At 46.2% G+C, this 72,089-nt stretch overlaps 1 protein-coding gene across 1 annotated transcript; it reads left to right on the top strand.

Moving 5' to 3' along the window:
• The first annotated feature begins 33,362 nt into the window (after positions 1–33,362).
• On the top strand, positions 33,363–62,134 carry LOC139268686 (kelch-like ECH-associated protein 1). The gene is made up of 6 exons (XM_070887238.1): positions 33,363–33,456; positions 45,562–46,252; positions 49,516–50,201; positions 51,098–51,303; positions 52,511–52,687; positions 61,127–62,134. The coding sequence occupies exons 2-6, from the start codon at positions 45,710–45,712 to the stop codon at positions 61,273–61,275; spliced, it is 1,761 nt and encodes a 586-aa protein (XP_070743339.1). The 5' UTR covers positions 33,363–33,456; positions 45,562–45,709; the 3' UTR covers positions 61,276–62,134.
• Positions 62,135–72,089: the final 9,955 nt, after the last annotated feature.

The raw sequence follows: 72,089 nt of genomic DNA, 5'->3' as shown, positions 1-72,089 counted from the left end.
CATTCCTGATAGCCTCTGTCTTGGCATCTGTGGGCCGAAAGCTGTCCACCGCGATCTTTCTCCCCAAAAACTCCACTTCTGTTGCCATGAAGATGCATTTCGACCTCTTCAGCCACAGGCCTACGCGATTCAGTTGCTGGAGGACCTCCTCCAGGTTTTGTAGGTGCTTGGCAGTGTCCCGACCCGTGACCAATATGTCATCCTGAAAGACCACCATGTGTGGTACCGACTTGAGTAGGCTCTCTATGTCTCTCTGGAAGATTGCTGCAGCCGACCGAATTCCAAATGGGCATCTGTTGTCGATGAACAGTCCCTTGTGCATGTTGATGCGGGTGAGGTCCTTCGAAGACTCCTTCAGCTCCTGCGTCATGTAGGCCGAAGTCAGGTCGAGCTTGGTGAACATCTTGCCTCCTGCCAGCGACGCAAATAGGTCGTCTGCCTTAGGTAGCGGGTATTGGTCCTGTAGCAAGAAACGATTAATAGTTACTTTATAATCGCCGAAAATCCTGACTGTGCCATCACTTTTGAGTACTGGAACAATCGGGCTGGCCCACTCACTGAATTCCAATGGGGAGATGATGACCTCGCGTTGCAGCCTGTCCAGCTCGATTTCCACTCTCTCCTTCATCATGTGAGGTACCGCTCGCGCCTTGTGGTGAATGGGTCGTGCCTCTGGGACCAAGTGGATCTGCACCTTCGCCCTGGAAAAGTTTCCAATGCCTGGCACAAAAAGGGAAGGAAATTTATTAAGGACCTGGGTACATGAGGCCTCATCGACATGTGATAGCGCTCGGATGTCATCCCCGTTCCAGCGGATTTTGCCCAGCCAACTCATTCCAAGCAATGTGGGGCCATCGCCCAGGACAATCCAGAGAGCCAGTTCGTGCACCGTACCCTCGTAGGTGACCTTGACCATGGCGCTGCCCAGGACAGTGATAAGCTCTTTGGTGTACGTTCTCAGTTTCGTGTGGATGGGGCTCAGGGCTGGTTTGAATGCCTTGTTGCACCATAGTCTCTCAAACATCTTTTTACTCATGATGGATTGGCTAGCGCCAGTGTCCAGTTCCATGGCTACAGGTAAGCCATTCAATTTTAAGTTTAGCATTATAGGTGGACATTTCATTGAAAATGTGTGCACCCCATGTACTTCAGCATCTGCCTCCTCTCTCTGAGGCTCGAAATTGCTTTGATCCACCATGGACTGATCTTCCTCTGCCACGTGGTGGTTAGCAGGTTTTGCAGAGCTTGCAGCTCATTTGCAAGCTCGTTGGAGGTGCCCCACTGTTCCACAGCTCTTGTAAACATACCCTTTGAAGCGGCATGAATAGGCTGAATGGAAGCCTCCACAATGCCAACAAGGTGTGAATTGCCTTGCATTCATCCTTTGTTGCGGACTCTCAGTCATCTGGGTCACCTGAGGCCTGCTGGCAGTTGCAGACTCGTGGGTTCTGCCCTGTACATTTCTGCTCGCAAACACAGTTCCAATTAATTTATGAACATTGCTAGCACTTGTGTGCTGAGAGATTTGTTTGGTGTTATCACTGGTGGACATAAACGTCTGTGCTATCGCAATGGCCTTACTGAGGGTCGGTGTCTCTACAGTCAAAAGTTTTCGTAGGATGGTCTTGTGGTCAATGCCCAGTACAAAAAAGTCTGAGCATTTGCTCCAGGTAGCCATCAAACTCACATTGTCCTGCAAGTCGCCTTAGCTCGGCGACGTAGCTCGCCACTTCCTGACCTTCAAATCGCTGGCACATATAGAACCGATACCTTGCCATCAGCACGCTCTCCCGTGAGTTAAGATGCTCCCGAACCAGTATACACAGCTCCTCATATGACTTATCTGTGGGTTTCACCGGAGCCAGAAGATTCTTCATGAGGCTGTAGGTCGGTGCCCCGCAGACTGTGAAGAGGACCGCTCTTTTTGCAGCGCTTCCTTCTCCGTCCAGCTCGTTGGCTACAAAGTACTGGTCTAGCCGTTCAACATAGGCTTCCCAGTCCTCATCTTCCGAGAACTTCTCCAGGATGCCCACAGTTTGCTGCATCTTTGCATTGGATTCATTGCCAGATATTGTGTTCCTAACACAGATGAGGCTGCACACAGGGAGGTTAAAGTAACAGTGACCTCAGTCTTTAATAAGACACTCCAAAGTGAGGGAATAGGCCTTAGGGGCCGGCTTATATACAGTGCTCCCAAGGGATGCTGGGATCCCTTGGGATTTCAGGGGATGAGCTCCCTGGTGGCGGAACATGGGAGTGCATGCTTTACAGATACACAACAGGAAGGACAAACAAGGCAAAGGAATATACATTAAATGGTAGGACACTGAGAAGTGTAGAGTAACAAAGGGACCTTGGAGTGCATGTCCACAGATCCCTGAAGGTAGCAGACCAGGTAGATAAGGTGGTTAAGATGGCATACGGAATACTTGCCTTTATTAGCCGAGGCATAGAATACAAGAGCAGGGAGGTTATGCTTGAACTGTATAAAACACTAGTTAGGCTACAGCTGGAGTACTGCGTGCAGTTCTGGTCACCACATGACAGGAAAGATGTGATTGCACTTCTCTTCTCTTCTCTTCTTAGGCAATCCCCTGGAGACGATGATGACTTGCTCCCACACTAAAATGAGTTCTAAGTGACTGATGAGACCAATGCAGGATATACAGTCTCTGTCACAGGTGGGGCAGACAGTTGTTGGAGGGACGGTTGGATGGAGTGCTTGATTTGTCGTACACTCCTTCCACTGTTTGTACTTGGCTTCCATGTGCTCCCGGTGAAGAGATTTGAAGTGTTCGGTGCCTTCTCGGATGCTGCTCCTCCACTTTGAATGGTCTTGGGCCAGGGATTCCCAAGAGTCAACGGGGATGTTACATTTTTTCAAGGAGGATTTGAGGGTATCCTGGAAGTATTTTCTCTGCCCTCCTGTGACTCGCCTGCCGTGACGTAGCTCGGAGTAGCGTGTTTGTTTTGGGAGTCTAGCATTGGGCATGCAGACATGTGGCCCGTCCATCGGAGCTGGTCGAACGTAGTCAATGCCTCGATGCTGGGGATGTTGGCCTGAGAGAGAACACTGATGTTGGTGCGCCTATCCTGCCAGTGAATTTGCAGGATTTTGCAGAGGCAGCATTGGTGATACTTCTTGAGTGCTTTGAGGTGCCTATTGTACATAATCCATGTCTCTGAAGCATATAGAAGGGCAGGTATCACTATTGCTCTGTAGACCATGAGCTTGGTGCCGGGTTTGAGATCCTGGTCTTCGAACACTCTTTTCCACAGGTGGCTGAAGCTGCACTGGCATACTGAAGGCGGTGTTAGACTTCGTCATCGATGTCTGTCCTCGCTGATAGTAGGCATTCAAGGTATGGGAAGTGGTCCACATTGTCCAAGGTCTCATCATGGATCTTGATAACCGGGGAGCAGAAGTGTGTGGGGGGGCTCTTTGGTAGAGGACCTTTGTCTTACTGATGTTTGATGTGAGGCACAGACTCTCGTACACTTCAGTGAACTGTTAACGATGGTTTGGAGTTCGGACTCCGAGTGTGCATAAACGCAAGCGTCATCTGCGTATTGTAATTCAATGACAGAAGTCGGGGCAAACTTGGATCTGGACTGGAGACATTGGAGGTTGAACAATTTACCGCTTGTCCTCTTGATTAACTCCACTCCATCAGGGAGCTTGTTAAGGGTGAGATGAAGCATTGCAGTGAGGAAGATTGAGAAGAGCATTGGTGTGCTGACACAGCCTTGCTTGACCTTGGTCTGCACTTGTATTGGGTCTGTGGCGGATCTGTAGGTAAGAATCACGGCTTGCATGTCATCGTGAAGCAGGCGGAGGTTGGTGACATTTTTTTTTTGAGGACAGACCAATTTGAGAAGGACACTCCATAATCCCTCGTGGCTTGCAGAGTCGAAGGCGTTTGTGAGGTCAAAGAAAGTCATGTACAGAGGTTGATGCTGCTCCCTACATTTTTCTTGAATTTGTCGCGCAGTCATGATCATGTCCGTTGTGCCCCTGTCCGGGCAGAATCCGCATTGGGAGAAGCTCTTCAGCCACTGGGAGGAGACCAGCAGTGGCGGGGGATAAAGGAGCGGGGAAACTGCGCCAACCTGATTTGGGGACACCAGCAGTGGCTGTGTACAAGAGTGGGGAGGCTCCAACTCAAAACCAACAACAAAGGAAAAGTCAAAGAGTGACATCACAGGAGAGCAGCTAGGTGATTGGTTGTGATTGCACTAGAGAGGGTACAGAGGAGATTTACGAGGATGTTGCCTGGACTGGAGAATTTTAGCTTTGAGGAAAGATTGGATACACTGGGTTTGTTTTCTTTGGAGCAGAGGAGGCTGAGGGGATACCTTATTGAGGCATATAAAATTATGAGGGGCCTGAATAGAGTGGATAGGAAGGACCTATTTCCCTTAGCAGAGGGGGTCAACAACCAGGGGGTATATATTTAAAGTAATTGGTAGAATGTTTAGAACATAAGAACATAAGAATTAGGAACAGGAGTAGGCCATCTAGCCCCTCGAGCTTGCTCCGCCATTCAACAAGATCATGGCTGATCTGGCTGTGGACTCAGCTCCACTTACCCGCCCGCTCCCCGTAACCCTTAATTCCCTTATTGGTTAAAAATTTATCTATCTGTGACTTGAATACATTCAATGAGCCAGCCTCAACTCTTCCTTGGGCAGAGAATTCCACAGATTCACAACCCTCTGGGAGAAGAAATTCCTTCTCAACTCAGTTTTAAATTGGCTCCCCCATATTTTGAGGCTGTGCCCCCGAGTTCTAGTCTCCCCGACCAGTGGAAACAATCTCTCTGCCTCTATCTTGTCTATCCCTTTCATTATTTTAAATGTTTCTATAAGATCACCCCTCATCCTTCTGAACTCCAACGAGTAAAGACCCAGTCTACTCAATCTATCATCATAAGGTAACCCCCTCATCTCCAGAATCAGCCTAGTGAATCGTCTCTGTACCCCCTCCAAAGCCAGTATATTCTTCCTTAAGTAAGGTGACCAAAACTGCACACAGTACTCCAGGTGCGGCCTCACCAATACCCTATACAGTTGCAGCAAGACCTCCCTGCTTTTGTACTCCATCCCTCTCGCAATGAAGGCCAACATTCCATTCGCCTTCCTGATTACCTGCTTCACCTGCAAACTATCCTTCTGTCATTCATGCACAAGGACGCTGCGGAGTGTCTGATTAAGGTTAACGGGTCCTTGACGGCGCCCCTTCGCTTTAGGAGAGGGGTGCGCCAGGGATGCCCCATGTCCGGCCAGTTATACGCCGTTTGCGTGGAGCCTTTCCTGCGCCTCTTGCGGACGAGGTTGACGGGACTGGCTCTGCAAGGGCCGGGCGTGGAGGTCGTCCTCTCGGCTTACGCCGATGACGTGCTCCTCGCGGTAGAGGATCCCGCTGACCTGCGGAGGATGCGTGAGTGCCAGGAGATTTACTCGGCCGCGTCCTCCGCCAGGATCAACTGGGAGAAATGTTCCGGACTCCTGGTGGGTCACTGGCGGGTGGACTCCCTGCCGGAGGAGCTCAGGCCTTTTGCCTGGAGCACGACCCATCTCCTCTATCTGGGAGTCTACCTTAGCCCCGACGAGGGAGCCTGGCCGGCGAACTGGCAGGAGCTGGAGGCCAAGGTCGCCGCTCGCCTAGGGCGCTGGACAGGACTGCTCCGAGTGCTGTCCTACAGGGGTCGAGCGCTAGTCATAAACCAGCTGGTGGCCGCAATGTTGTGGTACCGGCTGGTCACTTTGACCCCTCCCCCTGCGTTTGTCGCCAAGATACAGAAGAAGCTGGTGGACTTCTTCTGGAACAACAGGAAGCACTGGGTCTCTGCCGCGGTCCTGAGTCTCCCGCTTGAGGAGGGCGGTCAGTCGTTGGTGTGCGTCAGCGCCCAGCTCGCGACTTTCCGTCTTCAGACCCTGCAGAGATACCTTTACGTCGAGCCCCCTCCTAGGTGGTGCGCTCTGGCGAGGTATTTCTTCCGCCAGCAGCTCGACCTCAATTATGACACGCAGCTCCTGTTTGTGAACTTGGGGGGTGCCAGGACCGCCCTCCGGGAGCTGCCTGTCTTTTACAGGGAACTCATCAGGGTCTGGAACAAAGTCTCCACCAAGCGCAGCTCTCCGCCGGCTGGAGTGGCGGCCGTCCTGCAGGAACCGCTGCTCGGGAATCCGTACCTCCACGGCCGAGGTTTTATGTGGCGGTCGGAAGAGAGGGCTGTGGCTGGTGAGGTGACCAGGGTCAGGGACCTGCTCGATGGCGGAGGAGCGGGCTGGATGGCGCCAGACACGCTGGCGCGGCGCCTAAATTCTGCCAACGTCCGCCACGCGGCCGATGCCATCGAGTCGCTAAAAACAGCTCTGGGCCCTGACTCCGTTAGGTGCATCGAGGAGGCTCAAGCACGTGGGGAGATCCCGTCCGAACTGACCCCCGTCCGGACGGAATTCCTCATCGGCGCCAAACCCCGGAACCTCCCTCGGGGGCCGGCGCCTCACAACTTGAGCCGCCTCGGGGAAATCCCCTCCGTGCCTTTCAGTTCCGCGCGGAGGGGTTTCCTGTACGGGCTGCTTCTGCACACCCTCAACTTTGCCATCCTCGCCGGCCGTCCGGACACGCCATGGCGTACCATCTTGCCGTCCGGAGGAGGCGGGGGTCCCCGATGGAGGGCCCTCTACGCAGGGGTCCTCCCACTATTCATCGGGGACTTGGCCTGGAGGGTGGTGCACGGAGCAGTGCCGTGCAACAAATTTTTAAGCCGGTTCACGGACTCCCAGGCCGCCTGCAATTTCTGCGGTCTGGAAGAGTCCGTGTTCCATATTTTTATGGAATGCACAAGGTTGCAGCCCCTGTTTTATTATTTGAAGGGGCTGCTCCTGAAATTCTGGCTGCACTTCAGTCCCACTCTCCTGATCTTTGGGCACCCTGTGCGGAGGGGAGCGGGTAGGTCCGAAGGCCTCCTCGTAGGACTGCTCCTGGGCACGGCCAAGGGTGCCATCAGCCGGTTCAGGCAGCGGGCGGTCGAGGGGGTCGTTCAACCTGACTGCCTGCCTCTCTTCCGCTCTTACATCCGGTCCAGGGTGTCCTTGGAGATGGAGCAAGCGGTGTCCACCGGTACGCTCGCGGCCTTCCGCGAGAGGTGGGCACCGGAGGGACTGGAGTGCATCATCACGCCCGGCAACCAAATTTTAATTTGATTTTACGTTTTAAAGTTAATTTGTTTTAATTGCCGGTGCTTTTAGTGTCCCCTTCCCTTTTATAGGGGGCACTGGGGAAAAATTGTGATTTTAGTGCCCAAAAAAAAACAAAAAAAAAAAGAAAAACACAAAAAAAAAACAAAAAAAAAAAGGGGGGGAAAAAAAAGGGCCTTGTAAATGTCTTGGGTGTCACCCAGGTCGGGTGGCACCGTTTAATGTTTTATGTTTTGCAGGTGAACTCAAAAGAGTTTCATGCACAAGGACGCTGCGGAGTGTCTGATTAAGGTTAACGGGTCCTTGACGGCGCCCCTTCGCTTTAGGAGAGGGGTGCGCCAGGGATGCCCCATGTCCGGCCAGTTATACGCCGTTTGCGTGGAGCCTTTCCTGCGCCTCTTGCGGACGAGGTTGACGGGACTGGCTCTGCAAGGGCCGGGCGTGGAGGTCGTCCTCTCGGCTTACGCCGATGACGTGCTCCTCGCGGTAGAGGATCCCGCTGACCTGCGGAGGATGCGTGAGTGCCAGGAGATTTACTCGGCCGCGTCCTCCGCCAGGATCAACTGGGAGAAATGTTCCGGACTCCTGGTGGGTCAGTGGCGGGTGGACTCCCTGCCGGAGGAGCTCAGGCCTTTTGCCTGGAGCACGACCCATCTCCTCTATCTGGGAGTCTACCTTAGCCCCGACGAGGGAGCCTGGCCGGCGAACTGGCAGGAGCTGGAGGCCAAGGTCGGCGCTCGCCTAGGGCGCTGGACAGGACTGCTCCGAGTGCTGTCCTACAGGGGTCGAGCGCTAGTCATAAACCAGCTGGTGGCCGCAATGTTGTGGTACCGGCTGGTCACTTTGACCCCTCCCCCTGCGTTTGTCGCCAAGATACAGAAGAAGCTGGTGGACTTCTTCTGGAACAACAGGAAGCACTGGGTCTCTGCCGCGGTCCTGAGTCTCCCGCTTGAGGAGGGCGGTCAGTCGTTGGTGTGCGTCAGCGCCCAGCTCGCGACTTTCCATCTTCAGACCCTGCAGAGATACCTTTACGTCGAGCCCCCTCCTAGGTGGTGTGCTCTGGCGAGGTATTTCTTCCGCCAGCAGCTCGACCTCAATTATGACACGCAGCTCCGGTTTGTGAACTTGGGGGGTGCCAGGACCGCCCTCCGGGAGCTGCCTGTCTTTTACAGGGAACTCATCAGGGTCTGGAACAAAGTCTCCACCAAGCGCAGCTCTCCGCCGGCTGGAGTGGCGGCCGTCCTGCAGGAACCGCTGCTCGGGAATCCGTACCTCCACGGCCGAGGCTTTATGTGGCGGTCGGAAGAGAGGGCTGTGGCTGGTGAGGTGACCAGGGTCAGGGACCTGCTCGATGGCGGAGGAGCGGGCTGGATGGCGCCAGACACGCTGGCGCGGCGCCTAAATTCTGCCAACGTCCGCCACGCGGCCGATGCCATCGAGTCGCTAAAAACAGCTCTGGGCCCTGACTCCGTTAGGTGCATCGAGGAGGCTCAAGCACGTGGGGAGATCCCGTCCGAACTGACCCCCGTCCGGACGGAATTCCTCATCGGCGCCAAACCCCGGAACCTCCCTCGGGGACCGGCGCCTCACAACTTGAGCCGCCTCGGGGAAATCCCCTCCGTGCCTTTCAGTTCCGCGCGGAGGGGTTTCCTGTACGGGCTGCTCCTGCACACCCTCAACTTTGCCATCCTCGCCGGCCGTCCGGACACGCCATGGCGTACCATCTTGCCGTCCGGAGGAGGCGGGGGTCCCCGATGGAGGGCACTCTACGCAGGGGTCCTCCCACTATTCATCGGGGACTTGGCCTGGAGGGTGGTGCACGGAGCAGTGCCGTGCAACAAATTTTTAAGCCGGTTCACGGACTCCCAGGCCGCCTGCAATTTCTGCGGTCTGGAGGAGTCCGTGTTCCATGTTTTTATGGAGTGCACAAGGTTGCAGCCCCTGTTCCACTATTTGAAGGGGCTGCTCCTGAAATTCTGGCTGCACTTCAGTCCCACTCTCCTGATCTTTGGGCACCCTGTGCGGAGGGGAGCGGGTAGGTCCGAAGGCCTCCTCGTAGGACTGCTCCTGGGCACGGCCAAGGGTGCCATCAGCCGGTCCAGGCAGCGGGCGGTCGAGGGGGTCGTTCAACCTGACTGCCTGCCTCTCTTCCGCTCTTACATCCGGTCCAGGGTGTCCTTGGAGATGGAGCACGCGGTGTCCACCGGTATGCCCGCGGCCTTCCGCGAGAGGTGGGCACCGGAGGGACTGGAGTGCATCATCACGCCCGGCAACCAAATTTTAATTTGATTTTACGTTTTAAAGTTTAATTTGTTTTAATTGCCGGTGCTTTTAGTGTCCCCCTCCCCTTTTATAGGGGGCACTGGGAAAATTTGATTTTAGCGCCCCAAAAAAAAACAAAAAAAATTAAAAAAAAAAAAAAAAGGGGCCTTGAAAATGTCTGCTGTGTCACCCAGGTCGGGTGGCATGGTCTTAATGTTTTATGTTTTGCAGGTAAACTCAAAAGAGTTTCATGCACAAGGACGCTGCGGAGTGTCTGATTAAGGTTAACGGGTCCTTGACGGCGCCCCTTCGCTTTAGGAGAGGGGTGCGCCAGGGATGCCCCATGTCCGGCCAGTTATACGCCGTTTGCGTGGAGCCTTTCCTGCGCCTCTTGCGGACGAGGTTGACGGGACTGGCTCTGCAAGGGCCGGGCGTGGAGGTCGTCCTCTCGGCTTACGCCGATGACGTGCTCCTCGCGGTAGAGGATCCCGCTGACCTGCGGAGGATGCGTGAGTGCCAGGAGATTTACTCGGCCGTGTCCTCCGCCAGGATCAACTGGGAGAAATGTTCCGGACTCCTGGTGGGTCAGTGGCGGGTGGACTCCCTGCCGGAGGAGCTCAGGCCTTTTGCCTGGAGCACGACCCATCTCCTCTATCTGGGAGTCTACCTTAGCCCCGACGAGGGAGCCTGGCCGGCGAACTGGCAGGAGCTGGAGGCCAAGGTCGGCGCTCGCCTAGGGCGCTGGACAGGACTGCTCCGAGTGCTGTCCTACAGGAGTCGAGCGCTAGTCATAAACCAGCTGGTGGCCGCAATGTTGTGGTACCGGCTGGTCACTTTGACCCCTCCCCCTGCGTTTGTCGCCAAGATACAGAAGAAGCTGGTGGACTTCTTCTGGAACAACAGGAAGCACTGGGTCTCTGCCGCGGTCCTGAGTCTCCCGCTTGAGGAGGGCGGTCAGTCGTTGGTGTGCGTCAGCGCCCAGCTCGCGACTTTCCGTCTTCAGACCCTGCAGAGATACCTTTACGTCGAGCCCCCTCCTAGTTGGTGCGCTCTGGCGAGGTATTTCTTCCGCCAGCAGCTCGACCTCAATTAGGACACGCAGCTCCTGTTTGTGAACTTGGGGGGTGCCAGGACCGCCCTCCGGGAGCTGCCTGTCTTTTACAGTGAACTCATCAGGGTCTGGAACAAAGTCTCCACCAAGCGCAGCTCTCCGCCGGCTGGAGTGGCGGCCGTCCTGCAGGAACCGCTGCTCGGGAATCCGTACCTCCACGGCCGAGGTTTTATGTGGCGGTCGGAAGAGAGGGCTGTGGCTGGTGAGGTGACCAGGGTCAGGGACCTGCTCGATGGCGGAGGAGCGGGCTGGATGGCGCCAGACACGCTGGCGCGGCGCCTAAATTCTGCCAACGTCCGCCACGCGGCCGATGCCATCGAGTCGCTAAAAACAGCTCTGGGCCCTGACTCCGTTCGGTGCATCGAGGAGGCTCAAGCACGTGGGGAGATCCCGTCCGAACTGACCCCCGTCCGGACGGAATTCCTCATCGGCGCCAAACCCCGGAACCTCCCTCGGGGACCGGCGCCTCACAACTTGAGCCGCCTCGGGGAAATCCCCTCCGTGCCTTTCAGTTCCGCGCGGAGGGGTTTCCTGTACGGGCTGCTCCTGCACACCCTCAACTTTGCCATCCTCGCCGGCCGTCCGGACACGCCATGGCGTACCATCTTGCCGTCCGGAGGAGGCGGGGGTCCCCGATGGAGGGCACTCTACGCAGGGGTCCTCCCACTATTCATCGGGGACTTGGCCTGGAGGGTGGTGCACGGAGCAGTGCCGTGCAACAAATTTTTAAGCCGGTTCACGGACTCCCAGGCCGCCTGCAATTTCTGCGGTCTGGAGGAGTCCGTGTTCCATGTTTTTATTGAATGCACAAGGTTGCAGCCCCTGTTCCACTATTTGAAGGGGCTGCTCCTGAAATTCTGGCTGCACTTCAGTCCCACTCTCCTGATCTTTGGGCACCCTGTGCGGAGGGGAGCGGGTAGGTCCGAAGGCCTCCTCGTAGGACTGCTCCTGGGCACGGCCAAGGGTGCCATCAGCCGGTCCAGGCAGCGGGCGATCGAGGGGGTCGTTCAACCTGACTGCCTGCCTCTCTTCCGCTCTTACATCCGGTCCAGGGTGTCCTTGGAGATGGAGCACGCGGTGTCCACCGGTACGCTCGCGGTCTTCCGCGAGAGGTGGGCACCGGAGGGACTGGAGTGCATCATCACGCCCGGCAACCAAATTTTCATTTGATTTTACGTTTTAAAGTTAATTTGTTTTAATTGCCGGTGCTTTTAGTGTCCCCCTCCCCTTTTATAGGGGATACTGGAACATTTGATTTTAGCGCCCCAAAAAAAAACCAAAAAAAAAAAAAAAAAGGGGCCTTGGAAAATGTCTGCTGTGTCACCCAGGTCGGGTGGCATGATTTTAATGTTTATGTTTTTTGCAGGTAAACTCAAAAGAGTTTCATGCACAAGGACGCCGCGGAGTGTCTGATTAAGGTTAACGGGTCCTTGACGGCGCCCCTTCGCTTTAGGAGAGGGGTGCGCCAGGGATGCCCCATGTCCGGCCAGTTATACGCCGTTTGCGTGGAGCCTTTCCTGCGCCTCTTGCGGACGAGGTTGACGGGACTGGCTCTGCAAGGGCCGGGCGTGGAGGTCGTCCTCTCGGCTTACGCCGATGACGTGCTCCTCGCGGTAGAGGATCCCGCTGACCTGCGGAGGATGCGTGAGTGCCAGGAGATTTACTCGGCTGCGTCCTCCGCCAGGATCAACTGGGAGAAATGTTCTGGACTCCTGGTGGGTCAGTGGCGGGTGGAAGGGGAACCCCTTCCGCTGTCATTTCCCGACCCAGCACCATTTTTAAAAGAGCCCAGTGGGGACTCCTCTGCCGACGATCCTGGGGGTGGGATCGGGGCGGAGCCAGGGCCGGTTGGAGCGGCCGGTTCATTTGCCATACCTTGTGCGGTCGATGGGCCGGCTGCTGGCGGCCACCTCCCGGAGGAGGATGGGGACTCGGTGGGGGACGCGGGTGAAGACCTAGAGACCACCGCCAGCGAGGCGGTGGATCTGCTCGCGGCCGCCGCCGAGACCATCCTCATTCCTGCAAAGGAACTCCGGGACTTTTTGGCCCAGAGCCGAGGTCGCTGCAACCAAGCCCGACTGGCCCTGGAAAAATGGTCCGAGCCAGAGCTGATCAAGGGGTCCGTCCGCGCCGCCGTCAAAACCTTGGCCGCGGGCGGGCCCTTGACAAAGGCGCAACACCTTGAGCTGCGCGAGCTCGAGGGACTCCTCGCTGGGCTGCGGAGGGAGCGGAGTTCAACAAAAGACTCCGCTCCCTCCCCCACAATAGGTTAAGGTAGAGGTTGCACTGTGCTTTTGCCATGAGGATAACCATAGCCAGCCTCAACATCAACGGCGGCAGAGGGGCACGCCGTAGATTTGACAATTTTTCGCTCCTGCGGGAGGGGAAATATGCGGTGTGCTTCCTGCAAGAAACCCACACCGTTCCGGGAGACGAAGCCACGTGGCTCCTGGAATGGCAAGGAGAGGTCCGCATGAGCCACCTCACCGCCATTTCTAGTGGGGTGGCCATCTTGCTGGGCCCGCATTTTCAGCCGGAGATCTTGGGGGTCGAGGAGCCCGTGCCAGGCCGCTTGCTGCACGTAACGGTTCGCCTGGGGGACGTGCCGCTCCATCTCGTGAACGTGTACGCCCCTCAGCCCGGCCCGCAACAAACGCGCTTCTTTGAAGAGGTGTCTGCTCTTCTTGGCTCCGTCGACGTCGGCGACTGCATTGTCCTCGGGGGGGATTTTAACTGCACCCTCGAGGCGAGGGACCGCTCCGGTGCCCCGCAGTGCATGACGGCGATGGAGAAGTTGAGGGACCTGGTCGGGTCCTTCGACTTGGTGGACGTCTGGCGAAATCTCCACCCCGACTCCAGCGCCTTTACTTGGGTGAGGCCTGGAGTAGGATGGTCTAGAGTCGACCGCCTTTACGTGTCTCGGGCGTACGTTTCCTGCGTCCCGGCGGCCTCCATGCGGCCGGTGCCGTGTTCGGACCACCACCTGGTGTGGGCGGAGCTCGCTTCGCTCCGCGCGAGGACGGGGTCCGCGCACTGGCACTTTAACAACCGGCTGCTGGAGGACATGCGGTTCCAGGACTCGTTCCGTCGATTCTGGTCCGACTGGAGAAGGAAGCAGGGGGGCTTCCCCTCCTTGAGGCTATGGTGGGACGTGGGCAAGGCTCACGTCCGCGTCTTCTGTCAAGAGTACGCGAGGGGGTCGACCAAGAGGCGGGCGGCCAGAGTCGGGCGCCTAGAAAAAGAGGTGCTCGACCTGGAAGCCCGTCTCGGTCAAGTCGTCCAGGACCCGGCCCTGCGGACGGTGTACGAAGCGAAGAAGGCCGCACTGAAGGACCTGCAGCTCGTCGGGTCCCGAGGCGCGTTCGTGAGGTCACGGATCCGGTTCCTGCGGGATCTGGACCGCGGCTCCCCCTTCTTCTACTCGTTGGAAAAAAGGCAGAGTGTCCGTAAGCAGCTCTTGACGCTGCTGGCCGACGAAGGCTCTCTTGTCTCGGATCCGGAGGGCGTCAACAACAGGGTCCGTGAATATTACGGGGCTCTGTTCTCTCCGGATCCGTCCAGCGAGGAAGCGCGTAGAGTTTTGTGGGAGGACCTGCCGAAGGTCAGCCCGGAGGGCGCCGAAAATCTGGAAGCTCCGCTAAGCCTGGCGGAGCTGACCGGTGCCCTCGCCCGGCTCTCGAGGGGAAAATCCCCGGGGCTGGACGGGCTGACCGTGGAGTTCCACAGGGCATTCTGGGACGTCCTGGGGAGCGACTACGCGCGGGTCCTGGGGGAAAGTCTGGCGACCGGGAAGATGCCCCTCTCTTGGCGCAGGGCAGTCATCGTCCTGCTGCCTAAGAAGGGCGATCTCCGCCTCCTTAAGAACTGGCGCCCGGTCTCCCTCCTCAGCACGGACTACAAAATCTTCGCCAGGGCGATGTCTGCTCGCCTTGGTGCCGTGCTGGACCACATGATCCACCCCGACCAGTCCTACACGGTCCCGGGCCAGACAATCCACGATAACATCCATCTGGTCCGGGACCTCATCCATTGTTCCCAGGAGGCTGGTCTGTCGGTCGCCTTCCTATCCCTCGACCAAGAGAAGGCGTTCGACAGGGTGGATCACGACTATCTGCTCGGAACTCTGCGCGCTTTCGGGTTCGGGACGCATTTCGTCGCCCGGATCCGACTTTTGTACGCCGCCGCGGAGTGTCTGATTAAGGTTAACGGGTCCTTGACGGCGCCCCTTCGCTTTAGGAGAGGGGTGCGCCAGGGATGCCCCATGTCCGGCCAGTTATATGCTGTTTGCGTGGAGCCTTTCCTGCGCCTCTTGCGGACGAGGTTGATGGGACTGGCTCTGCAAGGGCCGGGCGTGGAGGTCGTCCTCTCGGCTTACGCCGATGACGTGCTCCTCGCGGTAGAGGATCCCGCTGACATGCGGAGGATGCGTGAGTGCCAGGAGATTTATTCGGCCGCATCCTCCGCCAGGATCAACTGGGAGAAATGTTCCGGACTCCTGGTGGGTCAGTGGCGGGTGGACTCCCTGCCGGAGGAGCTCAGGCCTTTTGCCTGGAGCACGACCCATCTCCTCTATCTGGGAGTCTACCTTAGCCCCGACGAGGGAGCCTGGCCGGCGAACTGGCAGGAGCTGGAGGCCAAGGTCGCCGCTCGCCTAGGGCGCTGGACAGGACTGCTCCGAGTGCTGTCCTACAGGGGTCGAGCGCTAGTCATAAACCAGCTGGTGGCCGCAATGTTGTGGTACCGGCTGGTCACTTTGACCCCTCCCCCTGCGTTTGTCGCCAAGATACAGAAGAAGCTGGTGGACTTCTTCTGGAACAACAGGAAGCACTGGGTCTCTGCTGCGGTCTTGAGTCTCCCGCTTGAGGAGGGCGGTCAGTCGTTGGTGTGCGTCAGCGCCCAGCTCGCGACTTTCCGTCTGCAGACCCTGCAGAGATACCTTTACGTCGAGCCCCCTCCTAGGTGGTGCGCTCTGGCGAGGTATTTCTTCCGCCAGCAGCGCGACCTCAATTATGACACGCAGCTCCTGTTTGTGAACTTGGGGGGTGCCAGGACCGCCCTCCGGGAGCTGCCTGTCTTTTACAGGGAACTCATCAGGGTCTGGAACAAAGTCTCCACCAAGCGCAGCTCTCTGCCGGCTGGAGTGGCGGCCGTCCTGCAGTAGCCGCTGCTCGGGAATCCGTACCTCCACGACCGAGGTTTTATGTGGCGGTCGGAAGAGAGGGCTGTGGCTGGTGAGGTGATCAGGGTCAGGGACCTGCTCGATGGCGGAGGAGCGGGCTGGATGGCGCCAGACACGCTGGCGCGGCGCCTAAACTCTGCCAACGTCCGCCACGCGGCCGATACCATCGAGTCGCTAAAAACAGCTCTGGGCCCTGACTCCGTTAGGTGCATCGAGGAGGCTCAAGCACGTGGGGAGATCCCGTCCGAACTGACCCCCGTCCGGACGGAATTCCTCATCGGCGCCAAACCCCGGAATCTCCCTCGGGGGCCGGCGCCTCACAACTTGAGCCGCCTCGGGGAAATCCCCTCCGTGCCTTTCAGTTCCGCGCGGAGGGGTTTCCTGTACGGGCTGCTCCTGCACACCCTCAACTTTGCCATCCTCGCCGGCCGTCCGGACACGCCATGGCGTACCATCTTGCCGTCCGGAGGAGGCGGGGGTCCCCGATGGAGGGCACTCTACGCAGGGGTCCTCCCACTATTCATCGGGGACTTGGCCTGGAGGGTGGTGCACGGAGCAGTGCCGTGCAACAAATTTTTAAGCCGGTTCACGGACTCCCAGGCCGCCTGCAATTTCTGCGGTCTGGAAGAGTCCGTGTTCCATGTTTTTATGGAATGCACAAGGTTGCAGCCCCTGTTTTATTATTTGAAGGGGCTGCTCCTGAAATTCTGGCTGCACTTCAGTCCCACTCTCCTGATCTTTGGGCACCCTGTGCGGAGGGGAGCGGGTAGGTCCGAAGGCCTCCTCGTAGGACTGCTCCTGGGCACGGCCAAGGGTGCCATCAGCCGGTCCAGGCAGCGGGCGGTCGAGGGGGTCGTTCAACCTGACTGCCTGCCTCTCTTCCGCTCTTACATCCGGTCCAGGGTGTCCTTGGAGATGGAGCACGCGGTATCCACCGGTACGCTCGCGGCCTTCCGCGAGAGGTGGGCACCGGAGGGACTGGAGTGCATCATCACGCCCGGCAACCAAATTTTAATTTGATTTTACGTTTTTTAACTTTAATTTGTTTTAATTGCCGGTGCTTTTATTGTCCCCCTTCCCTTTTATAGGGGGCACTGGGGAAAATTGTGATTTTAGTGCCCAAAAAAAAACCAAGAAAAGAAAAACACAAAAAAAAAAGGGGGACAAAAAAGGGCCTTGTAAATGTCTGGAGTGTCACCCAGGTCGGGTGGCACCGTTTAATGTTTTTTTTGTTTTGCAGATGAACTCCAAAAAGAGTTTCATGCACAAGGATTTGGGCACCCTGTGCGGAGGGGAGCGGGTAGGTCCGAAGGCCTCCTCGTAGGACTGCTCCTGGGCACGGCCAAGGGTGCCATCAGCCGGTCCAGGCAGCGGGCGGTTGAGGGGATCGTTCAACCTGACTGCCTGCCTCTCTTCCGCTCTTACATCCGGTCCAGGGTGTCCTTGGAGATGGAGCACGCGGTGTCCACCGGTACGCTCGCGGCCTTCCGCGAGAGGTGGGCACCGGTGGGACTGGAGTGCATCATCACGCCCGGCAACCAAATTTTAATTTGATTTTACGTTTTAAAGTTTAATTTGTTTTAATTGCCGGTGCTTTTAGTGTCCCCTTCCCTTTTATAGGGGGCACTGGGAACATTGTGATTTTAGTGCCCAAAAAAAAAAAAAAAAAAAAAGGGCCTTGTAAATGTCTGGTGTGTCACCCAGGTCGGGTGGCACGGTTTAATGTTTTATGTTTTGTAGGTAGACTCGAAAAGAGTTTCATGCACAAGGACCCCCCAGGTCCCTCTGCACCACAGCATGTTGTAATTTCTCCCCATTCAAATAATATTCCCTTTTACTGTTTTTTTTTCCAAGGTGAATGACCTCACACTTTCCGACATTGTATTCCATCTGCCAAACCTTAGCCCATTCGCTTAACCTATCTAAATCTCTTTGCATGCTCTCTCTGTCCTCTACACAACCCGCTTTCCCACTAATCTTTGTGCCATCTGCAACATTTGTTACACTACACTCTGTCCCCTCTTCCAGGTCATCTATGTATATTGTAAATAGTTGTGGTCCCAGCACCGATCCCTGTGGCACACCACTAACCACCGATTTCCAACCCGAAAAAGACCCATTTATCCCGACTCTCTGCTTTCTGTTAGCCAGCCAATTCTCGATCCATGCCAATACATTTCCTCTGACTCCGTATACCTTTATCTTCTGCAGTAACCTTTTGTGTGGCACCTTATCGACTGCCTTTTGGAAATCTAAATACACAACATCCATCGGTACACCTCTGTCCACCATGCTCGTTATATCTTCAAAGAATTCCAGTAAATTAGTTAAACATGATTTCCCCTTCATGAATCCATGTTGCGTCTGCTTGATTGCACTATTCCTATCTAGATGTCCCGCTATTTCTTCTTTAATTATAGTTTCAAGCATTTTCCCCACTACAGATGTTAAACTAACCGGCCTATAGTTACCTGCCTTTTGTCTGCCCCCTTTTTTAAACAGAGGCGTTACATTAGCTGCTTTCCAATCCGCTGGTACCTCCCCAGAGTCCAGAGAATTTTGGTAGATTATAATGAATGCATCTGCGATAACTTCCGCCATCTCTTTTAATACCCTGGGATGCATTTCATCCGGACCAGGGGACTTGTCTACCTTGAGTCCCATTAGCCTATCCAGCACTACCCCACTAGTGATAGTGATTGTCTCAAGGTCCTCCCTTCCCACATTCCCATGACCAGCAATTTTTGGCATGGTTTTTGTGTCTTCCACTGTGAAGACCGAAGCAAAATAATTGTTTAAGGTCTCAGCCATTTCCACATTTCCCATTATTAAATCCCCCTTCTCATCTTCTAAGGGACCAACATTTACTTTAGTCACTCTTTTCCGTTTTATATATCGGTAAAAGCTTTTACTATCTGTTTTTATGTTTTGCGCAAGTTTACTTTCGTAATCTATCTTTCCTTTCTTTATTGCTTTCTTAGTCATTCTTTGCTGTCGTTTAAAATTTTCCCAATCTTCTAGTTTCCCACGAACCTTGGCCACCTTATACGCATTGGTTTTTAATTTTATACTCTCCCTTATTTCCTTGGTTATCCACGGCTGGTTATCCCTTCTCTTACCGCCCTTCTTTTTCACTGGAATATATTTTTGTTGAGCACTATGAAAGAGCTCCTTAAAAGTCCTCCACTGTTCCTCAATTGTACCACCGTTTAGTCTGTGTTTCCAGTCTATTTTAGCCAACTCTGCCCTCATCCCACTGTAGTCCCCTTTGTTTAAGCATAATACGCTCGTTTGAGACACTACTTCCTGAGCCTCAATCTGTATTACAAATTCAACCATACTGTGATCATTCATTCTGAGAGGATCTTTTACTAGGAGATCGTTTATTATTCCTGTCTCATTACACAGGACCAGATCTAAGATAGCTTGCTCCCTTGTAGGTTCTGTAACATACTGTTCTAAGAAACAATCCCATATGCATTCTATGAATTCCTCCTCAAGGCTACCCCGTGCGATTTGATTTGACCAATCGATATGTAGGTTAAAATCCCCCATGATTACTGCCGTTCCTTTTTCGCATGCCTCTATTGTTCCCTTGATTATTGCCCGCCCCACCATGAAGTTATTATTTGGGGGCCTATAAACTACGCCCACCAGAGACTTTTTCCCCTTACTATCTCTAATCTCCACCCACAATGATTCAACATTTTGTTCATTAGAGCCAATATCGTCTTTCACAACTCCCCTGATATCATCCTTTATTAACAGAGCTACCCCACCTCCTTTCCCTTCTTGTCTATCTTTCCGAATTGTCAGATACCCCTGTATGTTTAATTCCCAGTCTTGGCCCCCCTGCAACCACATTTCTGTAATGGCCACCAAATCATACCCATTCGTAATGATTTGTGCCGTCAACTCATTTACTTTATTTCGAATGCTGCGTGCGTTTAGGTAGAGTGTTTTAATACTAGTTTTTAAACCATGATTTTTAGTTTTGATCCCTCCTGCAGCCCCTTTATATTCATACATAATATCCCTTCCTGTCACCTTCTGGTTTACACTTACCCCAGTGCTACTCTGCTCTGTTGCCTCCTGCCTTTTGCATTCTTTCTTGGGGTCCTGTTCATCTGAGTTCTCACCCACTCTAACTAGCTCAGAGCCCTCTCCTGGGTTCCGAATACTCCTTGCATTGAGGCACCGAGCTTTCATGCTTGCCTTTTTATTATACTTTGACCCTTTAGAATTTTGCTGTACAGTGGCCCTTTTTGTTTTTTGCCTTGGGTTTCTCTGCCCTCCACTTTTACTCATCTCCTTTCTGTCTTTTGCTTCTGTCTCCATTTTGTTTCCCTCTGTCTCCCTGCATTGGTTCCCATCCCGCTGCCATATTAGTTTAACTCATCCCTAACAGCACTAGCAAACACTCCCCCTAGGACATTGGTTCCAGTCCTGCCCAGGTGCAGACCGTCCGGTTTGTACTGGTCCCACCTCCCCCAGAACCGGTTCCAATGCCCCAGGAATTTGAATCCCTCCATGCTGCACCACTGCTCAAGCCACGTATTCATCTGAGCTATCCTGCGATTCCTACTCTGACTAGCTCGTGGCACTGGTAACAATCCTGAGATTACTATTTTTGAGGTCCTATGTTTTAATTTAGCTCCTAGTTCCTTAAATTCGTCTCGTAGGGCCTCATCCCTTTTTTTACCTATATCGTTGGTACCAATGTGCACCACGACAACTGGCTGTTCACCCTCCCTTTTCAGAATGTCCTGCACCCGCTCCGAGACATCCTTGACCCTTGCACCAGGGAGGCAACATACCATCCTGGAGTCTCGGTTGCGGCCGCAGAAACACCTATCTATTCCCCTTACGATTGAATCCCCTATTACTATCGCTCTCCCACTCTTTTTCCTACCCTCCTGTGCAGCAGAGCCAGCCACGGTGCCATGAACTTGGCTGCTGCTGCCTTCCCCTGCTGAGTCATCCCCCTCAACAATACTCAAAGCGGTGTATCTGTTTTGCAGGGGGATGACCGCAGGGGACCCCTGCACTACCTTCCTTGCACTGCTCTTCCTGCTGGTCTTCCATTCCCTAGCTGGCTGTGGACCCTTCACCTGCGGTAAGACCAACTCACTACACGTGCTACGCACGTCATTCTCAGCATCGTGGATGCTCCAGAGTGAATCCACCCTCAGCTCCAATTCCACAACACGGACCGTCAGGATCTGGAGGCGGATACACTTCCCGCACACGTAGTCGTCAGGGACACCGGAAGTGTCCCTGAGTTCCCACATAGTACAGGAGGAGCATATCACGTGACCGAGCTCTCCTGCCATGACTTAATCCTTAGATATACTTAAATTGGCAACAACAATGCTAAAGTTTACTCACTGTTATAGAAGAGAAAAAAGAAAAACTACTCGCCAATCACCAGCCAATCACTTACCCCCTTGGCTGTGACGTCACCTTTCTATTTCTTTCTACTTCTTTTTTGCCTTCTCCCTGTAGCTGTACAAGTACACCTCTCCACGCACCTCCTCGATGCTGGGCCCCGGACTCCCTGCTGTGCCTTTTATAGGCCTCTCGCCGAAGTCCCGACTGCCTCTCCACGCACATCCTCGCGCTGGGCCCCGGACTCCCTGCTGTGCCTTTTATAGGCCTCTCTCCGAAATCCCGATGCCTCTCCACGCACCTCCTCGACGCTGGGCCCCGGACTCCCTGCTGTGCCTTTTATAGGCCTCTCTCCGAAGAGGGGATTTGAGGGGACATTTCTTCACCCAGAGGGTGGTGGGCGTCTGGAAATCACTGCCTGAAAGGGTGGTAGAGGCAGAAATCCGCACCACATTTAAAAATACTTGGATACGCACTTGAAGTGCCGTAACCTACAGGGCTGCGGACCAAGAGTTGGAAAGTTGGATTAGGCTGGATAACTCTTTGTTGGCCGGCGCGGATACGATGGGCCAAAATGGCCGCCTTCTGTGCTGTAAATTTCTATGATTCATTCGTGGCACAGTGTAGCTGAATGGCTCTGAAGAACATCAGTCTGTTTCTCAAGGGACTGAATCAGTCAGCACTTTATGTAATCGTATTTCCCTGGATACTCTGTGGAAAAGTAAACATGAACCGTTTTGAATAAACAAAAAAGAAAATCCTTAGTGTGCAATTTTATGATCTATAACTGTTTACAAAGCTCAGAAATAGCTGTTAGTTATACTGAAAAACCACATCATAAAAGAAAGAAAAGGAAGACTCATATTTATATAGAACCTTTCACGAACTCAGGACGTCCCAATGTGCTTTACAGCCAATGAAGTACTTTTGAAGTTTAGTCATTGATGTAATGTAGGAAACACGGCAATCAATTTGGACTCCGCAAGCTCCCACAAATAGCAATATGATAATGAACATATAACCTGTTTCTTTTAATGATGTTGTTTGAGGGATAAATATTGGCCAGGACACCGGGGATAATTCCTCTGCTTTTCTTCGAAATCAGGCCATGGGATTTTTTATGTCTACCCGAGAGGGCAGATGGGGCCTCGGTTTAACATTTCATCTGAAAGATAGCACCTCCGACACTGTAGCTCTCCCTAAGTACTACCTAGTGTTCAAGTCTCTGGAGTGGGACTTGAACCCACAACCTTCTGACTCAGAGGCAAGAGTGCTACCAACTAAGCCACAATTTCTGAAGTTTCCAATAACCCTCTTCCCCAGGTCAGCACTTTTTATATTTTAAATTGAAAATGCCAAAAGACAGAATTTAAACAGAGACTAATTATCTGTTTAAAGGACAAGTGGAATGATCACTGCTTCCTGAAATGCTCCACTTCACAACAGTTAATGGCTACAGTTCGATACCTGTGGTTTACTTACACAGGATTTAAGTGAATGCTGAACGTTAAAGCAAAGCAGACACGGTATTTTATGAATAATTATCAAGCTTATTGAAGATTACAGACCCTTTGCGGACACCTGACACAGGGATTTCATTCAGAGCCGGTAGTTCAAGAGGCGCAGGCTGCTTTATTCACTTCGTAGATAAGAACGTAAGAAATAGAAGCAGGAGTAGGCCACATGGCCTTTCGAACCTTCTCCGCCATTCAATAAGATCATGGTTGATCTTCTACCTCAATTCCATATTTATGTTATTTCTAGGTCAATGTAAGAAATAGGAGCAGCAGTAGGCCATATGACACCTCGAGCCTGCTCCGCCATTCAATGAGATCATGGCTGATCATTGTCCTCAACTCCATTTTCCCGCCCAATCTCCAAATCTCTAGATTCCTCGAGAGACCAAAAATCTATCGATCTCAGCCTTGAAATACTCAACATCAGCATCCACAGCCCTCTGGGGCAAAGAATTCCAAAGATTCACAACCCTTTGAGTGAAGAAATTCCTCCTCACCTCAGTCTTAAATGACCTACCCCTTATTCTCAGACTATGCCCGCTAGTTCTTGATTCTCCAGCCAGAGAAACAAACTCTCAGCATCTACCCTGTAAATCCCCTTCAGAATATTGTATGTTTCAATGAGACTAAATTCTTCTAAACTCGAGTATAAGAACATAAGAAATAGGAGACAGAGTAGCCCATTTGGCTCCTCGAACCTGCTCTGCCATTTAATAAGATCATGGCTGATCTGATCATGGACTCAGCTCCATTTCCCTGCCCACTCCCCATAACCCTTTATTCACTTATTGCTCAAAAATCTGTATCTCCACCTTAAATACATTCAATCACTCAGCCTCCACAGCTCTCTGGGGCAGAGAATTCCATAGATTTACAACCCTTTGAGTGAAGAAATTCCTCCTCTTGTCAGTTTTAAATGGGTGGCCCCTTATTCTAAGACTATGCCCCCTAGTTTTTGTTTCCCCTATGAGTGGAAATATCCTCTCTGCTTCCACCTTGTCGAGCTCCCTCATTATCTTATGTTTCGATAAGATCACCTCTCATTCTTCTGAACTCCAATGTGTATAGGCCCAACCTATCTTGATAAGTCAACCACCTCATCTCCGGAATCAGCCTAGTGAACCGTCTCTGAACAGCCTCCAATGCAAGTATATCCTTCCTTAAATATGGAGACCAAAAACTGTATGCATTACTCCAGTTGTAGCAGGACTTCTCTGCTTTTATACTCTATCCCCCTTGCAATAAAGACCAACATTCCATTTGCCTTCCTGATTACTTGCTGTACCTGCATATTAACTTTTTATGTTTCATACACAAGGACCCCCAGGTCCCTCTGTACTGCAGCACCTTGCAATTTTTCTCCATTTAAATTATAATTTGCTTTTCTATTATTTCTGCCAAAGTGGATAATTTCACATTTTCCCGCATTATACTCCATCTGCCAAATTTTCCCCCTCACTTACCTTTCTATATCCCTTTGCAGATTTTTTGTGTCCTCCTCACAATTTGCTTTCCCACCCATCTTTGTATCTATCATCAGCAAACTTGGCTACATTACACTCAGTCCCTTCATCCAAGTCATTAATATAGATTGTAAATAGTTGAGGCCCCAGCAACAATCCCTGCGCACCCCACTAGTTACTGTTTGCCAACCGGAAAATGACCCATTTATACCGACTCTCTGTTTTCTGTTGGTTAGCCAATCCTCTATCCATGCTAATATATTACCTCCAACCCCATGAACTTTTATCTTGTGCAGTAACCTTTTATGTGGCATCTTATTGAATGCCTTCTGGAAATCCAAATACTCCACATCCATTGGTTCCCCTTATCCACCCTGCTCGTTACATCCTCAAAGAACTCCAGCAAATTTGTCAAACATGATTTCCTTTCATAAATCCATACTGACTCTGTTTGATTGAATTATGCTTTTCTAAATGTCCTGCTACTGCTTCCTTAAAAATGGACTCCAGCATTTTCTCAATGACAGATGTTAAGCTAACTGGTCTATAGTTTCCTGCTTTCTGTCTCCCTCCTTTTTTAAACAGGGGCGTTTTTCCAATCTGCTGGGACCTCCCCAGAATCCAGGGAATTTTGGTAGATTACAACCAATGCATCCACTATCTCTGCAACCACTTCTTTTAAGACCCTGGAGTGAAAGCCATCAGGTCCAGGGGACTTGATCGCCTTTAGTCCCATTATTTTACCGAATACTACTTATTTAGTGATCGTGATTGTATTAAGTTCCTCCCTCCCTATAGCCCCTTGGGATGGGATGTTCTACCGTGAAGACCGATATAAAATATTTGTTCAATGTCTCTGCTATTTCCCTCTTCCCCATTATTAATTCCCCAGTCTTATCCTCTCGGGGACCAACATTTACTTTAGACACTCTTTTCCTTTTTATGTACCTGTAGAAACTCTTACTATCTGTTTTTATATTTCGTGCTAGTTTACTTTCAGAATCTATCTTCCCTCTCTATCATTTTTTGAGTTATTCTTCGCAGGCTTTTAAAAGTTTTCCAATCCTCTGGCCTCCCACTAGTCTTGACCACATTGTATGCCTTTATTTTCGATTTGATAGCCTCCCTTATTTCCTTAGCCATGGGTGGTTATTCCTTCTCATACACTCTTTTCTTCTCATTGGGATATATTTTTGTTGCAAGTTATGAAAGATCTCCTTAAATGTCTGCCACTGCTCATCAACCGTCCCATACTTTAATCTATTTTCCCGGTCCACTTTAGCTAACTCTGTCATCCTACTTTTGTAGTCTCTTTTATTTAAGCTTATTTGACTTCCAACTTTCTCACCCTCCAACTGAATTTGAAGTTCACCCATTCCTAGAGGATTCTTTACGAGATCATTTATTAATCCTGCCTCATTACACAGTACTCGATCTACAATAGCCTGCTCCCTGGTTGGTTCCGCAACGTACTGTTCAAGGAAACTATTCTGGATATATTCTATGAATACATCCTCAAGGCTACTCTGGCCTATAGGCCCATTCTATGCAATCTCTCATCATAGGACAGCTCTCTTATCCCAGGAATCAATCTAGCGAGCCTTCGTTGCAACACCTCCAAGACAAGTATATCCTTCCTTAGATAAGGAGACCAAAACTGTGCACGGTACTCCAGGTGTGGTCTCATCAAGGCCCTGTACAGTTGTAGCAAGACTTCCTTACTCTTATACTCCAACCCCCTTGCAATAAAGGCCCACATGCCATTTAACTTCACAGAAACATAGAAAATAGGTGCAGGAGCAGGACATTCAACCCTTCTAGCCTGCACCGCCATTCAATGAGTTCATGGCTGAACATGAAACTTCAGTACCCCCTTCCTGCTTTCTCGCCATAACCCTTGATCCCCCGAGTAGTAAGGACTTCATCTAACTCCCTTTTGAATATATTTAGTGAATTGGCCTCAACTACTTTCTGTGGTAGAGAATTCCACAGGTTCACCACTCTCTGGGTGAAGAAGTTTCTCCTCATCTCGGTCCTAAATGGCTTACCCCTTATCCTCAGACTGTGACCCCTGGTTCTGGACTTCCCCAACATTGGGAACATTCTTCCTGCATCTAACCTGTCTAAACCCGTCAGAATTTTAAATGTTTCCATGAGGTCCCCTCTCATTCTTCTGAACTCCAGTGAATACAAGCCCAGTTGATCCAGTCTTTCTTGATAGGTCAGTCCCACCATCCCGAGAATCAGTCTGGTGAATCTTCGCTGCACTCCCTCAATAGCAAGAATGTCCTTCCTCAAGTTAGGAGACCAAAACTGTACACAATACTCCAGGTGTGGCCTCACCAAGGCCCTGTACAACTGTAGCAACACCTCCCTGCCCCTGTATTCAAATACCCTCGCTATGAAGGCCAACATGCCATTTGCTTTCTTAACCGCCTGCTGTACCTGCATGCTAACCTTCAATGACTGATGTACCATGACACCCAGGTCTCGTTGCACCTTCCCTTTTCCTAATCTGTCACCATTCAGATAATAGTCTGTCTCTCTGTTTTTACCACCAAAGTGGATAACCTCACATTTATCCACATTATACTTCATCTGCCATGCATTTGCCCACTCACCTAACCTATCCAAGTCACTCTGCAGCCTAATAGCATCCTCCTCGCAGCTCACACTGCCACCCAACTTAGTGTCATCCGCAAATTTGGAGATACTGCATTTAATCCCCTCGTCTAAATCATTAATGTACAATGTAAACAGCTGGGGCCCCAGCAAAGAACCTTGCGGCACCCCACTAGTCACTGCCTGCCATTCTGAAAAGTACCCGTTTACTCCTACTCTTTGCTTCCTGTCTGACAACCAGTTCTCAATCCACGTCAGCACACTACCCCCAATCCCATGTGCTTTAACTTTGCACATTAATCTCTTGTGTGGGACCTTGTCGAAAGCCTTCTGAAAGTCCAAATATACCACATCAACTGGTTCTTCTTTGTCCACTTTACTGGAAACATCCTCAAAAAATTCCAGAAGATTTGTCAAGCATGATTTCCCTTTCACAAATCCATGCTGACTTGGACCTATCATGTCACCATTTTCCAGATGCACTGCTATGACATCCTTAATAATTGATTCCATCATTTTACCCACTACTGAGGTCAGGCTGACCGGTCTATAATTCCCTGTTTTCTCTCTCCCTCCTTTTTTAAAAAGTGGGGTTACATTGGCTACCCTCCACTCCATAGGAACTGATCCAGAGTCAATGGAATGTTGGAAAATGACTGTCAATGCATCCGCTATTTCCAAGGCCACCTCCTTAAGTACTCTGGGATGCAGTCCATCAGGCCCTGGGGATTTATCGGCCTTCAATCCCATCAATTTCCCCAACACAATTTCCCGACTAATAAAGATTTCCCTCAGTTCCCCCTCCTTACTAGACCCTCTGACCCCTTTTATATCCGGAAGGTTGTTTGTATCCTCCTTAGTGAATACCAAACCAAAGTACTTGTTCAATTGGTCTGCCATTTCTTTGTTCCCCGTTATGACTTCCCCTGATTCTGACTGCAGGGGACCTACGTTTGTCTTTACTAACCTTTTTCTCTTTACATACCTATAGAAACTTTTGCAATCCGCCTTAATGTTCCCTGCAAGCTTCTTCTCGTACTTCATCTTCCCTGCCCTAATCAAACCCTTTGTCCTCCTCTGCTGAGTTCTAAATTTCTCCCAGTCCCCAGGTTCGCTGCTATTTCTGGCCAATTTGTATGCCACTTCCTTGGCTTTAATACTATCCCTGATTTCCCTAGATAGCCACGGTTGAGCCACCTTCCCTTTTTTATTTTTACGCCAGACAGGAATGTACAATTGTTGTAATTCATCCATGCGGTCTCTAAATGTCTGCCATTGCCCATCCACAGTCAACCCCCTAAGTATCATTCGCCAATCTATCCTAGCCAATTCACGCCTCATACCTTCAAAGTTACCCTTCTTTAAGTTCTGGACCATGGTCTCTGAATTTACTGTTTCATTCTCCATCCTAATGCAGAATTCCACCATATTATGGTCACTCTTCCCCAAGGGGCCTCGCACAATGAGATTGCTAATTAATCCTCTCTCATTACACAACACCCAGTCTAAGATGGCCTCCCCCCTAGTTGGTTCCTCAACATATTGGTCTAGAAAACCATCCCTTATGCACTCCAGGAAATCCTCCTCCACCGTATTGCTTCCAGTTTGGCGAGCCCAATCTATGTGCATATTAAAGTCACCCATTATAACTGCTACACCTTTATTGCATGCACCCCTAATTTCCTGTTTGGTGCCCTCCCCAACATCCCTATTACTGTTTGGAGGTCTGTACACAACTCCCAATAACATTTTTTGCCCTTTGGTGTTCTGCAGCTCTACCCATATAGATTCCACATCATCCAAGCTAATGTCTTTCCTAACTATTGCATTAATCTCCTCTTTAACCAGCAATGCTACCCCACCTCCTTTTCCTTTTATTCTATCCTTCCGGAATGTTGAATACCCCTGAATGTTGAGTTCCCAGCCCTGATCATCCTGGAGCCATGTCTCCGTAATGCCAATCACATCATATTTGTTAACATCTATTTGCACAATTAATTCATCCACCTTATTGTGGATACTCCTTGCATTAAGACACAAAGCCTTCAGGCTTGTTTTTTTAACACCCTTTGTCCTTTTAGAATTTTGCTGTACAGTGGCCCTTTTTGTTCTTTGCCTTGGGTTTCTCTGCCCTCCACTTTTCCTCATCTCCTTTCTGTCTTTTGCTTTTGCCTCCTTTTTGTTTCCCTCTGTCTCCCTGCATTGGTTCCCATCCCCCTACCATATTAGTTTAAATCCTCCCCAACAGCACTAGCAAACACTCCCCCTAGGACATTGGTTCCGGTCCTGCCCAGGTGCAGACCGTCCGGTTTGTACTGGTCCCACCTCCCCCAGAACCGGTCCCAATGCCCCAGGAATTTGAATCCCTCCCTGCTGCACCACTGCTCAAGCCACGTATTCATCTGCGCTATCCTGCGATTCCTACTCTGACTATCACGTGGCACTGGTAGCAATCCTGAGATTACTACTTTTGAGGTCCTACTTTTTAATTTAGCTCCTAGCTCCTTAAATTCGTTTCGTAGGACCTCATCCCTTTTTTTACCTATGTCGTTGGTATCAATGTGCACCACGACAACTGGCTGTTCTCCCTCCCATTTCAGAATGTCCTGCACCCGCTCCGAGACATCCTTGACCCTTGCACCAGGGAGGCAACATACCATCCTGGAGTCTCGGTCGCGGCCGCAGAAACGCCTATCTATTCCCCTCACCATTGAATCCCCTATCACTATTGCTGTCCCACTATTTTTCTTGCCCTCCTGTGCAGCAGAGCCAGCCACGGTGCCATGAACTTGTTGCTTGCATACATGCTAGCTTTCTCTGTTTCTTGCACGAGGACACCCAAATCTTTCTGAACACTAACATTTACTAGTTTCCCACCATTTAAAAAATATTCTGATTTTTTATTCTTCCTACCAAAGTGAATAACCTCACATTTCCCTACATTATACTCCATCTGCCACCTTATTGCCCGCTCACATAGTCTGTCTATATCCCTTTGCAGATTCTTTGTGTTCTCCTCACAGCTTACATGTTACTTCCACAACTGCAGCTCCCAAATAATTTTTGAAATGTTACACTTTTCTTTAATTTAGGAAAGTTCTTTTGCATGATACTGCACATTTTAATATATGATCTTTAAACAGAAGAGTACCGTTTCAACTGGAAACTATAATGTAGAACTAGAAATATTGGATAAATCCTTGGTGATTTTTCAATTGCAAGCTATATAATTTAGTCACTGCTTCATTGTAAAAACATAAACGTGATTAAAAGCAGCATGCTGTATCAATTGTATGGACTGTTACTGATAACTGAGTCCCATTAATATTTTCCCTCCTTCACTCTCATCACTTTTTCCTATTCTTTTCTCTTGCTATTTTTTCTTTCACCCTTCACACATCTGCCTGGCTGTAGGATTTGCAAGTATTTCTTCTTGCTTTATCTGGTTGTAGAATGATAGAAAGCAATAGAGCTGTTGACCCAACTTCTATAGTGTAATGGAATCCTTCTAATAAACTAAAGCATCTGTAGTTTTAAAAGAAGAAAGCTGGGATAGCCTCCTGGTGGTGCCTTGCTTCAAACCAAACAATATATTTTCTGAAAATAATTACGTTATCTTTGTTTGGGTGGGAGTGTAAGACTACACACCAATCGGTCTAGAAACAATCTTTGGCTTCAGGAAGTGGTGAATAACTATTCCCCACAGTGCTGCTGATTGCCTATACTTTCAAATTCATTGCAACTGAAGTTATTGCTTGGTACTGAAATATTCATGCAAAATGAGCTTGCAGTCTCATGTTGGATGCAAGCTATTTGAGAATCAAGGTAGGTATCAAAGGCAATCAAAGCCCATTACAAAGCGAGAAGTCTACTCTTCACACTCTTCAACCTGAACTTCACAATTAATTAACATAATTCCCTGCTCAAAGGCAAAGATGTCCTTTGTAGTACTGTACCTTGGAGACCCAGAGGAATGGTATAACATAATTCGGCAGGGGGGGGATTCCAGTTTCATCAGATCTCAATTATCTTGTATGAATCATTTGTCTTCGATGTTGGGACAATGTGGTGGTATTCCATGGGGATGCAGGTGTACCTACTTTACAATTTTCGAAAGCTGTCAAAAAGTTCCGAAAGGGTGTTAAGATTTTAGACACTATATTATTTGGTTTTGGAAATGGTAGAATGTATATCAAGCATGGCATTGTGAATTATCTGCTGCATACCTTTAGCTTGTATGTTATTAAATATCACAATTAAATTTGATTACTGATTTTAGTCTGAACAATAACACTATGATGGTTTCTGCCTTTCAGAAAGGACAGACATTATGGTGGGTGACAAACTTCAGTGCAAAATATCTTGGTAACAGTAGAATTATTAGTTCTGTGACATGCTATTCTCATTTATGGCATGCATAAAGGTATACGTTTTAGATCATAGGCTTTTCTACTGGGCAATGCTGACACCTTTGGACTCGATTTCTCCAATGTCTGTATTGCTGGCCTTCCATCATCCAACCTTCATAAATTCCATTTTATCAGCGACCTATATCCTGTCCCACACTGGCTAGACAGTGAGATAATGCTATTGACTGGAGCTTCATATAAGTCACTATTCAGGTGTAATTGAAAACAATGGCACTTACGGTTTTTTTTACAAAATGTAATTGATTAAGAATTTATAAACAATCCTCCAGGGAGAGCCATTCCATTTTTATGTCTCAAATGTAACATTTTAGTTCTGACTCACTGGCATTGTATATGTTAAGAATATAATACATTTTAAAGCATTATTGTTTATGAAAAATTGTTCGGCGGAAGAGATCATGGACTTTTGTTTCCAAAATTGCAGCCATCTGCATGATCAGGTCCTCCCCTCCCCCACAACCCCAATCTTCCAAACTTTTCTCCCAGCTGAAATTCAATGCCCTTATGCTGTGCATTTTCTCCCTTGAGATCCCATCAAACTAATTTCCCCCAATGAAACCACCACATCACCCAAACAGGGCTCAAACACTGGAGCATGCATTCATCACCTCAATGCCCACTATCTTAAATACCATCTGCACCAGCCTCCATACCCTAACACTCCTTTAACAAACTTCAACAAATCTGTGGCTGAAGTTCTCATGCACAAAGTTCTGACATCCATCACCTCCATCCTCACCAACTCCAGCAAATCATTTTCAAGTCCCTCCATGGCCCCGCCACACATTCTTTGAGTAACCTTTTCCAGCCATATATCCCAGCTAACGCCATCTATTCCTCTGACTCTTGATTATTGCTTGTTCCATTTTTAGGCCAAGCTTCTGATAATTACTCCCTTACCTTCTAGAACTCTTGTCCAGAATCATTTTGTCTTGCTCCCTCGCTTGCCTTCAAATGATTTTCTAAATTTAGCCCTTTCACTGTGCTTTCAGCTCTTCCCTTTATCTCACTTTCTGCTGGGTAGTTATCTCTCCCCTGTGTAAATCTGTGCCAGAAGGAGCACTGCTTAAATTGTTGTAGTAGTAGTAATAACACTGGTGCTCATTTAAATGGAGGAGTTGGTTGGCTGCCTACCAGTACTAGTGTTGCCAGTGCCACCTGTCTGGTTTGGTCAAGGCAATAGTTTTTGAGCAGTTGTCCTAAAACAACAACTTGCATTTATGTAGCGCCCTTGATGTTGTAAAACACAGCAGCGTTATCAAACAACATTTGACACCGCCGTATAAATCTGATTTAAAAAATATAAATCCATTTGCCTTTTATTACTGTCCTGATATGAAAGCAATGGCAATTCAGGTGGCTATGACTTTCGCTTAATTTTCAGAATCTGCAAAGAAATCTGTACTCACGCTATGAACCCAACAACAGCCCCGCCCTTGTACACTGAATTAAACACTGCAAAATAGAGCAACAGAAGCTGATATGAAATTGAAGCAAGAAAGATTTGAGTCCATTGAGCGATAAAACTTTGTATCAACAAGTGTCATTGCGCTTTTATTTGGAGATGTAGTATATAAATATTTAAATCAGCAGTTTATAACAAATCCTGACAAACTGGTTTGCCACGTGAGGACTGCTTACTATTTCAAATACCTGCAATTTGCCAATTATGTCAACCAATAAACCTGTAAATTAACAAGCTTTTAAAGGAACCTTAATAAATCAAATTAACATGTCGTTGTGAGGACTGCTTTGCGGATGACTAAAGGCTGCCGATTGCCTATACACTGACTCTCTGAGTCAGCCCAAATAGCAACATGCTGACGTGTCACTCTTTATTCAAGTACCATAACCTGGGTTAAAGCCACGGCACGTAATAAAGTAAAGGTCCTTTGCACAACAAGCGCGATGCGTTGAACCCCCAGCGGGGCTTTTACTATGACAAAACAATTCTTCGATTGATGCCGAGTCATCGTGAGTGCGGTGGATGAGTGACAGCTCCGCCTGCCAGGCCCTCCCACCCTCCCTTCTCACTGGCTGAGCCTCCGTGACTGACAGGCGACCTTGACCGCCGCCCACCCTGGCCGCTGCTTCTGATTGGCTACAGAAGCCGTCACTCCGCGCGATTGAGCGGTCTGCCGTTCCTGACTGGCTACTGCCGCTGTCACTCAAGGTGCGGCTCCAGCCTGCTCTAGTTGGGACCGGGAATCTGTCATCGAGTCTGAGCCTCGGAGGTAAGACAGGCCGCAGCCTGGTGAAGACCCAGCAAAGAAACCGGGTAAGGGGCCAGTTTGCATCCTTTTCTTACCCAGGGCCGAGTGCAAGGATTCGCGGCGGCCTTTCAGTGGCGCTCGCTTGTCGGGGCTGAAACCTTGTAGCAGCGGCCGAGAGATTGTTACAGATGGCCCGAGAGCAACAATGTTGCAGTCACTCGGCGGTGTCTCCAGTCACTGCGTGTTACGTTGTTGCGGCTTGGTCCCGGGGAATAAGTCCGGGCCTCAACCCCGGCCTCTGTCTCAGGTGAAGCTGGAGTTACGCTGCGCGGCATTTGCTGTTCCTTTTCCCCCACCCCACACACACCCGGAGTTTGCTTTCTCCTCTGGCTCGTTAGGCCCTGTCCCTCGGTCCGCACTGAGTCAACGGGAGGTTTTCAAAAGTCCATCCCCAGAAGGGAAATCCAGGGCCCGGACTGAGAGTCCCCCCACAAGACCGTTAGAGGGAACTGATTGTTATTGAAACACTAGTGAGATTGTATTATAAAGACGCGCCTGTTTTGTGTATATATAAATGTAGCATTAAAAACAGAAGATGGGTGCGAGGAGTTCATGAGCAACTAAAATCAGATTTCGTCCCCTGCGATTTGTGGTAATTTACTTTCAGAAGTACGCTTTCAGCGTTTAGTTGCAGTCGCTGTGGAACTCATCCAATTTATCCGAGAATTTCGGAGTTTGACAGCTTTGGATGAATTCCAGTATTTACTCCAGTGTTATTGTTGATACTTGAAAACACCAGAGACACTCAAACTCAAAATAGTGTCTTTAAGCTGCCAAAAAATCTCTGATTCTAGTTCAGCAGCTCTCCACTTTATGCCAAGACTTCTCTCAAAACTGAAAACCCATTTTCGCAGAGAATTAAACGGAATCGCGGAACACTGGCGAAAACAATCCCGAAATACCATGCGGTAACCAATGGGCCGAATTTTATACAGATAGCCACATGCGACAGAATCTGCCGCCAGAATGAGCAACAGCTTCACATAGGAACACGGTGGTTAAAGTGGGCTAGGATATTCAGTTGCAGCCACCAGATTGGGCTGACTGAATATGGGTTCTTGTGCAAAAGTAACTTCCGTACCTATTGAAGTGTTCAATGATTGTTTGATCAGTGGTAGTATTCTTGCCTATGAGTCGAGGTTATGGGTTCAAGCCCCACTCCCGGACTTGTCAGCCTAGATATAGTGCTCTTCATTATACCACTGAGGGAGAGCATGCATTTATTTATGATGTAGATGTTCTATCTATTCAGAATGAATAGGTTTTTGATGCTTTGTCATGAATACACATATTTTTAACTATGTAGTACAACCAATAGTACTTAAGCATACACTTAATATAGTACTTATAACCACACCTGATTGTGAAATTCAGTGCATTTCAACCTTCAAATCCAAATTCCCATTACAATTCACTGGTTTATATAACTTTAACTGCTTATAGCTCTCATCAAAATGTCCTTGTCTGGCAGGCTCAGCATGCCTTGTTGATGTGTAACTTTTACACCTCTGAACTACAGCATCAACTTCCAATACTTTTATTGATTGACATGGATGAAGATGACTATTTCTCAAACATCAAGATTTTTCTTTCCACTTTCCACTCGTCATCTCCCTTTCACAAGGTCACCAGACTCTTCTAATTAAGTGCGTGCTAGCCAGTAAACATGTAGATGTTATCTGCCTTGGCTGATCCACTTTAACCTTTCAGTAGAGAAGGTAAATACATGAAATTCTCTTGTACAACTTCTGCTGTTAATTACACGCCAATTAACCCTTTTCTACCCATGTCAACAGACTGCTGCATTGTCGGGGTAGCTTGTAGAGGAGATGTTAAACCCAGATCCTGACTGCTTGTTCAGGTGGCATTGATCTCTCGCATCCGTTATTCAAAGCAGATGGGAGTTCTGTGTCCTGGCCAATGTTTTTCTCTCTTACAACAACATTAAGATGGATTATTATCTCATTTGATCTTTGTGGGACTTCACTGTGCACAAATTGGCTGCCATGTTTGCCTATATAATAAATGACTGCACTGTAATTAATTTGCTGTGAAGCATTTTGCAATGTCCTGACTAGAAAAGCACTATATAAATGCAAGTGTTTTTTTTCCTCTCTTTTTTCCCCCTCTCTGACCTTCCCAACTTGACAGTTTGCAACCGTTACTCTTGATGCACCAGCCAGTGCTCTGTGTCCAATGTGAAGGTGGGGAGCAGTGAGTGAGCTGCAACTCTGCCTCCAGTAGACACAATTCACTTGTGGATAGAGAACTAGCAGCATATGCACCTTGGGGTACAAGAGGAAAGAGAGCAGCAAGTGTAATGAGAACTGTTAGTGAATAGAGAGAAAATGTGTGCAATGACAGCTGCTAGTGAAAAGAACAACATGTGCGATGGGAGCTGTTAGTGAATATGGAGTAATGTGTGGAAAGAACTATTAGTGAATAATGAAAGCTGAGATTTTTCTTGTGCTTTTCCTCAAGTAACTACAAATGATCCATTACTGAGGAGTGATGGTTTTTAAATTATTTAAAATTTTTATTTCCTCGTAACAGTTTATCCAGAAATGGGGATGATTTCTTTTAAAATTCTATTTAGAAATATACGGGAAAATCCTTTAGTGGCGTACAAAGATTAATAACAAAGACCAGGAATTGAATCCCTGATTATCATGAAGGGATTTAATAGAATTGAAATATTCCTACATTATTAAAAATAGTGTCTATTTTTGAGTGCATGTTTGTGATGATGTAGTTGAGAGACTCACTGCGCAACCTGATGTAGTTATCACCTCCCAGAACTTCCAGTTTGGGCACCTCATTCCTCCATCCAAATTCCCCTAACCTAGCAAAGCAATGGGAAATGGAGACTGAACACATGTAGATGCACCTAAACATCCTTTGGAGTGATGTTGGCAAAGGCTTGGGTGGAGATGACTTGCCTCCTGCTTAGCTGGTGCAAATAAGTGTAAATGGGTGGGAGGAGGAGAGTTTTTGGAATAAGTCTGTATTGCATACAGAATCCTTTTTAAAGGCCTGACATAATAGCTTTATAGTTTTGCTTTCCAATAGATTTAGCAATCTATAGCTGATGCATATAGCTATTACTGCAGTACATTGACATTACCATGGAATTGCTCTAAATCAGTGAAGTAGATAATCGGCTATTTAATTGTTCCTGTGCTCCACCCACTAAATTGAGCGCAAGTTTATTTATCGTCTCAACAATGGTGAGTGAGGGAATTATAGATCAATTAGCTTAACATCTGTTGTTGGGAAATTGAGAGTCTATAATTAAGAATAGAGTGACTGAACATCTTGAAAATTTTCAGCTGGTCAGAGAGCCAGCTTGGATTTGTAAAGGGTAGGTCATGCCTGACGAACCTGATTGAATTTTTTTGAAGAGGTGACTAAAGTAGTGGACAAGGGAATGTCTATGGATGTTATTTATATGGATTTCCAGAAGGCATTTGATAAAGTCCCTCGTAAGAGACTGTTAACTAAAGTTGAAGGCCCTGGAATTGAATGCAACTTATTGACCTGGTTAGGAAATTGGCTGAGCAGCAGGAGCTAGACAGTAGGGATAATGGGCAGATACTCTAATTGGCAGGGGGTGAGTAGTGGTGTCCTGCAAGGATCTGAGTTGGAACCTCAATTATCCACCATATTTATTAACGACTTAGATGATGGGATAGAAAGCCACATATCCAAATTTGACGATGACACAAAGTTGACCTAGAAATGCATAAAAGGGTAAAGTGCAGAGGATTAAATATTGGGAAGACTGAAGCCATTGTCTTTGGTCCTCGCTGCAAACTCCATCCCTAAGCAAGCATTTGACTTGGAACTCCTACACAGCAAGCACAACATCCCCACCGGCACCTGGGAATCCCTGGTCCAAGACTGCCCAAAGTGGAGGAAGAGCATTCAGGAGGGCACTGAGCATCTTGAGTCTCATCACCAAGAGCATGCAGAAATCAAGCACTGACAGAGGAAGGAGCGTGCGGCAAACCAGGCTCCCCACCCACCCTTTCCTTCAACCACTGTCTGTCCCACCTATTACAGAGACTGTAATTCCCGCATTGGACTGTACAGCCACCTGAGAACTCACTTTTAGAGTGGAAGCAAGTCTTCCTCGATTTTGAGGGACTGCCAAGACGATGATGACTTCATCCCTCTCCCTAGCATTTGTCTGAGGTTGAACCAGACTGTTCGCAACCTTGGTGTCATATTTGACCATGAAATGAGCTTCTGACCACATATCTGCAGCACATCTAAGACCACCTATTTCCACCTCCAAAGCATTGCTTGTTTCCACCCCTGCCTCAGCTCATTTGCTGCTGAAACCCTCAACCATGCTTTTGTTATCTCTAGACTTGACTATTCCAATGCAACCTTCCACATTCTATACGTAAACTTGAGGTGATCGTGTCCTAACTCGCACCAAGTTCTGTTCATCCATCTGACCTACATTGGTTCCCGATTAACCAATGCCTCGCTTTCAAAATTCCCATTCTTGTTTACAAATCCCTCCATTGCCTCGCCCCTACCTATCTATGTAATCTCCTTCAGCCTCACAATCTCCTGAGATATCTGCGATCCTCCAATTCCACCCTCTTGGGCATCCCTGATAATCGCTCAACCATCAGTGGCTGTGCCTTCAGCTGCCTAGGCCCCAAGCTCTGGAACTCCCTCCCTAAATCTCTCCGCCTCTCTACCTCTCTCCCTCTAAGACACTCCTTAAAACCTACCTCTTTGATCAAGCTTTTGGTCATCTGCTGTAATTTCTTATGTGGCTTGGTGTCAAATATTTGTCTTAAAATACTCCTATGAAGTGCCATGGGATATTTTACTGATAAAGGTGCTATATAAATACAAGTTGTTTTTATCTTAATTTCTCAGTTTTGTAATTGGGACTTTTCTTTTGAATTATGCTGAACCGTGCCTAATTGTTCACAACACTTTGATGCTGTAGGAAGCTGTCTGTATCAATCTGTTCAACTTGATTTGAGTTTTTTGATGAGATAACAGAGGGACTTTTAAATAAAAATAGAAAATGCTGGAAACACTCAGCAGGTAAGGCAACATCTGTGGAGAGAGAGAAACAGTTAACTACTGTGTTTTGCAGTGTTATTTACATTATTCAATTCAAATTATTGGATAAATCAATGAAAAAAATGATTTTGAATTATCAGGAGTCAACTGTAGTTGTGGCACATTGATCCAGTCCGCTGCTCTATAAAAGTTTGGACTCCCTTGCAATGTCTATGCAGAGATTGTTTAAATACATTTTTATTAAAAAAATGAGTACCTACCAATTCATGCTGAAATTCCTGCTTTCCTCCTTCTCTCTAGCAGCTATATCTTCCCCTGACAGTGCTGCATTGAAGAACAGCATGTGCTTGCAATTACATTTCTCATATTTCTGAGGACACGAGAAGAACTGCTGTAAACTAATAGAAGTAATTAAACTGCCGCTATGTAAATATTTGAGTCCTGCTCCTGGATTTGGAGACATGTTGATGTGTATTAGTCACGTGTGCATGCTGCTCCCAAAGGCAGAGGAGACCTGACATGCGGCATTTGTACCTACTCGATTTATCCTTGAGGCAAGGGAGCCTTATGTGCTGCTGTCGCACATATGTATGCTGCTGTTCAAACAGGAGAGCTTGGGTGTGCAGTCTCACAGGACCATTGTTTAATTGGGGAATAATATCTTGGCAGCAGGTGTAATTACTGATAAACAGGTTGCATTCCTCAGGCAATAAATTTTCAGGACAAACATCAGTAAATGAGGAAAAAAACATCCATCTGTAGATGGAAAAATTGACACGTTTCTTTGTACACATTAAGATGAGAGATGTCAATACTGGGGAAAGCACTCTATAGATTATTACTTCCGGGATAGGTGTAGTTTAGTTTTCCTGTCCATCCAATTCTATTCCCCCTGTCCTGATAGTACATGTATGCTTTTCAGCAGGCCAATAGTGATTAGTACTTGGAGTCCTTGCAGATTTATAGTTACTCCACCTCTATCCCCTTCAGTAAGACTACTCACTGCATTTCCTCATCAGGAGACTCCCACTCTCTCATACTTGCGCCTCTTTCCTGCCTCTCTCCCTTGCCCCTCCTTCCTCCCTCTCCTTTGTCAGTGTGATACTTCCATTTCCTACATCAGTTATCTTTTGTTTGTGGCACATCAAACTTATTTCACATACAATTAAAGAGGAGACTTGCATCCTACTAATCTGGGTTGGATTTAAATGCAGCTATTGGAGCTGAACGGAGAGTGTGTTTTTGCCTGAAATGAGATTTCTATCATAAAAATGGCTTTGCTAGTATTGTGCTAGAGTTTGTTGGGTTGATTGCTATAACCTTTGATTTTAATAACCTTAGCATTCCATCCCAATGTCATTGCTGTGCAATATCACTTGCACTGGCTGAATTGAATAATTTAAAATTAAAAAAAAAAAAAAATTGTATTGAGGTTCCCAGTGATTCATTATTAAATACAACGCATGGTGTGTTATTGAGTCACATGGACCAGGTCCAACTCTTGGTTTGTGCTGGGTTAGCAGTTCAGCTGGGTGAGTGGGGTTCTGTCATGGCTTCAACATCTTTGGCTAAGTAAGGAATATATCAGTCAGAGTTCCTGATTGTGTTTATTGATGAATGTTTGATGAGGACAGGATCAAACTTTGGTATGATACTGCTAAACATTAAATAGACTGCTGACAATTGGCATAAAACTTGGTGTCTTCGTGCTTGGTTCTGTGCCATGCATTTATGCTACAGGTCATTAGGAAAACTGGAAAAAATACTTTTTCTCCCAGTATCTCTCCTTGTTTCCCAAAGGTACTGACTCATGCCGTGACTTCATTCCACTGCTGTCTGTAACTCTTCAGTACCTTCTTTAGAAGGTCATTCTGCATTTCTGAACAGTGAATGTTGGCAAGGTATTCAACATTGTGGATTATCATATCCTAATGTGATCATCTACTTACCTAAAATCTACACTCACTTGTAGGAAAGATAATGGGCAGCCCACCTTCTCTTTCCCTAGACCAGGAGCATTAAGGCTAATTGTACTAGTCCATCACTGGTGTGGCTAACAGCGCAAAGTGGGATCAAAGCCATGATTGTTCTGGTCAATGTGACTCACTACAGCGTCCTATAGTACACTTGCCCACTGAACTGTTGCAAGAGTTGAGGAAGGTTAAAAAGGGATTCATATTTTCTACAAAAATTTAGGAGTGCAGTTTCCTAATTGTTTGTGGGAAAGGAACAAGACGACTGTTGTTTCTCTCCAAGTGAAGTACTTCATCATGGAGGCCCGCAACCAGCTCACTCATTACAACATTTATTTGCTTTTTGTAAACTTTTTAAAGGAGAACGGTTCTTTCTGCATGGAATAAATTCTTGGCAAGTAACTCAGGACACATTTTAGATGGCAACTTCTCTCAAGATCTATTTCTCCTGCATATCTCCATCATCATCATCATCATCATCATCTTGGCAGTCCCTCAATCGAGGAAGACTTGCTTCCACTCTTAAAAGTGAGTTCAGGTGGCTGCACAGTCCAATGTGGGAATTACTGAGTCTAACAGGTGGGGCAGACAGTGGTTGAAGGAAAAGGTTGGTGGGGAAGCCGGGTTTGCCGCACACTCCTTCCGCTGCCTGCACTTGATTTCTGCAAGCTCTCGGCGACGAGACTCTAGGTGCTCAGCGCCCTCCCGGATGCTCTTCCTCCACTTTGGGTGGTCTTGGGCCAGGGATTCCAGGTGCCGGTGGGGATGTTATACTTTATCAAGGAGGCTTTGAGGATGTCCTTGAAGCGTTTCCTCTCCACCTGGGGCTCGCTTGCCGCATAGGAGTTCCGAGTAGAGCATTTGCTTAGGGAGTCTCGTGTCAGGCATGCGGCTGATGTGGCCCACCCAATGGAGCTGGTCGAGTGTGGTCAGTGCTTTGATGCTGGCCTGAGCGAGGACATTGACGATCTTCCCAGTGGATTTGCAGGATCTTGCGGAGGCATCGCAGGTGGTACTTCTCCAGCACTCTGAGGTGTCTGCTGTATATAATCCACATCTCTCAGCCATTTGGGAGGGCAGGTATCACTACTGCCCGGTAGACCATAAGCTTGGTGCCAGATTTGAGGTCCTGGTCTTCAAACACCCTGTTCCTCAGGCGACCAAAGGCTGTGCTGGCACACTGGAGGCAGTGTTGGACCTCCTCATCGATGTCTGCCATTTCTGATAGGCTCCCGAGGTATGGGGAATGGTCCACGTTGTCCAAGGCTGAGCTGTGGATTTTGATGATCAGGGAGCAGTGCTATGTGGCGGGGTCAGGTTGGTGGAGGACCTTTGTCTTACGGATGTTTAGCGTAAGGCCCATGCTTTCGTACGCCTCGGTCAAGGTGTTGATGATTTCTCCTGCATCAATAGACTAAATTGTAATTCACACATTTTCTTCCCTTAACCCTTCAAAGGCACTGATGGGCTATAGGTGTGGGTGCACACTGGCATCTTTTCCATATGTCCGTTCTTCATGTGGACATCATTGTACTTCGTGCATACAGGATCATCATTTTGCAATCAAGAGAACATACAGCTTATATTCAAGGGGTGCAGAGGCAAATTCTGTCACATTTTGGGACTCTTGATCAATTAATTTTTTCATGGAGAGGATAAGCGAACGAGTTATGTGCAAGGGATGTGTTTTAAAACAAATTAATTTAAAAAGTAAACAGGCAGTGGCACATGAAATGGAGGTTTAATGTGTTTGGCATCTATACCTATTGTCACCAACATCCAGGAAACATTAAGCAATCTTTTATTCCATCTCTGGCATAACAAAACAAAGACAAATAAAGAACTTGCCTCTTCAATGTGGCTTTCACATCCTCAGGACATCCCGAAGAAATTGATGGGCAGTGAAGTACTTTTTGATATGAGGTTACTTGTAATTTGAGGAAAGACAGCCACCAATTCTCTCTCAGCAAGGTCCCACAAACCATAGTGAGATAAGTGACCTCATAATCTGTTTTCAGTGGTGTTGATTGAGAGATAAATGTTTGCCAGGAAACCGGAAAACCTCCCCTGCTCCTTAAGAGTGCCATGAGATATTTTACACCCACCTGAGAGGGCAGATGAGGCCTCTGTTTAACAACTTTCCTGAAAGATGGCAGCTCCAATAGAGTAGTACTCCTTCAGTATTCCACTGAAGTGTTGGATTATATTCTGTGCTCAAGTCTTCAGAGTGGGGCTTGAACCCACAACTTCTGACTCCAAGGCTATCACTGAACCAAAACAACTACATGTATTGGGCCCAAGTTTCGAGCCGCGCCTAGAACGGCGCAGTCCCGACCTGGACGCCCGTTTTTTGCGCCACAAAGTGCGCCTAAAAAAAACCTCCAGATTCTCCACCTCCCTACAGGTCCTCTGGCCCTCGGCGCAGCGCAGCAGGAGCTGTAGGGGGCGGAGCCAGGTCCCTGCGCTGAAAACAGTGCCGGGACCTCTGCACATGCGCGCTACAGTAGCTCCAGGTGCCTGAAACTGTGGAAGGGGCCGAAGCACGCAGCCCCTAGCCCTGGCCCAATGGCCTCACTGGGGCTGCGTGAATAAGGCTCCTCCCACGGCCAGCTCCTGCTTCCTCCCGACCTGACTCGACTCCCGCTTCCCGCCTCCGGACCCGACACCGACCCGACTCCCGCTTCCCGCCTCCGGACCGGACCCGCTCTCTCCCCCCCCGGCCTCCGGACTGGAACCGACACCCGCTCCCCCGGACTGGACCCGACCCCCCCCCCCCCCGGCCTCCGGACTGGATCCGACCTGACCTCCCTCCCCTTGACCTGACTTCCCTCCCTCCCCCGAACCGAACCGACCTCCCTCCCACCACCCACCCCCCCCCCCCCCCCGACCCGACCCAACGCCACCTACCTGTAAATCTGGTGCTAGGGACGGGCCCTGCCCAAAGTCTCGGGCCCGGCCCATTCAGCCTCCCTCCCCCTTCTCCTTTCTCCTCCTCCCTCCCCCCTACTCTGCTCCCCTCCCCCCTACTCTGCTCCCCTCCCCCCTACTCTGCTCCCCTCCCCCCTACTCTGCTCCCCTCCCCCCTACTCTGCTCCCCTCCCCCCTACTCTGCTCCCCTCCCCCCTACTCTGCTCCCCTCCCCCCTACTCTGCTCCCCTCCCCCCCACTCTGCTCCCCTCCTCCCCCCCCCCCCCCCCGAAACACAGACACACAGAGGGGGGCATCCCAGCACGCTGTTGGAGGGCTCCCAGTGCTGCAGTCGGTCAGTAGAAAATGTTTTTTTTTAATTATTTCTTAATTTTTTTTGGTTGATTTATTGATGTATTTATCATTTATTTATTTGTAAAACTGCAATGTTTAATGTTTGTAAACTTCCCTTTAAACACCGCCCCCCCACCATTCTCTACACCTGATTTTTAACCTACGCCTGATTTTCTAAAGTGTAAACAAGGTTTTTCGAGCGTACAAAAATCTTCACTTACTCCATTCTAAGTTAGTTTGGAGTAAGTTTTCACTCACGAAACTTTGAAAATAGGCATAAGTGGCCGGACACACCCCCTTTTGGAAAAAAAAATTCTGTTCCAAAGTGAAACTGTTCTAACTGACTAGAACTAGAGGAAACGAAATGGCAAGAATTCCGATTTCTAAGATTCTCCGTTCTACACCAGTTGCTCCTTTAAAAAAAAAAAAAAAAAAAAAAATCAGGAGCAAATCATGTGGAAACTTGGGGCCATTATGTTAGGGATAATTTTATTCGTGTGAATCTAGCATGCTACTCTTGGGAAAGTGGGTAGTCAGTTTGGTTGACAGACTTATTGGTGAATCACTGAATAAGGAAGGAGCCAAAGACCCCCACTTCCATTCTCTGTGAATACCTGAGCTTAGAGAAAAGAGATTATTTTGTAGTCAGTCATATTTTAAACAAGCGACTGTAATGTACAAGTCTGGGCCAAGCACTGGAATCTGAAATGCAGGAAGTCACTTTTGCAGCTAGAAGTTGCCTAGAAAGAAAGGTAATGCCAAAGGCAAGTAAGTTAGCCCATGAAAAGGACAGGGGGTGTGGTTTAATATTTTCCTCTTTTTTTTGAGCAGATTGAGTGAAGGAGGTGGGATCCCCATTGACTTGTGTTATATATGTTCATTTGTGTAAAATGAAGCAGTTTAATGATTCGCATCAAGTCTGCCGACTGCAAGATTGTAGGAAGCTCTTACGACAGTCATGCAAAAGAGACATGATATCCAGTTCAAATCACAAGGGGTTACCTTATAAAATTAGATATCAGGCATTATGGGCACAGTCCTGAACAGGAGATGCTTGAACCACTTACGGGAGTGACCAGAACTACTGTACTAAAGGGAATATCTAAGGCAGACCTGAAACTTATAACACATCCCTACTGCTACTCTTGAGCTCAACTAATGCAGCACAGACTGGGAATCAATCCTGGGACCTTCTTCGTTTCCAGTGGTCAGTTTCCTTGGTGCCTTTACCACTGAGACATTAGGGAAGCTAGTAATTGAGTCTTGTGGAAAAACAAATCGAGAGAAATTTGTATTCTTGCAGTATAAGGTATTGGTCAGATTCCATCTCAAGTTCTAGTGATCTAATTCTAGGAAGAACATAATTACTCAGAAGGAAACAAAGGGGAGCAATGAATATGATTTTGGAATTTAAGGTGAGGAAAAATTTAAGGAAGTTTAGCTTGTGCTCTTTGGAAAAGAGGAAATTGAAGTTTAAGATCATGAAGGCAACTGGCAAAACTAATCCAAGGAAATTAAACTGTTGCAAAGGATTTAAACACGAAAGGATAAAGTTTTTAAAAAATTAAGCTGGGAGTAAGTAGTAGTCCACTCGACCTTTTTCTTTCAAAGAATAATAAAGACGTGAATTAAGTCACCAGGGCAAATCATTAAGGTGGAAGTATAAATGGGTTCAAGAGGTAACTAAATTCCTTTCTGGAGTACGAAGGGATCGAGGGGTATGCTGAGGGTGGGTTGATCTATTCAAAAGAACAGGCATGTTTGCCCAATCGGCCTTCTCTTCCTAAAAAAATTAATTGCTCTCCTATTTTTCTCTTCCCTAAGATGCCCAAGAAAGTGACTTATTCTCAAACGGAGCTGAGGATGGACCCAACCTGAATGGATGGATATGAAATGTAACTGTTCCGCTGTGCAACCGATTTCTGCTTCTTTTCCTGAGAAGCAATGACCTGCGGACAGTGACTGTGGAGCAATGTCGATGACCACTGGGTGCACGGCGGAAGTGATGCCATCACAGAATGCTGGCCGCTACTTCAGTTACACGCTGGAAAGCCATACAGTGGAGGCCTTTAAAATAATGAACGAGATTCGCTTAAACAAGCAACTCTGTGATGTGACACTCCGGGTGAAGCACAATGACCTGGAGGAGGAGTTTGTTGCGCACAAGATTGTGCTCGCCTCCTGCAGCCCTGTTTTCAAGGCCATGTTTACCAATGGTTTGAAAGAATGTGGAATGGAGGTTATACCCATTGTGGGCATTCACCCTAAAGTAATGCAACGTTTGATCGAGTTTGCGTACACTGCTAGTATTACAGTGGGAGAGAAATGCGTCCTGCACGTCATGAATGGAGCAGTTATGTACCAGATCGATAGTGTCGTTAAAGCATGCTGCAAATTCCTGGTGGAGCAATTGGATCCCAGTAATGCCATTGGTATCGCCTCCTTTGCTGAGGAAATTGGCTGCCAAGAGTTGAGTAAAAAAGCCAGAGAGTATATATACCTGCACTTTAGTGAGGTAGGTACAAATAATGGATATTTTCCTTAATTTTTGATGTTATTGAGACTTCTATGCTGCTTTTTGGATGATAGAAACTGGAGGAGGCCATTAAGCTCCTTGAATCTGTTCAGCCATTCAATTGGATCATAGCTGATTTGTACCTCAACTCTGTTTACCCAGCTTTTTTTCCATATAACTTGCCTAATAATGTATCGATTCCAGTCTTGAAAATTTCAATTGACTCATCATCCACAGCCTTTTGGAAGAAACAGTTCCAGATTTCCATTATCTTTTATGGTGCCAATGAGATTGTCATTGTGGGTGTTTCGGGCTCCAATGATCTGTGTTTAAAACAAATATTTATTAGTAATCACTCATGATTTGGCTCCTGGGTAATCAGTTCATGGGCCAAGCAGTGAAGTAGCTACCTGAGCTATGGTATTCGGCTGGGGAATGGTAAATGAACAGTCTGAGGATTGGATCAGACATAGAGGCTGAATGGGTTGAGACCCTGTTCTACACGTGAGCACTGAAGGGGAGATTTGGGTCAGAGAACAGAGAAGCTGAGTGGGTTGGAACCTGGCCATGTGGGAGAAAAAGATCATTTTGAAAATGCTTAAAATTTAAACAAAAATAGACACTTTAAAAATCTGCTTTTTGTGTTCTTCTAAAATCTGGATCATGATGTCCTGTGACTAATTACCATTCAGCAACATTGGTGGCTTAGTACAGTATTAGACATGCTGACATACATTACAGACAAGATAAATATATCTTGGGTTTAGCACATGTATCATAATAAATGTCTAGAGTGGCAAATTAAATGAGTCTGTCAAGTAAAAAATAATTCCCCACACTTTTCTGATTGGGTTACTTAGTCACTCTATTGCGTTAACCATGCTGATTTTCCAAAATATGCACAGATAGGAATCAGCAACACACAGAAAACAAATATGTATATATATTTTATATATGTATGTGTATATTTTTTATATTATATTATAATATTTATATTATATATACACATGCACATGTATTTGGATTTCCAGAAGGCATTTGACAAGGTGCCACATAAAAGGTTACTGCACAAGATAAAAGTTCACGGGGTTCGGGCTAATATATTAGCATGGATAGAGGATTGGCTAACTAACAGAGTCGGGATAAATAGTTCATTCTCTGGTTGGCAACCAGTAACTAGTGGGGTGCCGCAGGGATCAGTGCTGGGACCCCAACTTATTTACAATCTATATTAACGACTTGGAAGAAGGGACCGAGTGTAATGTAGCCAAGTTTTTGACGAAACAAAGATTGGAGGAAAAGCAATGTGTGAGGAGGACACAAAATCTCAAAAGGACATAGATAGACTAGGTGAGTGGGAAAAAATTTGGCAGATGGAGTATAATGTTGGAAAATGCGAGGTTTGGCAGAAAACTTTGGCAGAAAAAAAATCAAAGAGCAAGTTATTATTTAAATGGAGAAAGATTGCAAAGTGCTGCAGTACAGCAGGACCTGGGGGTACTTGTGCATGAAATGCAAAAGGATAGTATGCAGGTACAGCAAATGATCAGAAAGGCCAATGGAACCTTGGCCTTTATTGCAAAGGGGATGGAGTATAAAAGCAGGGAAGTCTTGCTACAGCTGTACAGGGTATTGGTGAGGCCACACCTGGAATACTGTGTGCAGTTTTGGTTTCCATATTTACGAAAGGATGTACTTGCTTTGGAGGCAGTTCAGAGAAGGTTCACTAGGTTGATTCCGGAGATGAGCTGGTTGACTTATGAGGAAAGGTTGAGTAGGTTGGGCCTCTACTCATTTGCATTCAAAAGAATGAGAGGTGATTTTATCGAAATGTATAAGATTATGAGGGGGCTTGACAAGGTGGATGCAGAGAGGATGTTTCCACTGATGGGGGAGACTCTAACTAGAGGGCATGATCTTAGAATAAGGGGCTGCCCATTTAAAACAGAGATGAGGAGAAATTTCTTCTGAGGGTTGTAAATCTGTGGAATTCACTGCCTCAGAGCTGTGGGAGCTGGGACATTGAATAAATTTAAAACAGAAATAGACAGTTTCTTAAACGATAAGGGGTTATGGAGAGCGGGTGGGGAAGTGGAGCTGAGTCCATGATCTTATTGAATGGCAGAGCAGGCTCGAGGGGCCGTATGGCCTATTTCTTGTTATGTTCTTGTGTGTGTATATATAACATAGTCCAAACTTCCTTCTCAAATATTTAAATGCCCATAAATTATTCCTATATTCTGCTTGAAAACAACCCAATGAGATTTACCTCCAGAGACACAAGTTTTGCCCTCCTTGGGCTTGAATTTTGCTCCTTATTTTAAAGCTTGTTTTTGTTTTGGGACCTCACTTCGGATATTGTTTGGACCTCTGTGCATGCATGCCCTCAATGCCCAGCGACATCACTGCTGCCTCCTTCTGGCTCCATTTCCACTTCTGCTCTAAAGGCTCTGATTGTGCTGCACTCCTCTCCCATTGAGTGCCAGCTACCAGTGATCCTGGACTCTGAGCAATGCTTAGAAAGCTGCAAATGTGAGCTGAGGTCAATAAGAAATGGGATGAAATAAACTGCCCAAGAAATGTTTAGTAATGCCAAGGAACCATTTAAAAAAAAAAAATAATAATAATTTTTAGATCTTTAATGTGAGGGATAGGAGCGAAAAGACCAATAAGCTAAGGACGAAGATAAGGAGAAAAATATAACTTCTTACAAGAAAGTAAATTTTCATGGAAAATCCTAAACTTATTCCACATGAGCAATTTCACAGGAGATCTACTGGTTGGATATGATAAATATATCCTGTGCTTTCTGTGCTCAAGATGAGATTGGCAGTGAACAGAAAGTAATGTCTTTGATAGAGGTTTGTTCTTCTACCTTAAATGATGCATCTTCTCCCTCTCCCCATACGTGGCTCAGCAGTTAAAGGGAAAAAATGGCTGGAATCTAGTAGTAATTTAAATCAATATGCTTTGTCACCAAGAGTCAGTCTTTAAATTTGTCTTAAAGTTTTGTTAATCCAAATCGACAAGTGGTAGTAGAGGTGTATGCATGTGTTGTTTGGTTTGGGAGCAAATGACTATTAAAATATGGATTGAATATTTTTTCTTTAACTGTTAGGAATTTGGTTCATAAATTTGACATGTCCTTGCATTTTTAGGGTATTTTTTTTATCTTCTCAAATATCACCATATGTTGACCAAATGAAATTAAATAATGTGTTAATTTCAAGCAAGAGCAATGTTCTGTATCTCTCATCTAATAGATTGCAAAACAAGAGGAATTCTTCAACCTTACGCAGTGCCAGCTGGTCAGCCTGATCAGCCGGGACGAGCTGAATGTGCGCTGTGAATCCGAGGTCTATCACGCTTGTATAGAATGGGTGAAATATGACTGCGAGAACAGGCATCCATATATCCATGCGTTACTGAATGCAGTGAGGTGCCATTCTCTGACCCCGAACTTCCTGAAAACGCAACTGCAGAAGTGCGAAATACTCCGAATGGATTCCAAGTGTAAAGATTACCTTGTGGAAGTCTTTAAGGAGCTGACGCTCCACAAACCAACCAAGGCTTGTCCCTGCAGGTCACCAAACGTTCCTCAGTTAATGTACACAGCCGGAGGCTATTACCGCCAGTCACTGAATTTTCTGGAAGCCTATGATCCTTTGAAGAACTGTTGGATCCAATTGACAGATATGCCAATGCCTCGGAGCGGTTTAGCCGCTTGCACCGTGCATGGACTTCTGTATGCAGTAGGTGGAAGAAACAACTCGCCGGATGGCAACACTGATTCAGATGCATTGGACTGTTACAATCCTATGAACAATCAGTGGTCCCCCTGCACACCAATGAATGTTCCCAGGAACAGGGTTGGAGGAGGAGTGATAGATGGAATGATCTATGCTGTTGGTGGATCTGAAGGCTGCATCCATCACAGTTCTGTAGAAAGGTCTGTTGTACTGTACCAAATTTCAGCATACATTTTAAAATAAAAACACTTGGTGTTTCTCTTCCCACCCTCCCCCACCCCCAACCAAACCGTCGAACCCTAAATCTAATTATAGTTTCTCCTATCCCTGCTCACTTACATCAGTAGACACTGGGGACCAAGTGGGAACTCCTTTTTCTGCGTGGCGCAGTAAGTCATCACATGGTGCATTACCTACTTTTCCACTGTGCCTTCAAGGAAAGGCAGGAAATCTTGTATATTTAAATTTATTTTGCTGACCTTTAACAGTCAAATGCTAATGCAAATTCTATTGTAGTTCTCGGACTGTCTTTACGTTCCATGAAGATACCTGCATTGTGTGCATAATTCTAAGTGTTTTACACCAGCTAACTATCATTCAGTTATGATGAGTGACAACAGCACCAGTATGTATACGTTTTGTTTTTTGAATGTACAAAGTTCATATACATCCTGTATTTTCTGTTTCACACTTGCAGACTAAAGGTTATTGCGCTGGATCATAAAATCTACGTTTAAAAATGCTAAATTATGGTTCTGATAAAAGTGCAAAATGTAGGACACCTAAATTATTTCCCTCCTATCCCTGTACTGTGCTTAACTTGGCAGACTTTTCCATAACCTCACCTGACTCTGTTCATTAAATATGGCTAACAAACTTTCTCCCAAACTACTATCGGTCTTCGAGTTGTAGCCTGCTTTGCCCAACCTGCTTTTCTAAATTCAGGCACTGTTCCTAATCACTTCCGTCCTCCAGTGACACTGTTACTGTAAAACTCAGTCGTGATACATTGCCCTGTTACTGTAAAACTCAGTAGTGATACATTGTCCCTTGTTCCCTGTGAGCTATATTCAGAGCAGTGCATCTGTATTTACAGATATGATCCAGAGAAAGACCAGTGGGAGTTTGTTTCTTCAATGTCAACCAGCAGAATTGGTGTTGGTGTTGCGATTGTGAATCGCCTTCTGTATGCAGTCGGTGGCTTTGATGGAACAGATCGTCTCAATTCGGCAGAATGCTATCATCCTGAAGAGAACAGATGGAACACCATAGCGCCAATGACCACCGTTAGGAGTGGAGCAGGTGAGTGGATCGGAGAAAATCCATGCAGGTCAGCAAGCTTAAAATTGAAATTATCCAATGAAAAGGCTCATGATGGCACAATTGCTAAATGCACTGCCCAGTGTGGAACTGAGCCTTAAAAGACTACAAAAGGTGACTGCTGGAATGGCTGCAGTCAGAAAGGCATACTTCTACATCCATTCTGGATATGCCCTTGCATTCAGCTGTTCTGGACAGCAGTCTGGGAGACCACAGAGAATATGACTGGACTCTCGATTCCTGTAGACCCAGGCCAGTGCCTACTGGACGGGTCCACTGGAAATAAGCGAGTGGAAGACTTGTAAGCTCCTGCAGCTGTCATTGGTAGAAAAGAGATGCATTTTCTCTCTCTTTGCTTCTCTCCTCCCCCCCCCCCCCCCCCCCCCAACCACCAACACTCTCCATAAATCTACCACTCACCACAATAAATGTGGGTAAAACACATGAGTTGGAATGTGTAATATACAGATTTTATCTGCAGCTCTGGAAGCACGAGGCAATCTAGAGCCTTTTCATGCAAACCTTCACGACCCAGATATCCCCAACCACACAGACAGAGTGCCCCACAGGACAATAAGAATGGTTTAACTGGAAACCTATTCATTCATCAAGGATTCTCTTCCTGACTCAGCTGAACCTGAAGGATGCCACCAAATTACCCGGAACTCCCAAAACATGTGATTCCTAGCGTCTGCTTAAATGCACCATATGTCACTTTTTATTCTCTTGAAAGTACACTAATTGTACACAGTACTTTCAAGAGAATACAAAATGCAAGATGATTTTGAATAAATGTTTTAAATCCTGGGTTCTATACCTGATTTATGTTGCATTACCTGATGTCAGCCAGGGTGTTGGGAGAAGCACTACAATTGGGATTAGCGCCCCAGAGCTTTGGGAAGAGTCGGCCACAGTTCTTGCTCCTGATCACTATCCATTGATGTGGATGTCTGGTGAGGACAGGATTAAGCTCAGCTGTGATGCTTCCCCACCACAATTGAACAGCCTGCCCAGCTCATTGCCTAAGCTACCACGTGAATTATATTCATATGGGCATGGTGGGGTGACCGTGTCCATGGAACCATAGCCCAGCATGAACTGATGTCTTCAAAAAAGGGAAGAAAGAAAATGGGGAGGGGTTAGAATAATGACACTGGGTCAAGGTAAAGGACTTTTTGTTTCTATTTAGGTATCTGTGCACTAAAAAACTGTGTTTATGCAATCGGAGGATATGATGGTGTCAATCAACTGAACAGTGTAGAGCAATACGACATTGAAATGGACAGCTGGACATGCATAGTGCCAATGAAACACAAGCGCAGTGCCCTTGGAGTAACTGTCTATCAGGGCAAAATCTACGTGCTTGGTAAGTTCCAACATTAAACCTTTTTGTTTCCTCACTCTTGCTAATCCTGGTCCAGCTTCTCCAGGCAGGTTGGCTCCAAGTGGAACCAAGCCCTGGTCCCTGACATCAAGGCCTATGTCCAGTTTGTGTGTTTGTGCTTCTAAATACTTAAAGATCACCAGACTTGCTGTCCAAATCCCAGATTTGCTTTGAGGTTATGGCAGGAATGTCATCTCCCTAAATCTGAATGTTATTTCTATCTTTGACATTTCCTGGTATTTGGTTCTATGAATACATACAAATACACAGGAGAAACACTGTGGAAATAGGCCATTCAGTCCAACCATTCCATGTCTGCATTTACCCTCCAATCAAGCAAATAGGCCTAATCCCATTTACCCACCCTGTTCCCATATCCCTTCACCACCAATCCAGTCCAATCTTGAATGTTGACATGGTTTCTTCCTTAGCCATTAAACCAGAAGTGAATTCCGCAGCCTCTCCACTCTCTGTGCAGAGACGTTTCCCCTGCCCTGTTTTAAATCGCTTGTATTTAATCTTGTATCTATGGCCCCTCATTCGTAACCCTTCAATTACATGGAACAGGCTGCTTTTATCTACCCTGTTCCATCCTTTCATAATGTTAAACATTTCTATTATATAGCATTGTTCGTATTTGTATTTCCTTATAACAGGCAGCATCCTAGGGAATCTGCGTTGTACCCTCTCTCAACCCTTTATCTTTCCTATGGTGTGGAGCCCAAAACTGCATGCACTAATGTTTTATATAGGCTCTTCATTGCCTATTTTATAAAGGCTTTTGTATTCTATATCTCTTCTGATAAAACTTAATTCCAGTAGCTTTTTTTTAACAGCCTCATCAATGAGGTGGCGCCTTTATTGTCCTGTAAACCTGTACACCCAAATCCCTCTGCGCTTCCACAGCAGTGGATCTACTTCTATTCGAAATATAATTACTACTGTTTTATTTAATCAAAATGCACCACGTCCCACATCATGACATTGATTTACACCTAGTTTTAGCCTTTTTCCCCCAACCTATCTATATCCCTTTGCAGCTTCCTCTGGTCTTCTAAAGAATTAGATATACTTCCTTTTTTGGTATCATATGCAAATTTTGAGACTACTTCCTCTAGGCCTATATCCAAATCATTAACCTACACACTGAACAGAAGTGGCACCAGAACTGAACCCTGCGGAACACCATACCCCACTTCCAACCACTCTGGGGGGGGGGGGGGGGAGGGGGGAGGAGGGAGGAGAGAGAAAGAGAAAAGAAAATCTACCCTTAACCCTCTTCTCTCTTCTAACCAATTTTTCATTCAGTTTTCTATCTCTTTTCTAGACCCCCTCCCCCAGTTCAATATCCATAGTAATCGTGCGTGGCACAGGTTGGACCTCCCTGGTCTGGAAACATCCGTGGTTCAGCATTAATCGGGCCTGAGGGAGAGGAAGGTTTATACGCGGTTGTGGGCAACGACTGTAAGCGTTCTGCACATGCGCTGTGCAGAAAGCCACTGCAGCATTTAGTCATTGTCTGGAAACACTCCATTTTTTTTTTTAAAAGCACCAAACCAGCGTATTAACCACTGCTTGGGAGTGGCAGTTAGTCAGTGTGTGCGGCGATTGGCTGGAACGGCAGCCCAGTCAATCAGTGTGTGTGTGGTTGCTGAGGGAACTGCCCACAAGCTGCCAGCACATGCGCACGTGTACACAGGAGCCTAGGCACTGTCGATGGGTACTGGTAAGACTAGGCTAGGCGTGACCGCCAGTGGTCCATAAAATTCTCTGTTTTGGCACCGATCAGGTCCTGAGGATGCTGGACCACAGAGGATCAACCTGTAGTTAACAAAAGTTCATATATGCTATATTCACTGTACTTCACCCATCTATCATATGTTACCACCTCAAAGAATTTTGAGGTTTGTCAAGTATGACTGTCCCTTCTGAAATCCGTGTGAGCTACTTCTAACTATTTTCTCTTTATCTAGATATGTGGTAATTTCAGACTTTGATTTAAAAACTCTCAATTTTCCCTACCACAGATATTAAACTAATTGGCCTGTAATTACCCAGATTAGCACGCTCTCCCTATTTTAAAAATGGGTACAACACTGGCCACTCTCCTGGTACATGTCCGCACTCAATAGAGCCCTGAAATATAATTTCTTCGACTTTGTCAATTTTTTCTTATTTCTTATTTTGTCTTCCTTTAGCCTAACTAACTTATCTAAAATCTTCCTTTTATCCTCCATCATGTCGCTCATATCAACTCGACCGTTGCAGGATTCATCTGTTCTCCAATATTATTCTCTTTTTTTGTAAAGACCAATGTGAAGTACTTTTAAGTTCCTTCACCATTATTTGATAAGTTGACGATACTCTCCTCTCAGATTTCACCTTGATTTTAACAATTCTCCTTTTACTAGTACTTGTAAAATACTTTACTGTTCCTTTTTGATTTTTTGAAAATATTTCCTCAATCCCTCTTGGCTTTCCTTATGCCACTTGACCCCTTTTTCTAATTTTTTTCCTTTCAGTTCTTTTCATCATTATTCTTATAGTCCTCAGATCCTCTGCTTCCATTTTAATCGGTTTGTTAACTATATTTATCCATGGCATCCAAAAATGAGTAATAGTTTCCTTTCTTAATGGAATATAATTATTCTGCACCTATTGCCTTTTTTTAAACATCCCACTGTTGCCCTATAGTCCTGTGTGCCCAAATATTTTACCTTCTCTCAGCTCGCTCATTCTAAAATGTGCATAATCCAGTCTGGTCTTGTTTTTGTATTGTCCTTTTTCCTTTCTAGTTGGATCTTCAACGTAATCATCTTGTGATCATTGTGGTATTTAGCTCATCTATTTCATGACTCAAACCAGATCAAGGAAAGCCTCCAACCTTTTAGCATAACTAACATTACTGCTTGGGGAAGGAATCCTGTGCACATTTTTAGGAATTCCATTCCCTTTTCTCTATTTACTCTGTCTCTATACCAGTCAATAAGTGGATAATTAAATTCTTCCAGAACATTAATTTTGTTGTTCCTATCGTCTCTCCAATCTGTGGTGTCTCCAGTATCTCGTCCAGGTGGTCTTTCTTCATGAGTCTACAACGTCTGTCAGCTGAGTACGCTCTTGTGGAGATTGAATCCTATTCTTGTTTAAAATCCCTACTTGTGCACTTTCCTGAGGTTAGCAGTAAGGAGCATAAAATGTACCTGACCTTTTCATTCACACTCACTAGCCCAGGAGGCTAAGGCTAATTGGTTTGTCAGCTGAGATTGTCTGACTCCACACTGATCAAAAATAGAACCACAAGCATTCCTGGTTTGTTTATCTTGGTACCACATCAAGTGGTGCATTCGGAAATTAAGGCATCGGGAGAGCTATGCTCAATCTAAGTTTCACTGCATATTCTAAATCTTGGCCCTATTGTAATTTTAGAGGCAACATTCAGCCCAATGAACAACATTGCAGCTGGGAACTTCTATAAACGAGGCACATGCACAAAGAAAATGAGTATCTGCCAAAGTTACAGAAGTTTCTGACATTGCCTGTGGCTTACAAACGTGGTAAATTCAATAGACACAAACTATAGTCAGATGTCGACCATTTAAATTGCAGAACTGCTGTTGATGTGTTTATATTGCAGGATGATTTCTACAGCAGCATATACACCAGTTCTAAAATCATAGATAGTAATGATTTTACTGAAATGAACTAAAACTGTGCCTGTGGTAAATCCTGAAATGAAATCAGAAAATGCTCTAAATACATAGCAGTTTAGATACCACCTAAAAGACAAAGATAGATTAATGTTTGGAGTGGGGCCCTTCATCAAATTTCAGGGACTGGGAAAGGTCTGAACAGCAAGAATGCCTCATTAGTCTGTGGGGCAAGTATCAACACTTTGTGTGCTCAGGTCACTGACGCCAAAAACAAAAGGCTGTCTCTTGCATTACATTTATGCAGCTTGAGGGCTGCTTCACTTACATTGCTGGTTGGCTGCCGATTTTGGACCCGCTGTTAATGATACTGTGGCAGTGCAAGCATGCTGTGAACCTGCAAATTCCAAGCTCTATTAAATATGATTGTTGCTGGAGGGATCTGCTGTGTTAGAGACTGCAGTGATGCCACACGACTCGAGGTACTCTTGTGTCCCAAGACTGGAAGGTATTTCTGTAAATAAAATCTCATGCTAATCTTCCCCTAGTTAATAGTTCACCGTACAGTCCCTGGGGTCACACCAGGGCTTCTGAACTGGACATCTTGCTTCTAGTGGACATCCTGTTACGGTTTGAAGATTTATGGTCTGTTGTGTAGTCTGAACCTCTACATCTGGTTCAAGGAAAGCTGCAAGATTTTTGGTACATTTTGTGGATTGTTGATTAACGTTAAAGTATAAAACCAAGGAACTTATTTTTCTTCAAATTAGACTTGGTTTTGCCTCCGTGCAATCTGTTACTAAGAACCACTCACTGCCATGTATTTCTGTTGTCAAATTTCAGCCTCCAAACTTGTCCATTGCATTCTGTTCTGCATTTGTCCAATCCATATTCAGAAATGTATAATTGGCTTAATTTACAAAAGGTCTGTTGTATTATGTATTAAAATGTTACTGCAATATTAAATAAAATAAATGTTAAGTAGGCATGTATTTTTGAGCAAGTAATTCTAAGATCTAGCGATGAAAAGAAGCCACTCCAGTTTGATCAGCATTTGAGAGAAAAAGATCACTTAATGTTTTGGCTGCGATCCTTTGATTAAGAATCCTATCCCATATGTTAACCGTTTTTCTCTTTCAAATTTTAATTTGACCTGTTCCTTTCCAGTATTTAAGATCAAACTTCCATACAGCCATCCTCTTAATTTCACACCCTTGCATACGCTACAGGAAATGCACCGTATGATACTAAGGCTGAAAGGCTTAAATTGAGGACTGATTGCATAGACTAGGCTTGTGTTCCCATGAACATAGGAGATTAAGAGATGATCTGATTGAGATGTTTAAGATGATTAAAGAGTTTAACAGGGTAGATAGTGAGAAACTATTTCCTCTGGTGAGGGGGGGGGGGGGAGAAGAGAGGGGAGAGGGAGTCAAGAACAAGGGGGCATAGCCTTAAAATTAAAGCTAGGCTGTTCACTGGTGATGTTTCTTCACACACGGTTAGTGAAAATCTGGAACCTTCTCACCACAGAAAGCTGTTGTGACTAGGTCAATTGAAAATTTCAAAACTGAAATTGATAGATTTTTGTTGAGCAAAGGGTGTATTCAGGGTTATGGAACCAAGATAGGTAGATGGTTAAGCTACAGATCAGCCATGATCTAATTGTATGGTGGCATAGGCTTGAGGGGCTGAATGGCCTACTGTCTACATTACTGTTCCTGTATATATGGGATGAATGCTTTTAAAGGTAAAACCTGCACCACTAAACAATTCTGTATTTTTGTTTGTAATAGTATTGTATACTGCTGCAGACAGCTGTCAGTATAGCTCTATATATTATAGCTTTATGTATTGCCTGTAACCAGTATAGAAACCTATCATTAAGCGGTGAAGTATGGTATTTGAAGGACACTAGTCCATCAATGCTCTCTGGAACTAAATCCAGCCTAGACTGATGGAATGGAAGGCTTTTTCTGTCTCTGGATCTTATGAAATCCAGTTTCCACTGGACAAAACTATATAATATTTGGACTAACTTAGAGATGCCGATTTCTTAGGTTGGGGTTCATGTAAATTATTGGGAGATAGGGGTACGGTAGCTTAGTGGTAATGTTCCTGGACTAGTAATCCAGGGGCCCAGACTAATGATCTGGAGACACCAGTTCAAATCCCACCACGGCAGCTGGGGAATTTAAATTCAATTAATTAAATAAATCTGGAATTAAAAAGCTAGTACAGGATGAGCCTTTCTTATCCGGCACCCTCTGGACCTGGCCTGTGCTGGATAAGGGATTTTGCCAGATGAGGGGAGGCCAGGTTAAATTGGATGATACAGGTACTGAGCAAGGAGATATTGGGGCTGGGAGTGCGGCAGAGCGATTGGGGGTGGTGGGGCGGCGGTGGACTGCGGGGTCAGGCCAGTGATTGCGGGAGTCGGCAGCGAGGAAGGACTTCAATTTGCTCTTGTTGGAGTACTGCGCATGCGCCACCTGGTAGCTGGGAATGGTGCCGGATGAGGGGTGGTGCCGGGATAAGGGAGGTTCAACCTGTATCAGTAATGATGACCATGAAACTACTGGATTGTTGGAAAAATGGTTCATCTGATTCACTAATGTCATTCAGGGAAGGAAATCTGCCCTTACCTGGTCTGGCCTATGTGACTTCAGACCCACAGCAATGTGGTTGACTCAACTGCCTTTGGAAATAGCCTAGCAAGCCCCTCCATTGTAACAAACTGCTACAACAAAGTTAGCACTGTGGGAGTACCTTCACAGGGTCTGCAGCGGTTCAAGAATATGGCTCACCACCACCACCTCAAGGGCAATTAGGGATGGGCAATAAATGCTTACATTCTGTGAACAAATAAATTTTTTTTTAAAACAATTGCAGGAGGAGCATTATCCTCTAATCTTTGCTGTATTTGACCAAACTGTTAGCGCTCCATTTCCCAACACTAATATTCGCATACCTTGAGCACAGAACATTCACCAAAAATAAACTGAATAGTTCCTTTGGGAATGTAGGTAATGATGATTGCAGGATCTTGATTGAATCCTGTATTAAACTTGAGTCTGTTTCACAAAAGGGCTTCAAGAGTTGTAGTAAAACATTTTCAGTGAATTTTACTCCCTGCAAAAATTGACTTTTTTATAATCCTTTGTATCCTTGCATAAATATAGTGACACGTTTTTTAGGAAAACTTGCTGTAGTTTTAATACAAATTTTGGATCAACGGCACTGAAAGCATTTGTTTATACTTTGATATTCAGAGTTCACTTTCAATGTATAATATTTTTTCCTTTCCTGATGCTGACTCCATGTTGGGTCAGTTCTAAACAGCTATAGTTCATTCAGGAGCCTAGATGGTGTGTCAGTAGGCTGTTCAACTATGCCGAGGCTGATCCTGCCTTCACCCAAAGTTCACATCTTCACACTTAGTTGGGAATCGTTGCGAAACAATCCAAAATCAAGAATTCTGATTCCCGTTCTTCCCCCCCCCCCTTCCAGAACAATGGCCTGGAATTTGCAGTGGGTAATGGCGAACTGTCAGCGTTCAGTCATTACAACTCTGAGACTGACTGCAACTTCAGGATTTAGCCCATGCACATCTAAGTGTGGCAATCCTGAAGTTCCGGTCAGTTGTTCACTGCTCCAACACTGACTGTACTGTGTCTTTTCTCTTTCTCTCCTCCCCCCCCCCCCCCCCCCCCCCCCGGCCACACACCCTCCCGTAGCCGGCATCAGTGAAACTGGTGACAACTTGGGCTTTTCTGCGGTAATATCACTGTTAAATACTTCATTAATTGTTAAGCCTTGTTGAAATAGTTGTAACTGGGGTTTTAACAGCATATTGACCGGTAAACAAACGTTCTGGCCCTGAAAAACTAATTTTATATTTGTGGAGTGTCAACTTTCTCCACTATGATAACTTTAAACTTAAAAGATAAAAATCGTGAGATATATGTAGGCAGCTTTCTTTGGGGCCAGCGACTATCGTCTTTGTTTTGCCGCTGACCGCAAATTACGAGCCAATGGCTACTGTCCTGCTTGAGAATTGCTAACCTGGCCTGTCTAATCTGTATGGCTCAATTTGATGGAGTTGAATTAATCAAATGTACCCCCGGGGAGCCTTAAATGGAAAAACTAACTCATTTTTATAGTGCCTTCCCTAGCTAATGAAGTACTTTGAGGTGTAGTCATTGTTGTAGGCAGGCACACAACCAAAAAATCCTACGAACAAACGGCAATGCAAAATTACTGGAAAATCTTTTCTTTTTTAGTGGTCATGATTGAGGGATAAATATTGGCTAGAACACCAGGGAAACTCCCCTGCTCTGCATGGTATCTTTCCCATCCACCTTGAGCAGGCAAACTGGGCCTCAGTTTAACATCTCATCCAAAAGATGGCACCTCCAACAGTACAGCTCTCCCTCAGCACTGCACTGGCGTGACGGTCTTGATTATGTGCTCAAGGCACTGGAATGGAGCTTCAACCCATGACCTTACCAGTTTATTTTGCACTAGTAATTGGGTAAAGATGTCCAAAAGGAATAACTGAATCCATTCTAACAAAATGAATGTAATATTCTGACGCGAGGCCAGAGTGCTACCACTAAGCCAAGGCTCTCACTATGCATGCTGAGAGGGCAAGCAGGTGAGATAGTCTTGAGTCTTAACTTTATCTGGGAGTAAAGAAGTATATGAATTGCAGGAATGTTAAATTTCAGTGGCTGTAACCTGTGTGTTTTGACACGTTTTTTGTGTATAGGTGGCTATGATGGACAAGATTTCCTCAGTAGCGTGGAATGCTTTGATCCAGACACTGGCCAGTGGACAGAAGTGACACAGATGACCTCAGGCAGGAGTGGCGTTGGCGTGGCTGTGACAATGGAACCGTGCAACTTGGCTCGGTGCTAATGTTCCTGATCTCCCGATCGACCTCCAATCTTAACAGTTCTCTTTGACTTTCCAGTGCAGTCATCTTTTAAAAGACTGCCGCAAATCCCAATTTCACCTTTGCAGTCGGATCTCATAAGAACAGATTTTTATATTTTTTTTGCACTTGTTTTTCTGTAAATCAGAAGAAAATTTATATAAACTCCCTTAATTTGGCATTTAATAACTGATGAGGAATATACATTCTGAATCGCACAACCAGTCCAATTAGAGTGCTTAATGAATACTTGTTAGATATTCACAGGTGGGTTTGTGTTGCAGGGCTTGTCATGCTCACCAATCTGAAATCTACAGTGTTTATCACTTATTCCCAAAGACAATTTCCATGTTCTAATGAGGATGGCATCTTGTAACAATATGCTAATTGCCTAAATTAATTAACTTTGATATTTGTAATTACCCACTTCTTGAACAGCATGCACTAAATAACCGTAATAGATTGGCATATGGTAGTAAATTGGAGCACGAGTCTGTCTGTTCCATGTGAGAGTGCAGAATCCAGGTCGGATTACATTAGCTGCACAGAGTTGGAGGAGGAGCAGGGGGATGGGCACTGGAATGAACATCCATTTGAAAGATTTTCTCGTTTTGCTCACTACATCTGGTTTCTCTTGTGCTCTGTCGAGAAGGGGAAGTGTGTAATTTAACTGCGACTGTTTGCCGGTGCCATACCAGTTTATTTTGCACTAGTACTTGGGTAAAGATGTCCAAAAGAAATAATTGAATCCATTCTTACAATGAACGTCATTAACTGACTTAATTTCTAAGACAGTATTTTTAATAAAATGTGTTCAATTTAATAAACATTGTATTTAATAAATACACTGTTATGGTCTTTATTTCAATCTTTTACAGCATATAGTTTGTTTTCCTGCGTGTAACCAATGTTGCTACTGTTTGGATTTTAATTTTGGATCAGATTTTCTTTTAATGTATTCCAAATCTAACTAAGCACTGAAAATGATGGTGGCTTTCTACCTTGTAGCAATTTAACCAGTCAAATTGGGGGTGGGGTGTTTTGATTACTTGATTGCCTTGTTACAGGATTTGGGTGAGCTTCATTGAGCGTACTAACGCTTATTTGCTGATTGATACAAAGGTCACTCTGGGTTGGATATAAACTTAGTTTATAAAGGTGAAAGGACAATGTACTGTGCTAACCCTCTGCACGGCCCAATCCCCCGTGTTTTTTGTTAAATCTCTGGGCAATGTACCGCTTACCCTGACTCTGGAGAGATGACCTGTTCTCAGACTCTGCTGCCAATTTTCATTCTCAGATCAGCAACTGATTACAGATGGGGATCAAACCCTTAGTCCTACATTTTCACAATGATTAAAAACTTGAAAATGATAAGAGCACACTGAGGTTGAGATCTTTTAAAAGTGGAAGGACAATTTGATTTTTTTTAAATGAGATTCTGGATTTCATAAATAGGGGCATAAAGTACAAAAGCAGAGGTAATACTAAGCCTACACATTATTGTTTAGGTGGTTTTGGATATCCTCATTTTGGAGGGATGGCAATACCATGGAGATGGTACAGAAGAGATTCATTAAGCTGATGGCAAGGATGAGATGCTTTAGTTATGAAGAGATACCAGGGCACTTTTCATGTAAATAAGGCCCGGATGAGAGCTGATAGACGTGTAAAATGCAAGAGAGTTTTGAGGAGGAAAAAAACTGCTTTTACTGCTAAGTAGGTAACCGGTGGGCAAAAATTTAAGATTATCAAAAGAACAAAGGGAGAGGTAAGTTCATTTTTTTAAATATATTTTAGTTGTTAGGCTGTCATGCCCTACCAGAAATAATAGTGGGAGTAGATTCCATTATAGGTTTTTTTTATTAAATGGATAAATATTTGGAATAAAATAAAAGGGGATATGGAGGAAAGGACTTTGAGAACTGCCCAGGTGCACTCAGATGAATTGCTTCCTCCTTTAAAATTCTATGATTGTTTTTCTCTCTACTCCACCTCCCTTTCCCATCCCACGTACTTCCTACTTATGACTGCACTTCCAGATTTTGGTACAAAAATCAGAGGCCAATATATCAGCCAAGATAGGTAATTACAACAACCCCATTTCTATTACTTGCTCCCATTTTTGTCTTGATCGTTCCTTTCTCTCTTATATTAAATCCCTTTGTGACTGTTGCTCTCTGACTGTTCCAAGGATATTCTTGGTTCACTGATTTCTCTATCTGCTAACTTTTCCTCCAGTGATCTCTCTTGTGTGAAGGGGCTGATTTGTAGTTGCCTCAATATGGCTCTGCTAATCACAGCAATATGAGCACTACAGTTGGCTACTATGGCCTTCTGTTAGGGAGGGGGAAATCAGACAGACTACATGCACTTGCTTGCAATCCAGTGATCACTCCTAGAAGTATTATGTCCAGTGAGTGCAAGTTGTGATGCTCTTGCAGTCAAATAACTTGTCACTTGCTGTGAAGGAAAGCAAACACATGAATAATGGTCACTAGCATGAGGTACTGCAGGGTACCTGGCACCTATGGCACTATAACCTAGCAAAAAGGATTGCCTTCAGAAGAGAGGTAGGAATGTGAAAATATTGGAGAAAACTCCGAAAATAAAAGGATAAGCACAGGAATTGCCTTGAGTGACGCATTCTACATTTATCCCATCAAGTGAAAGGTATGGGCTAATTTGTGCTGAACACATCAATCAGAAGACTCTTGCCAAATAAAACCAGTCCTATTGTATAAACAGTAATGATCTGATCAAAATAAACCCAAGTTGAGTTGATGCTTTTTAAGTAAGATGCTGTTCTTTTGCATTTTTAGAGTTTTGCTTGAACTAGAATCTGTTTCCAGCCCTTTGCTGCTCTTAAGCTGTCCACGAGAGCATTTTGTTGTTACCCTCTGCTCTCCAATTTTATAACCCATTCCCTACAGGGGGAATGCGAATACCTGCCCTGCTGGCACAGCCAAAATTGAGTCGCTATGGGAAACGGTGGGATAATTCACGGCATACCATTCAAGCACTGAAGCACCCACTTCTCGTAGATATATTTATAACCACACAACACAACAATGCTAGGAATTCAGGATTCAAAGATTTGAGCAGTTTTGTCAGTGTGATGATGCAAGTGGGGTTAAACTGATAAACCTTTATTGACCATATTGAGTTTTTTTTAAACTTGTCTTCAACTGATTTTCTACAATGAAAGTATATTACAGTCTAACAGAATCAAAGTTACAACTGCCCCCATAACTATTCAATCTAAAGAACAAGGGTTTCCAGAATTCATCCCTGGGTAGCTGTTGCAGCATTTTAATATATTGGGCAATGGAGTAAGAGACCCTGGTTTAAGTCTCTGTCTCTTTTACATCTAGGCACAAAATGCACTCAGCTGGGCAACTCCTGGCTCAAAAGACTAGATTTTGGCCCTGTAGTGAGGACAGGACCAAAGCGATGCCACCTATGTAGGTTGTTCAGATTATCCTGCTTTTGATGAGGTCGCAACAACTGAGGATGAAGAATTGTAACAAATAATACTTCTGACATTTAACTTAACATGTCCCAAAAGCTGAAACTTTTAAAACATAAAAACTAAACTGGCAATCCTGAAACATTAGGAAAGAACTTGCATCTATATAGCACCATTTACATCCACTGAACATCTCAAGGTACTTAAGACCCAATGAGCTATTTGTGAAGTGTAGTAACACAAGATTCTACAAACAGCAATTGAGATAAATGACCTGTTGTGAAGACTCTGTGCTTCATCAAATAATGCCATGGAATCAGTTACAACCACCTGAACAGGTAGCCAAGGCCTTGGCTTAACATCTCATTGGAAAAATTGCACCTCTGACTATGCAGCATTCCCTCAGTACTATAACTGAAAAATCAGCCTAGATTATATGCTCGAATCCTGGCGTGGGGGTTGAACCCACAACCTAATTCAGAGGTGAGATTGTTACCACTGAGCAAAACAAACGACTATAAAGAAAATGCTGTGAGCCCAATGACTACGACGACTACTACTACGGTCAGGTAACATTCTCGCCGCTGAGTCAGGAGGCTATGGGTTCAAGTCCCACTCACATCCACTGCAGTACTGGGGGAGTGTTGCACCATCAGGTACCGTCCTTCGGTTGAGACGTTAAACCGAGGCCCCTTCTGCCGCCTTGGGTGGACATAAAAGATCCCATGGCACCATTTTGAAGAGCAGCAGGGCAGTTCTCCCTGAGTCCTGGCCAATATTTATTCCTCAATCAACATAACAAAAACAGATGATCTGATCATTATCACATTGCTGTTTGTGAGATCTTGCTATATGCAAATTGTCTGCTCCGTTTGCTACATTACAACAGTGACTACACTTCAAAAGTACTTCATTGGCTGTAAAATGCTTTGGGATGTCCTGAGGTCATGAAGTCACTATAATAAATACAAGTTACTTCTTACTAAAAGTGTTACCTCTTCTGATTTTCTATCTCTGATTAGCATCTTGTAAGATATTTGTTCAAGGAAGGTTTCACAACCAATCCCAATACTATACTGCCATTAGGAGTGGAAAATCTGGCTGATTTTCTTTCAGGGCCACTAAAGCCAATTGGGGAGGGGTCAAATCTGTGACTACCTTTGTCTATAACCTTCAATATCAGCCTGGGTGAAGCACAGTGAGGGAAAGATGGAGAGGCAATTGGCCAAGGTTGCTCTCTTGGATATTGGAACCTCAGATTTCAAAGCAGTCCTGGAACAGAGACTTCTAGATTCTTTAACTGCTCCGTGCTCAACTTTGTGGCTGAAAGTTCTCAAGGTCATCCTGCTCCAGAGAGCATTCAAATCCTGGCGATCTTATTAAAGTTCCAGCATTTGCATAATTTGTCTGAGGGTCAGCTGAGAAGAATCTGTCACCCAATCTGATTGTATCAGCACATTCAGCTTTCAATAGCTAAGAGATGCCGGAACTTTTACGCCATTCCAAAATATTTTGGCTTTAACCTTCACAGGATGGATTCTGCTGTCTCTGGAGTTGCCTATTATGAAGTTTCATTTTAATTACTGGATTGTAATAATTGGTGGGGAGCAGGTTGTTTATAATGAGGTGAAAAACAGTTTCTATACTTTTCTCATAAGATGGAGAGCAATATTCCTGAGTAAAGCCTCAATTTTTGTTTCAAAGAGAGTTATATCATAGCAAATGAGCCAAAGGTCGGCAGCGGAAACGTTACAAGGATACCTTCGAAGCCTCCCTGATAAAGTGTGACATCACCACTGACACTGGGAGTCTTGGCCGAAGACTGCCCTAGGTGGAGAAAGTGCATCCGGGGGAGGGCGTTGGGCTCTTCGAATCTCAACGCCGAGAGCGTGAAGAGGTCAAGCACAGGCAGTGGAAAGAGCGTGCGGTAAACCCGTCCCACACACCCCTTCCCTTGGCGAATATCTGTCCCACCTGTGACAGAGTCTGTGGCTCTCGTATTGGATTGTTTAGCCACCAGAGAACTCACTTCAGGAGTGGAAGCAAGTCTTCCTCGATTCTGAGGGACTGCTATGATGACAGTAGGTAGCAATGAACACTGCTGTTTGTACATGTGTTCCTTTGAATGTGGAGCTAAAGAGACAGTGAATGGAACATGTATGAGATAATAATCTGACCAATCTATGTACCTAAACTGCACACCTGGGGATGCTAGAAATCAGACAGAACTTTGCCAGAAACAGAGGTTGTACTGAGCCTAAGATTTCTGAAAATGAAAATGTAGGGTAGCAGTAACTTGGGCAATCAGTAGGGCTCGATGTAACTATTAAATAACTGAAATTAAGGTTTAAGCTTTATGTTTCTATTTCACACAAATGTCATCTCTCCCAGCTGAGCTCATAAAATCTTTTTTTTTCCCAAGGCTTTGCTTTACAAATATTTTCTTTTTACTGAAAGGGCAATGATATGGGCTTTTCTGAATTCTATGCTCCACAAACCTTTACCCAGATAAATTATTATTTCATTTACAAGTTGTTTTGTAAAATATATTTGTGCACTTTCATTGCAGCAGTGGTTATGTGTTTCTTTCAATTCCTTATTGCTTAAATACAGTTTATAATTACAAATCTCCACACATTGCTATGCTGAATACTATATAAAGTGATAACACTTCAGTTAATATCTGCACTCAACGGCTTCATGTAGATCTGAACAAATAAGAACCTACCTCCCTTACCTAGAACAAACTTACAACTGCAGAACAAAGATGAGGGATAATGGGCCATTTTGCTGTAGCAGGGCATCTGCTGTGAATTAGACTTGCCCTTGCATGTTTAATCGCGATGATTTTCATCACAATTTGCTGGAAGTGTAAAATGGAAACGGCATGGTGCAGGCAACAGGACATCAGAATGACGCCTGGAGTTGACTATGTAAAGGTCTGTACAGTCCAAGACCATGCAGCACATTTACTCACTGTGCTTTTGGGAGGGCCCCAAATAATGAATATTTATCATTTCTTCCAGTTTCTGTTGTCAAAACATTCTCTGTTCCAGTTTGTGAGGTGTTTCATAACTATGAAATCGCACCTTCCCTACCTCATACATCACCTCCCATGAGGTACTTTATCAAATGTCTTTTGAAAGGCAAACAAAATGTTGCTTTTTTGGTGTGTCCACAAATGCTAAATTACATTCTCCAGGAAAAAAAAGTCTAGTTAACTTGTACGACATGACCTCTCATTTGTAAATCAATGCTAGGTTTATGTCTCATCTTCATTTTCAAAGGCCAACCCTGAACTGTGTCCTTTACAATACTCACAAATAGTTTTACAACATCTGAGCTCAAGCTCACTGGTCTAGAATTCCCAAATCCTCTTATTAATTGGTGCCAGGTTAGTTGCTTCTCAGTCATCTGGGGTCTGCTAGGATTTTTTATTCTTTTTAAACCCTTGATATACAATCAGTGTCAAGTACATTACTATCAATTACAAGCTTTGTCCTTCCAATTTTCTGCCTCTTCTAAAAGTGCTGATTCATGCTACAGCACACTCCATTGGCACAAGCCGCTCTCCAGTGCATCATCCAAATGACCATTCAGCTGTTCAGCTGTCAATGGCATCATAGCAGAGTCTAATCACATTCTCATCTGCTGCCCACAAACATGTACATTTCAACAAAAATTGTTGAATAGTGATCAGGATGATTTTTTTCCCTTGCATAGAGGTGCTGAGACCAGGTGTAGTTGTCTTTTTGCTGCTATAACTGAGAACAGATAACTCAGCACAGACCTAAAATTTGAACCTGGGACTTCTTGATCCATACTATACTTGGTGGTGATTTATCCACTGGACCATTTTGGAGAGCTTAAAAAGCAGCTCTGTAAGGGCACTGAAATGATGAAATCACAACTGTATGCTCACAGGTTTGTAGAGCTGTTGACCTCACGACTTGAGCCTCCTCCAGGAAATCCCCTCCGTGCCTTTCAGTTCTGCGCAGAGGGGTTTCCTGTACGGGCTGCTCCTGCACACTCTCCACCTTGCCATCCTCGCCTGCCGTCCGGACACGCCATGGCGTACCATCTTGCCGTCCGGAGGAGGCGGGGCTCCCCGATGGAGTGCACTCTACGCGGGAGTTCTCCCACTATTTATCGGGGACTTGGCCTGGAGGGTGGTGCACGGGGCAGTCCCGTGCAATAAATTTTTAAGCCGGTTCACGGGCTCCCAGGCCGCCTGCAATTTCTGTGGTCTGGAAGAGTCCGTGTTCCATGTTTTTACTGAATGTGTAAGGTTGCAGCCCCTGTTCCATTATTTAAAGGGGCTGCTCCTCAATTTCTGGTTGCACTTCAGTCCCACACTCCTGAACTTTGGGCATCCTGTGCGGAGGGGAGCGGGTAGGTCCGAGGGCCTCCTTGTAGGACTGGTCCTGTGCACGGCCAAGGCTGCCATCAGCCGGTCCAGGCAGCGGGCGGTCGAGGGGGTCGTTCAGCCTGACTGCCTGCCTCTCTTCCGTGCTTACATCCGAGCCAGGGTGTCCCTGGAGATGGAGCACGCAATGTCCACCGGTACGCTCACAGCCTTCCACGAGAGGTGGCCGCTGGAGGGACTGGAGTGCATCATCACCCCCGGCAACCAAATTTTAATTTGATTTTACATATTTTAAAGTTTAATTTGTTTTATTGCCGAGTTTTAGTGTCCCCCTCCCCTTTTATAAGGGGCACTTGTATATATTTGTGTTTTAGTGTTGAAAAAAAAACACAAAAAAAAAGGGCCTTGAAAAGTGTTTGGAGTGTCCCCCAGATCAGGGGGCACTTGATTTAACTGTTTAATTTTTTTCACAACTAAAAGAGTTGTAGAGCTGTTGACCTCACAACTTGAGCCTCCTCGGGGAAATCCCCTCCGTGCCTTTCAGTTTTGCGCGGAGGGGTTTCCTGTACGGGCTGCTCCTGCACACTCTCAACTTTGCCATCCTTGTCTGCCATCCAGACACGCCATGGCGCACCATCTTGCCGTCCGGAGGAGGTGGGGGTCCCCGATGGAGTGCACTCTACACTAGAGTCCTCCCTCTATTTATTGGGGTCTAGACCTGGAGGGTGTTGCACGGAGCAGTCCCGTGCAATCAATTTTTAAGTCGGTTCACGGGCTCCCAGGCCGCCTGCAATTTCTGCGGTCTGGAAGAGTCCATGTTCCATGTATATGTTGAATGTGCGAGGTTGCAGCCCCTCTTCCAATATTTGAAGGGGCTGCGCTTCAAATTCTGGTTGCGCTTCAGTCCCACACTCCTGATCTTTGGGCAGAGGGGAGCGAGCAGGTCTGAAGGCCTCCTCGTAGGACTGCTCCTGGGCATGGCCAAAGGGGTCATCACCCGTTCCAGGCAGCGGGCAGTCAAGGGGGTTGTTCAATCTGACTGCCTGCCTCTCTTCCACGGTTAAATCCGAGCCAGGCTGTCCCTGGAGATGGAGCACACGGTGTCCACCGGTACGCTCGCGGCCTTCCACGAGAGGTGGGCGCCGGAGGGACTGGAGTGCATCATCACGCCCGGCAACCAAATTTTAATTTGAACCATGTCTAAAGTTTAATTTGTTTAAGTTTGGCGGTTTTAGTGCCGCTCCCCCCCTTTTAGCCAGGGGGCACTTGTATAATTTGTGTTTTGGTGCCCTCAAAAAAAAACAAGGGGGCACTTGAAAAGTTTTTGGAGTGTGCCCCCCCCCCTTTAATCAGGGGGCACTTGTTTAACGTTTACAACAAAATAGTTGTAGAGCTGTTGAGTTAGGAGTGGCTTAGCCAATCATGTAATGTTCACAAGACTCAATAAAACCCCAGCTAGTTGGGTGTTCAGGGGATCCACGATGAGGCAGGTGGTTGTGAGCATGGTGGATGAACCTGTAATGTATAGTGTGATTGTTAAACCTTTGCTAATAAACTAACTAGTTCTAATAGCAATGTGTTGCTATGAATTCTTAAGCAAAGAACCCATGAAGCAAATACATTACAACAGCCATAGACTATTGTCAAATATTGCACATTAAAACAATTGATACAGGTAAAATGTATATGTTGAAAGGTCAGAAACTTCTAAAACATTCACATTGTACCAGTAATAAGATGGAATTGGATTTAAGAAGTTGCCAACTTCAGATCTCTGGAACAGGGAATCAAGGGATATGGGGATCGGGCAGGAAAGAGGAGTTAAGGTCGAAGATCTGCCATGCTCTTATTGAATGGTGGAGCAGGCTCGAGGGGCCGAATGGCCTACTCCTGCTCTTAATTCTTATGTTCTTACGTTCTTCGACTGAATCCTTTGAATGGGAGAAGTTTGCAACATCAAGGGTTAAATAACCCAGGAAAGCTTTGGTTTATATTTAATAAAGTAATTGTACTCAACGAAAATCAGAAGTACAAATGTTATGTACCTTAAACATGTTACAAAAAACAATAGGCTTCCCAATGGCATAGTCCATTAAAGCATTGCCTGGTCTAGTAATGAATCATAAGGATCAGGAAAGTCCCAGAATCAATCCGTGGTCTGTGCTGGGTTACTGGAGCAGCAGTAGTGGGAGCCACAATTGGCATCAATTGTAGGCCTAGGCTAGGGAGGGGAAAACCCTCCAAGAATCGCACTCCTGAATAAACATGAAGAAATTGCTTCTGGCACTGCAGAACTGCATGCCAGGGTGAGTCTCCACCTCCCGGAAAGGAGGGGGAAAATCAGAAGGAAATTGGAGAAGGAAAAATTCTAATCTGACCACAGATTTTCCCAGATCAAATCCTTTTCAGCAGTTATGCAGACAGTCCCTCCAAGGGTTCTTATTATCCTTGTGACTGATTCAAACTCTCTTACAGTCTTTTCATTCCATCATTGCCGAAACAAGCTTTCTTGTCTAAATTCAGCAGGTATAAACTGGAATTACATTCTGCAAAACACACCTTCAAAAAAGATATTCATGCCAAAACATGAAAATGTACAATTCGTAATTTGAGGCTGCTTCCTGCATCTACTTGTTAGCCTAAATATAGTCTGTCATTATAAGATTTACTTTCAGAACAATTAGATTGTTTTGTCTGTATATTAAAAAAAAGCACTGTTGGAAGCAGATTGTACCTACAGCAATGACTGCAGATTTCCTGCAGCAATACTGGTGATTATTCCTATAATTTAACTTGTACTGTACCTAAAACAACGACTGTAGATTTTTATAGCATTGCACCATTAATTATTCCTATAGTATTAACTGCAGGTTTCCTAAACCATTTACCTGTGATCATTTCTATAGCACAACTGAAGATTGTGTGTGTGTGGTATTAACACTGCTTATTCTTATTTGATCGCA

This window comes from Pristiophorus japonicus, chromosome 8 (genome assembly GCF_044704955.1).
Source record: "Pristiophorus japonicus isolate sPriJap1 chromosome 8, sPriJap1.hap1, whole genome shotgun sequence".
Taxonomy (NCBI): Eukaryota; Metazoa; Chordata; class Chondrichthyes; family Pristiophoridae; genus Pristiophorus; species Pristiophorus japonicus.
The sequence above is the reverse complement of the archived record's forward strand: the minus strand, read 5'-3'. Positions and strand labels throughout refer to the sequence as shown.

Excerpts from the sequence above, each read along its gene's own strand:
- LOC139268686 (XM_070887238.1), top strand. The coding sequence starts at position 45,710 with ATGTCGATGACCACTGGGTGCACGGCGGAAGTGATGCCATCACAGAAT. Across the intron at positions 50,202-51,097 it reads CATCACAGTTCTGTAGAAAG|ATATGATCCAGAGAAAGACC; the intron begins GTCTGTTGTACT and ends CTGTATTTACAG. Across the intron at positions 51,304-52,510 it reads CACCGTTAGGAGTGGAGCAG|GTATCTGTGCACTAAAAAAC; the intron begins GTGAGTGGATCG and ends GTTTCTATTTAG.